The 72089-nt window shown below is 37.1% G+C and overlaps 1 pseudogene; it reads right to left on the bottom strand.

Annotated features, from left to right (window-relative positions):
• Positions 1 to 36076: 36076 nt before the first annotated feature.
• LOC133765313 (nucleolar and spindle-associated protein 1-like) lies at positions 36077 to 37744 on the bottom strand (annotated as a pseudogene).
• Positions 37745 to 72089: the final 34345 nt, after the last annotated feature.

The following is a 72089-nucleotide window of genomic DNA, read 5'->3' as shown; positions in this document are numbered from 1 at the left end:
TAAGCATTGCCAGATCAATCTTCAATGTGTCCAAATGCATATGCTCATTAATAAGGTCTGAAAACAGCTGTTTTCTACACATTTGTTGTAATGAATGCACTGGTGCCCTGATCAGATTACTTTGCTGGTTACACATTCCAATCTGAGAGAAGCCTAAAACCAATAACTGACAATAGCTCTCAAGGTAGGACTAATTCTAACTTCATTGCTCCAGAGCTCCCCCTAGAGCTGGGTTAAGGCTAGTCTCTGACTGCATCTTCTTTACTATCCAGCCTTACCGTCTTCCTTCATGTTTTCATATGCTGAGAATCTTCTTTCAAGAAGACATTAACACAGATATCTGCATATCCCAAGTGCTGCTTTCTGGGAATATCTAGTCGAAGACATCTATCAACCCTTATTGCTATCGAGTTTTAATTGCTTTTGGAGATGTTCATGAAATTACCTAATTATTTAAATTATCATTTATGTTTGAGACCCTTTAACTGTTTCTAGTCATCTATGTTTCTTACCTAGCAAATTGCTTCATCTTTAACTCTGTTGATCAGTTGAGTTATTTGAGGTTTTCTAAACAATCAACAAGATATATTTTATGGATATCTATTTGTTAGTAATAGATGCTACAAAAACATTATCTTTCCCCTTTATTTTATGATTTTTTAAGTTTATGATTGATTAATTTTTGGCAAAAGTAAGTGAAAGTAAGATTGCTTTGTGTTATTCTAGGTAACTGAATTTATGTCATCTTAGAGATATGTAATTAGAGATGTAAATTGGGAAAACCATTGATTTTAATCTCGAACCTTACATGACTTCAGAACTCTAAAAAGTTCATCTTAACCTTTACAGCTATCATTTACTAATTTTCTATGGTGAAAAAAAAGCACGCTAAGTAACTAAGATATTTATGTCTAAAATAATTCTAAAGAATCTGATTGCAAAATATACTATAAAATTAATAGGGATAGATTTTTCTTCTGTTTGCCTTGTGTGATTTCTCCACGCACTGTATATTCAGAATTTGTGAGTATTGCAGTGAAATATTGGGCTGTAAACTTTCAATCTGTAGAAGTAGGAAAGATAGTAATAGAATCTGGGACAATGTTTCACTTTTCACTCTTTTTCTTTGCTTCATTATTCTCTTCTTTTTTCTCCCTCTGTTTTTCCTTAACTTGAAATTCAGTATAATATTTTGCATATATTTAGTTTTTAATATCAATAGTGCTGAATAAATAAAAATAGACAACTAAATAAATTATTCATTGCAAGTCATATTCATTTATATAAACTTTAACAACTGAAAAAAAGCTGTAAGTTTAAAACATTATGAAATCTCTTAAGTTTCTGAGAGGATGTGGAGAGACAGCCTTTCTCTCTACGTAAAATGTAGCCTATACTTATTATAAAAGGAATATGTCATATTTTGCTTGCCAAATATCACTCAAATTTGTACTATATCAACTGCCCACTGATGTTGTCCAGTTATCAAAAGAAGCATTACTCTGAGGCAGTTTATCTTTTTCTTTTCTCCATAATGTCTTTTGTTGTTGTTTTTAAGGTTTGCAAATGTAGTATTTTACTGTAATTATTTTAATGTAGCAACTTTGTTGAGATATAGTTCATATTCTATATAATTTTGCCTGAACACTTAAGAGCTTTGTGTATTCTTAGAGTTGTGTAATCATCACACAATCAATTTTAGACCTTCTTTTATCACTCCCCAAAGAAATTCCAAACTCATTAGCAGTGACTGCCTACTTCTACTACAGCCTCTAGAAAGTGCTAACTTAATTTTTGTCTCTGTAGATTTCTCCACTATGGAAATTTTATATAAATACAATTGTGCAGCATATTATGTTTTGTTACTGACTTCTTTGATTTAGCATAATATTTTCTAATTCTATCCATGTTGTAGCATATATCAGTATTTCATTTTTATTATTAGTATTTCACTATATAGATGCAACATATTTTATTTATCCATTCATCAGTAAATGCATATAGATTTGTTCCCATTCTGTTTGCCATGAATAATGCTTTCATATGCATATTTGTACAAGTTATATTGGCATGCATTTTTATTGAACATGGATATATTCTTGGAGGTGGGACATAGATATTATTTAACTTTATAAAGAACTACCAGGGTATTTTCCAAAGCAGCTGCAAAATTTTACATTCTTAGGGCTGGTGAATGACAGTTTTAATTTCTGTACATTCTCACCAGCTCTTATTATATATGCCTTTTCTATTGTAGCCTTCCTTGCTAATGGACAAGAAGTGGTATCTCATTGTAGTTTTGCTCTGTATTTCAAAAATCACAATTATGTTAAGTAGTTTTACGTGGTTTTTTTTTTGACATTTGTATAACTTTGTTGTAGAGATATTTATTCAGATTATTTGTCCTTTCTCTGTTAGTGCTACTTGCCTTTTTATTATCGATGTATTTTTGTTAGAAGTAGTTTATCAATTATGCTTGGCAAATATTGTCTCTCATTTTGTATTTTTGGTTTTAACTTACTGGATGATTGATTGATTGATTGATTTGAGACTAAGACAGACAAAGGGTGAGAGGTAACACCCATCTATAGGCTCATTCCCCAAAGGCCATGATGATCAGAGCTGGGCCAGCTGTGAAGGTGTGAGCTGGAAACTCAATCATTGTCTCTCATACAGGTGGTGGGAAACAAATTGCTTGAGCCATGACTGCTACTTCCCAGCATCTGCATTGGCGGTGAGATGGAATCAGAAGCTGGGGTCAGCTATTTTATACAGGACATGAACATCCTATTTTATAACTTAATAATTTGGTGATCCACTTGCTCCTCTGATAGTACCTCCTGAAACAAAAATATTATCAATTATGAAATGTCCAATTTACTTATTTTTTTTTGTGTCATCCAAGCAGGCTAATTAAGGCTAATAAGTTCCCCAAAATTTGTTCCTATTTTATCTTCTGAATATTTTATAGGTTTAGATCTTATATTTAGATCTATGGTCATTTTGAGTTAACTTTTGCTTGTGGTATGAAATGAAGAGTCAGCTCAATTCTTTTGCATGTGGATGTCCACTAGTCTCTCAACCATACATCCCATACATGCCAATTTCTTATAGTACATCTAATGATACCTTTTCCTTATAATTTATTTCAACTTAACATTTTATTTATTATTTTTGGGACAACATATTTTTAATTTCCATTATAGACAAAGGCTTAATGGCTCTACATTAGAAGAACTAAAGGAACAAAAAGTAAAAAGACCATAGTCTAGTAGAAACATAGGTAAGGACTATAAGCATTAATCAAATGAAAAGATGTTCAAATTCACTTATATACAGTAAGTTTTGAAATAATCACAAAATCATTAGAACTATGGTAAGATATAACTCCCTTCAATTTATTTGACAAAGATTTGGAAAGACACTGCATTTGCAGCAAAATTGATACACCACACATATTTCTTTGTTTTTAGAAACATCTCAGCTCCCACATATAAGGGAGAAGAGGTGGTATTTGTTTTTCTGTGTCCAGCTTATTCTACTCAACATTATGTCCTCCAATCACAAACATTTTTCTGAAAATGATAGGTTTGCATTCATTTTTATAGCTGAATAATATTCCATTATGTATATATATATATTTATATATACCACATTTATCCATTCATCTCATGATAGACACCTTGGTTAATTCCTTATTTTAGCTGTTTTAAATAGTGCTAATATAAATACCATACAGTAGGTATCAATTTCACACAATGAGTGCAGCCATTATGGAAAAACCATATGAAAAAAACATTGTCATGAAATCCAGCAATCCCAGGACTGGCTGTATACTCATTCATGACCTCTTAATGATATCATTAACCTACTGTATCTCCCAGTGATATTATACTTTCACAGTATATAAATCATGATCGCCATAACCCTTTCTAACCAGACTGTGTCTTTTGACCAGACTTAAATAGAAACCTAACATAATTTTCCCATAATCAAAAAAGTATAAAAATAACAGAAAAAATTAATATAAATATTTAACTCATACATTTCGTTGCAAAATCAGTAAGTTAAGATTAGACATATATAATGGAACAATCTTCAGTAATTTTCAGGAGCAGTCATTTGACATAAGGTTAAGAAACAACTTGAGCCATTTGCACCCAATATTAGAGTGCTTAGGTTTGGGTATTGGTTCCATTTCCAATTCAAGCTTCCTGCTAATATGCACACTTGGAGGCAGCAGATGATTACTCAAGTACTAGGGACCATGCTACCCATGTGAGAGAACTGAATTGAGCTCCTGGCTTTGGCCTGGGCCGGTTCTAGTTGTTGCATGAATTTGGAAGATCTTTATTTTTCTTTGTTTATCTCTCTGTGTGTCTCTCTTTCAAGTAAATATTGCAGAAAAAGAAATTTGCAAAAAAAAAAAAGCCATTCATTCTGAAAAGATAGCAAAAATCTTTCCCTTTGGGTAATCCAAAAATATCAACGTTAAACATAAAATAAATAGAAAAACAACAAGAAGAAAACATAATCAATGAAGGCACAGATTAAGCTAAAAGGAACAGAGCACCATGAAAAACAATATACTATGCTCATCTAATAATATAAATAAGACTAGAATAGAAGCAGAAAGATGTTGGAGAAACAAAAGTGTTTATACAGATGTACACATAACACTGCAAAATTCCTTTTTCTAATTTGCCATTCCACAGAATATAGTTGTAAAAAATAATACAAGTATTATTGAAACTGTCAAAATAAAATATGGTTACTGGCTTGTTTGGCAAACCCACATAGAATGTGCCATGATATAAAACTCTTCTTGATTTCAGGAATATCTTCTTTTCAGAATTATTTGTTATTTATATTGGCCTATTGAGATAACAACTCAAAGACTTGGGACTTTTTGTGTACATACTTGAAATTACACCTGGTAAATTTTGAAATCCATAATCATCATAAAGTTAGAAGTGATTAAAGATATATTGGGGGGTCTTCTCAGCAGTGCTGGTGGCAGCAGCTCTGGTTGAGAGAAGGCAGCATTTGATCAGAGGCTCCTGTGCACACATGTGATCTAGAGATTATAGCAGAGAGAAAAATCCATATTTCCCACTGACTTTGGTTCTGGCAGGAGAACTGCAGGGGCTGGGTACCCACATAGGTTGTGAGCTGCCCCTGGCCGCTCAGTGTACTACAGGCTCTTGGGCTCAAAGAACCTAGGCAGAGGACTCACATGCAGCTGGCTCTGAGAACATCTGCCTCTCTGTGGGTGTGGCAAGCTATCAGGGCAGAGCAGATACTGTGCACCCCATGGATTTCAGAGCCTTGTGTGCTGAGACTTTGGGGACTCTGTGACTGCACAAGAGGATAAAGGGTATAGCTGGGTCTCTGGGCAATCAGAGTGTGGGACTCTGTCAGAACTCCTTGGTTGCCTTGGGTGGCTCACTCTATCAGGATCTGTGCTCACAGTGAAGAACTGCAAAGAGTCTTTGTGTGGATCATAAGGCAGCACAAATGAGTATTGCACCCACTGAGGGCTAACACCTGGGCACTGATCATCTTGGAAGAGAGATGAGGGTGTGGTCGCACCAACAGAGGTGACCATACACCCCCTTCTGTTGGCAAGAAAAGAGCTACCATGCCCAACTTGGATGTCACTTGGATACCCACCCTACCCTAGAGCACTGACTTAGCTCTAGGGTATTCACTCTGAGTATTCACTGAAGGTTCATACTAACTGTTGAGCTCTTTACTTAGGGTAAGATTAATCTTATGAGTATAAAGTAAACTGAAAATAGATTTGTGTAAAAATTAAGAGCAGGAATAGGAGAGGGGAGAGGAAGAAAGGTTAGAGCATGGGTGGGAAGGAGGGTAAAGTGGGAAGTATCACTATATTCCTAAATATGTATAAATGAAACACATGAAACTTGTATACCTTAAATAAAATTTAAAAATTGAAAAAGATTGATTTACTTATGTATTTGAAAGTGATGAGGCAGTAGAGAGGAGAAAAAATGTAATATATTTTTGTCCTGGCTTTCTGAATGTTAGTGGATGAATGCACATACACACATAGTCATTTTCTAATCTACATACTCAATAGTTATAATTTGAGCTTAACTAATGGTTAAAATAGTAAAATCTTTAAATTCTTTTTACTGATAGTTGCCACAGTAAATAATTCATAGCTTGAAACTTTTAATGTGGTAAAATATATTTTAATTAATGCAATAACCAAGACTTACTTTTCTCTTGTTAATTCCTTGAGTAAAAATTCAGTGAAGTCCACCCCATTTTATTTAGTTTTCTAGAATCAGATAATAAACCACTTTATAGTCCATGCCCTTTAAGAACTGCAAAAAAAGTTAGTATCTGTTGCTCTATATATATATCTATTTAAAAAGAGAAATGTGATGTATTCATGTGCTAGTTCAAACTTTTCAAATTGATTATACTCTTCTGTAGCAAGTGATTTAATAAGCTTGAACCCATGCTTCCTAGAACCTTTGAGGATAGGGTTTATATTTTCCAACTAAATTTTACTTCATATCAGAAAGTAGGAAGTTCAAATAAAGCAGTACTGTTTTTGTAATTTCACACAAATAAGAGAATCAAAAACTGTAATTAAATTGTACATACTAATGAGAGGCTCAGATGTGAACTACATTATTTCACCTACATTGCAGAATTACTCTCCTCTGGCTTCAGAATACCATCCAACAGATTGTGTTGTTATCATCACAACAGGTTTATTGATTTCCTACTATGTGACTGCATAGATATTAGCAACGAAGCAAAACACTATGCAAATGTGAAGCTTTGTCATTGAATATCATTGCAAATGCTAAATGCTTCTGCCATATATATATATATATATATATATATATGATTTTGCTATATTTTTTCACAGTTGATTAGCCTAATCTTTTTGTAAGCTTTTCTGAAATTAATCATTCTTAAAGTTTTCAGAAATCAGTATTGTGAGAGAATTTTTGTTTCCTTGCCTTGTGGTTATCACATTTAGCTTAACATATAGAGGTTAAATTGTATTCAGGAATAAAGTCACATTGCATGGAGAATTTGGTACTCAAATTGACGATTCATCTTGGTGTCACTGTTATCCAAAACCCCAAAGCTTATTTTAACATAAGAAATAAATGGTGTTGGAAGCACTGACAGTTGGGAGTTCAGGGAATTAGGTGTTGGTTTCAGTTCTGTATCAAACCAGCTTTGGGGTCTTGGACAATTCACAGCATTTGTGACATATATGAAATAGAGTATTGCTTTTTGACCTTTAACTTTCCTTTGAATTATCTAAAGAATCTTTTTAAAATTCAGATTATGATTCAAAAATTCTGCATCAGGGTTCTAAATTTTGTATTTTATTTTTAAAGATTTTTTTTATTATTTATTTGAGAGTTACAAAGAGAGGGAGAAACAGAGAAAAAGGTCTTCCATCCACTTGTTCACTCCCCAAATGGCTGCAACACTAGAGCTGAGCTGATCAGGAGCCAAGATCCAGGAGCTTCTCTGGGGTCTCCCTTGTGGGTGCAAGCACTTGGGCCATCTTTCACTGTTTTCCCAGGCCATAGCAGAGAGCTGGATCAGAAGAGGAGCAGCTGGGCTATGAACTGGCACCCATATGGTTTGCTGGCATCACAAGTGGAGGCTTAGCCCACTATGCCACAGTGCCAGCCCCCAAATTTTGTATTTCTAACAAATTTCCATATTATGCTAATGTTCCTAGTTTGAGAACTTTTCTTTCTGGAATAAGGGCTACATGGTTTTGAAATTTCCATTCATCATTCTAATTTACTTATGATTTTAAGATGCTCTAATTATGAGACTGATGTCTGTCCACCATATTAAGGAGGCAATTATCCACATGAAGGAGAATTAATTTGGATCTTTTCTTCACAGCATCTGCAAAAACCAACTCAAAAGGGTTTAAAGAATGACATGGGCTACCTGTAACTATAAAACTACTAGCAGAAAACAGTGGAAAATTTCACTACATTTATCTGGGAAATCATTTCTAAGAAATGACTCCAAATGTACCAGCAACAAAACCAAATATATATATATATATATATATATATATATATATATTACATCAAACTAAAAACAATCTGCACAATAAGGCAAATAATTAATAGAGTAAATAAGAAACATATGGATTGGGAGTAAACATTAAAAATACATCTAATAAACTATTGATAACTCAAATATATTAGGAACACAAATAGCTCAATAGCAAGAACACACATACAAAAACTTGTTTTAACAATGAACAAAGGACTTGAACATACATTTCTCTAGGGGAAACATACAAATGGTCAACAGGGATATAAGAAAATGCTTGCACATTACTATCAATAATGGAAATGTATATTAAATCACAACAAGATGTTATTTCGTAGCTTTTAGAAAAATCTCTTCTCTCAGCATTATGCTGCAGTGGGTTATGCCATCGCTTGCACTGTTGATATCCTATATCAGAGTGTTGGTTTGAGACTTTCACTCCCTGCTATACAATTTCTCATCCAGATTCCTGAAAATGAACATTGAAAGGCAGCAGAAGATGGTCCAAGTCCTTGTGCCCCTCCCTCACTTGTGGGGTACCAGGATGGAGTCCCTGGGATCACAGCTTTTGCCTGGCCCAGCCTCTGCTGAGGTGGACAGTTGGGAATTAAATAAGTGGATAGAAAATCTCCACCCCCCTTCCCCCTGTCTTGTTCTAGCTCTCACTTTGTGTTTCAGATAAATCAATAAATATATCTTTAAAAAGAGAAACTATTCTCAAAACAATTAAAGATGGATGTGTTTGTGAAGATACAAAAACAGAGAAATCTGGTACACCTTGGTAATGAGGTAATTAATTTAACCTTTATGAAGAACAGTATAGAGTTCTTTCAAGAAACTAAACATGAAATGGAATTACCATATGTCTTGGTCCACTTGTGTTTATTTCAGATTGGATAATTTATAATGAACAGATTTATTGTTTCTAGTTCTGATCACTAGAAATTTTAATATCAAGACACTGGCATTTTTGTTGTGTGATAAGAGCCCAAAATCTATTTTCCTTTTTTTAGTATATATATTTGTAAGTTATAGAAGTTTCACATATTTCCTTTATACTATTACAGGAAGATAGTGACACTTCCCTGCACCCTCCCTCCCACTCATACTCCAACTCTTCTTCCCTCTCCATCTCATACTCCCACTCTTAATTTTTACAATGATCTTTTTTTCTAGTATACTTAATGCTCGTACAGTTAACAATAACCCAAGTAAAAGAGTTAAAAAATAGTATGAAGAGAAAACAAAGCAAAGCAAAGCAAAATACTGTTTTTCAATGAAAGAGGCAAGGGCTTATGGTATATATACACTATGGACCACTACTTGGCTGTAAAAAAAGAATGAAATCATGTATTTTGAAGCAAGATGGTCTCAATTGGAAATCACTATGCTTAGTGAAATAAGCCAGTCCCCAAAAGACAGGTAATGAATAGAGTACCTAAAATATAATGTATTGAAGTGAAATAGACATTTTGATAATCAATGATGGTTTATAGCCAAAATCTACTTTCAAGACAGTGCCTTAAATGTTGTATCCTCTAAATGGGAGGGGATGGGAGTAACGTTATTCTGTGCATGGCAGAAAAGTGAAAGAATTAAAACCCTGAGAGAGAGAGAGAGAGAGAGAGAGAGAGAGAGAGAGAGCGCTTGAGTGATTTGAGTGATCGAAAAGGGAGCAGCCACTCTTGAAAGCCCTTTTATTCAGCATTAAGACACCCCATGAGGATGGAGTCCTTGTGGTCCATTGGCCTTTCAAAGATGCCACTACTTAGAATTGTTTCAATGGTAATTCAATTAGAACATGAGTTTGGGAGGAGAAAAGCATTCATACAACAGAATCATACTATCCAGCAGCCCAGTATAGGCATATTATCCAAAGGAATTGAAATCAATGTTAAGGAAATATTTGCACTGTCGCGTTCATGGCCGTATTATTTACTATAGCTAAGATACAGAAGCAACCTAAATGTCTATTAATGAATGAGTGGATCCAGAAAATATACCATATAAGAGAACATCAAAATGTTTGCCAAAAAATTAAACTGATACAAATTTATTTTGGTGTAAGAAATTTTTTGAATTAATGCATAGTTTTTACAAATTATATTTTCATAATCTTTTTGAAGATCTCTTTTACAAATATGGTAGAAAACTATTCAGCCACACAAAGTTCTGTAATTTGAGGCTGTAAGGATGAACTTGTGTGACACTATGCAAAGTGAAATAAGGTAAGAACAGAAAGACAATACTGCATGATCTGACTTACATGAAAAAATTTGAAAAGTTGAATATATAGAATTAGAGAGTAGAATGGTGATTACTAGAGGTTGGGGAAGCAATTTTGAAGTGCATAGATTTGGTTAGAAAAAATATTTTTTGAAGATATATTTAACAGCATGTGACACATGATTTTAATAATGTGTATTTTAAATTGTTAAGCTAGTAGGTTTTAACTGTTCTAACCACAAAAACTAAGTAAGTTTGTAAAATCATGGCCATGTTAACCAGTTTGATTTAATCATTGCACAGTGTAAACTTACATGAAAATATGATATTCTATCCCATAAGATAAATCATTTTTGCCAACTTTAAATAGTCAGATTTTTAAACAAAAATATGATCTGAGGATATCTTTAATTGATCCAACTTGATAGGCAAATTAATCTTTTTGACATTTCTATTCTCTTTTCCAAAATTTATCTACTTGAATAGAATAGTGAAAATTGAAGAGAAACAATTACTATTCTTGCCATTTTATTTTTTATTTTTATTTTTTGACAGGCAGAGTGGATAGTGAGAGAGAGAGACAGAGAGAAAGGTCTTCCTTTTATCGTTGGTTCACCCTCCAATGGCCGCCACGGCAGGCTCGCTGGGGCCGGCTCATGGCGCTGATCCGAAGCCAGGAGCCAGGTGCTTATCCTGGTCTCCCCTGAGGGTGCAGGGCCCAAGGACCTGGGCCATCCTCCACTGCACTCCCGGGCCACAGCAGAGAGCTGGCCTGGAAGAGGGGCAATCGGGACAGAATCCGGCACCCCGACCAGGACTAGAACTTGGTGTGCCGGCGCCGCAGGCAGAGGATTAGCCTATTGAGCCACGACATCGGCAGCTATTCTTGCCATTTTATATTTAGAAGACGTTAAGACTTCTGGAAAATTTCTCATATGAATTTAAATAGCAGTCAAAGGCTTTTTCATTGAGGTTTTATCTAAAGCTAGTTTTAGATGAACTGGTCAAAATATCCATCATGATCTTAGTTTGAAAAGCAAAGACATTTCCATCAAACCACTAGTTTGTCAAAAAGATGTGTTGGTTCTATTCATATCAATCTGCATTTCCTGTTTAATGATTCACCATTTAATCTCACAAAATAGAATAATTTTATTGATGGCTTTTGTTTCTGAACTGACAATATGTGTGAGAATGCTTAGCATACAGATTCAACAAAGACCTTGTTCTTTTATAAAGAAATTGTTAATCTGTAGAGCTCTTGCGATTCTACAAAATTGCACATAATCTATCATTCATTTTTTACTTGTTATTTTACAAGCACAATAAGATAAAATATTTACACATGACCATTGTGAGAATTTTTTAAGCATCATTTCTTGATGATATTATAGTATACACAATAGATTCCTTTTACCAGGGAATAGTAAGATTATCCACTCATAGGATTCTATGATTCTAGTTAATTTTATGTAAGATCATTCAAAATAAGCTCAGATGTCAGCAAGATGACAGTTTAGGAAATCTCAGTTTCCTTTTCTCCCCAGACAGTTCAACTAGCAATTACCCACAGACCAGAATATTTTTTTTTAAACAAGTCTGAGATACACTTGTGGTCTGGAGAATATATAAAACAAGATTAGAAGGTTAAACGAACGACCTCACAATAGCTGTGCCTGAACTCCCCGTCCTCCAAGTTTGCACAGCAGGAGACAGATTTTACTGGGGCCACGGTTTCTACAGAAGATAAAGAGAATCAGAGGCTTGCATCATGCTTTCCAGGAAGCCAACCCTTGACCATTGTGTAGAAACAGTGGAGACAAAAGTTTGGTAAAAAACCAGAGAAATGTGGTAAAGATTATAGTGACCAGTGCATGGATCCCAGAGGAGTAGTGCCTCTGTGTTCCCACCAGCCACGACTTCTGATTGAAGATTCTAGTCAACTTCATGTCCCACCTGCCAAGGTGAACCGGTTATCATCAAAATTAAGCTTAGAAGTTCAACCTAGCTTGAGTCTCTAGTCAGATAGTTTCTATGTCTTGCCTCAAAACTCACCCCAATAATTCTACTCAGGCAGGGTGACACTTGACACCATACATTTTTGTGAAGCATAGGGACTAGATCTTCTTGACCAAAGAATTTAAGCAGTTTCTCCACTCAGCTAACAAACCTGTGCAATGAACCCACCCAGGCAGAGGCCCACTGCTCCCCACAATATAGAAACTTAGGGGTTAGACTTGCTTGACTCAGAAGGCAAGGAACCACGGTTATAAACACACCAACCTCAATCAAAATCCCACCTCAGGGCTCCATCCTGACAGGCAGGCCGACTATTAATCATGCATTTCCAAGGATAAGGCATAGCGGTATCAAGCAGCTGGTGTTCCTAATCTGGTTGCCCAGACAGCAGCCCTACCCAACTTCTGATCCCAAATATGCAAACTGCATGGCTAGGGCAAATATTCAGGCTCTACCTTGGACTCCAACCGACCTCTCCATTCAAGAACTCTCGGGCATCCCCATGAAAACAGGAGTCATCCCACTCCTTACCTGAACCTTTGGTTGCCTTACTCTGGCCCATGCCTTTCTTGTGAAGCCACGATACCCCATGTCCCTTATGGGCAGATACCTCCTCTCCAAATTAAAAGTCTCAGTCTTTATACCACCACTAGACTCCACCCTCATCTTATGTCTACAGCAGCCACTCCTCCAATTGTCCCCGAATCCCCATCTCCCCCTCCCCTCTGCCTGATGATCTGCTCCTTCCCCTCTGAGGCATCGGAAACTGCCTCTCTCTTCCAGAACCCTTCTCATCCACTCGGCTACTCTCTCTTCCTGAGGGAAAAAAATTTAATTACTATAAAGGCTAGCAAAATATTTATCTCTCCATAAAGCCTTGCACCCGGGACATTCCAAGGTGCTATTTTAGCAATGCACTGTGAACTTTGCTTCCTGTCACCACCCCTCCACCTTATGAGGTGCTCCACACCTCCCCTGACAAACAGCTCTGCTCTTCAAGCTTGATTTCAAACCCCCAAGTCCACCCGCACCCTATGGGCGGGTCAGCTCCAAAGTCTTCTCTAACTACTGACTCCTAAGCCCTGCACCAAGAGGGCCATGGAGTCCATTGTAAAGTCCTGGGAGGAATTTCAGGAATTCCACACCCACGAAGCCCTCTACTCAGCAGTGCTCCACACACAGACACACACAGACACACACACACACACTCATACAAGGTCCCCCTTATAACATTAGGTCGCTTACTGGAGCGAAATCTCTTCCAACCTGTGTAGGATAATAATCAAGACTACTGGCCCCTCAACCAACAGGCTCACCAGGTTAATTAGTATTTTTAGGCATATCTCCTTTTCCATAACTGCCCATTATTCTGTCACCTATCAAGTTCCTCCTTAGAAATCTCTCCAACCAGAGGGGTGTCCTACTATGATAGATGCCCTCCCCCATTAAACCTAACGTAATGATAAATAATAATCTCAATCATAAAATCTTGGTTCAGCTGTAAGTGAACATTGGGTTTAAGCATAAAAGGTTATAATCAGTAATAAAGGTTAATATAGAAAGAGAATTTTGAATGAAAAAAGGACAAGGCTTGTAAGAATTTATCCTAATGGCTAGTTTATTCCAGACTGGAATTGAAAGCTAAGAAGGTTTAAGTAAGTTACAGAGGTTATAAAAGAAACATTTTAAATACAAAAGTTTTTTCCTTTCTTTTTTTTTTTTTTTTTTTGTGCTGTTAGAAAACTTTAAATACAGGGTCAAGATCAAACCAGTAAGGCATCACAAATTGTAAAAAGTAATTTGGCTGCATTCAGTGTAGTGAGTTGAGGGAATCTGAGTGAGCAACAGAATGGGGCTTTAGGGTTGCGGGGGTGAGGGTGTCTGGGAGAGGGTGAATGTGGCTGGGAGAGGGTGAGTGTGAGGTAATGGCTGGCTAAGGGGTCTTGGAGCTGGCTGCTGCCACACTGTGTACCCCACACCATCTTCGAGGAGTCAGCCAGACTGGTCTGTGAGCAGGGTGCAGCAGCTTGCCCAGGGCCTTACCCAGTGAAAGTCCACACCTGTGGAAGCTGGTTTCCGGTGAGGACTTGTACCATCCCAGCAACCTTGGGGGCCCTCCTAATACTGCATCATCCTTTGGCTTTGGGGTTCCTGGGATGTTTGTGGTGCCCTGTGAAGTGTCACAGCATGGGCCAGAGAGAGCATTGAAGCCCTTGGTATGACATGAAACCAGAGTAGTCTGGCATTTGGCTGAATCATCCCAGATCATTTAGGAGTTTGAGATAATAATAGACTTAAAATAAGAATGAGACTGCTTTGAATGATAAACAAATGTCTGCTCAGAGTACAGCTTAAAGGCCAACCCCCAAAAAAGGAACACAAAACCTGGACTGAGGGATCTGGCCACCAGCTGGGGGCACTGAATGGTCAGAGACCAGTTGTATTTCCAGAGCAGGTCTGGCCATCTTCCTTAATCTATTTTCAATCTATTTTCTGTTTGCCTCTGAATGAAAAACTCCCTCCTGGTTTGCACAATACCTCTCTTAGGTCCTCTAACAATGACTTCTCCTAGTTGTACTCTGCATATGTAATCTGTTTGTTAGATCTATTTCCTTCAGACTTAAAGCAATGAGATCTTAGATGGCCATGCACATGAAATCTCTCATGGAGACAGTTTTTGTGAGCTGTCGCTGCGGCCCCCTTGAGAAGCCACTTTCATCTTGAACCCTGTCTTGACCATGAGTCCCTACCTCGCCCCTACATATTTAACCAGCCCGTTACCTCCAAGACCTAGTGAGCCATTAGACTTTTATTATCTTCCTCCTTCCCGGGCCCAGATCCTACCTGCCTTACCCAACCTTAACCCTCTCCCCATGCTCCATTCTAAATGCTGCAACACTCCTCCCTCTCTGTACCTGAGATTCACAAGTGATAACACATAATTGCTGCAAGGTCTTAGATCTCACCCTCAAACCCTTTGCCCATATCACCAATGAGGCTCTTCAAGTCCCACACATCCCATATTGGTTTGTTGATGACAGTTCCCAAAAACACCAGCCTATGCGGCAGGATATACAATCATACAAGGAAACATCTCTAACCCCCAAAACACACTCTAATAGAGGCAGAAACCCTGTCACCCAAAACTACTTCCCAATGGGCAGAGTGTATTGCACTCTCCTGAGCTCTCAGCCTAACACAGGATAAACAGGTAAACTTCCATGCTGACTCCAAATATGCATATAATAGTCTTCATTCTAATATCCTTATCTGGAGAGAACACAGCTTTCTTACTCTGAAGGGCACTCCTGTAGTGAATGCCTCTCACATTAAAGCTCTTCTCGATGCAGCCCTCTTTCAAAACAAGCTGCTTTATTCCACTATTGGGATCACCAAAGAGATAAGTCCCTCTGACTTACCTTATTATACATAATATCACAGACACAGTGGCAAAACAGATTGCCCTCCCTCACCCTTTGATTAGCTCCCTAAATTCTGTACTTGCCCTAATGGATACAACCTCAAAACTGTCTCAACACCCCTCTAACCCTTCTACCCCCAAATCTTTTCATCTACCCCTTTTACATCCAGTCTTACAGCAATTTTTAAAGACTCCTCACAATTCCTAGACCAACAATCTCTAGAAAGCCTCATTAAGACCTGCCCCACCTGCCAGCAGACAAATCCTGGCACCCATCTTTAATGCCCAAAGTTCCCCACTCACCAAATGCAGGGTTCCTTCCTTGTCATGGACTCTACTCACATGCCACATGTGGGTGGAGTTAAATATCTCATTGTATTGCTTGACATCTTCTAGGGGTGGGTCCAGGCATTCCCCTGCAGGCCCTGTCACCTAAAGTCCCCCTGTGGGCCTTGGCTATAAGAGAGCCCCCTCCCATGCCAGTGCTTTCTTGATATATGGCTGTTACCCAAGAAGCTAGGGTTCTTGTCTTTGTGCAAGAAACAATCCAGGTGTGAAACAGAGAGTAGTGGAAAGCAAAATAGCCAGGTTTATTAGGGTAGGAACATCTGTAAGAACGGATGGGTACCTCTCCAGACAGAACCTGAGAGAGAGTGCCCAGTCACTCAGACTGGGGGAGAGTGAGGTTACATGGTTGAGTGGAGAGAATACACCTTGCCAGGCCAGGCGGGTGGCTCAGAAGAGAGGCAGAGGTCTAAGTGCGCAGTCTGGTTGAGGCCAGGGGTTTTTAAGATGATGGGCCTTTCCTTCTGGATGCCTCTTCTCCTCCTGGAACAAAGGACTTTTTGGATGTAAATATGAAAAATTCCTTTCTGAGTTTTCCCCTGAAGTTATCAGACAGGGGGAAGCCTGGCTGGCATCGCCCCACCTTAGAGGAGCCTTAGAGAAAGGATGGTTATCGGGTAGAAGGGGCAGGGCATTTGAAGTACAGATACTGGGCTGCACCTGGAAGGTTATTGGGATGACTTTGAGATGAGGATGCTAGACTTAAATGTCAACTCCTTAGGCTTTTGTCGCACACACATAAGCTCATTTCTGACTTCCAAATGAAGTAGGCAGGCATACAGGTTGGAGTTGATCTGATTTGTGAACTGGAAGACCACACCCCTGTGTGACCTCATGCTCTTACCTGATGCCTTTGCCATGCCCCTGTGTGGCCTCATTCCCCTACCTGGCCGCACCAGGGTGCCCACCAGCCAGTCAGGTTAATTGACCACTCCCTTTTGGAGTGGGTTAAAAGCCTGGGGCACAGTGTGCCTGGCCTGCTCTTTTTCCCTGGCCTCTTGCTAGGAAGGGGCTTGCTGTAGCCCCACGCCTCCAGGCTGCATGGCCTTTGGGCCATGTGCTCTAGGCTTCCTGGCCTAGATGCTCCTCCACATGGCTGGTTCCTGGTGCTCGGTATGAACCCCTATTCACCTCTCTCTCTTAAACAAAGCTCTCACTCTCCTATGCATCTTTCTCACTAAATAAAAGTTTAAAATGTACCATACTTTTCCAATTCTCTTTATATACAGAAGATAGATTCAGTATATAATTAGTGAAGACCTCATCAGTTTGTACCCACACAGAAACACAAAGTATAAAAATACTGTTTCAGTACTAGTTATAGCATCACTTCACATTAGACAACACATTAAGGACAGATCCCACATGGGGTGTAAGTACACGGTGACTCCTGTTGCTGACTTAACAATTTGACACTCCTGTTCATGGCGTCAGTAATCTCCCTAGGCTCTAGTCATGAGTTGCCATGGTTATGGAAGCCTTTAGAGTTCGCTGACTTTGATCTTATTCTGATAGGGTCATAGTCAAAGTGGAAGTTCTCTCCTCCCTTCAGAGAAAGGTACCTCCTTCTTTGATGGCCCCGTTCTTTCCACTGGGATCTCACTCACAGAGATCTTTCATTTAGGTCTTTTTTTTTTTTTCCCCATGACATCTTGGCTTTCCATGCCTACTATACTCTCATGGGCTCTTCAGCCAGATCCGAATGCCTTGAGGGCTGATTCTGAGGCCAGAGTGTTGTTTAGGACATCCGCCATTCTATGAGTCTGCTGTGTATCCCGCTTACCATGTTGGATCTTTCTCTCCCTTTTTGATTCTATCAGTTAGTATTAGCAAACACTTGTCTTGTTTGTGTGATCCCTTTGACTCTTAGACCTATCAGAGCCATCAATTGTGAGCTGAAATTGATCACTTGGACTAGTGCAATGGCATTGGTAGATGCCACCTTGATGGGATTGTGTTGGGAATCCCCTGGCACATTTCTAACTCCACCATTTGTGGCAAGTCCGATTGAGCATGTTCCAAATTGTACATCTCTTCCCTCTCTTTTTCCACTCTTAAATTTAACAGGGATCACTTTTCAGTTAAAATTTAAACACCTAAGAATAATTGTGTGTTATTTACAGAGTTCAACCACTAGTACTAGAACAACAACAACAACAACAAATACTAAAAAGGATAAATTGTTACATTGTACATCTAGAGTCAGGACAAGAGCTGATCAGGTCATTGTTTCTTATAGTGTCCATATCATTGGAAATGGCATAGAAAATTAATTAATTTTTTTAAAAAACTATTATGTAGCATCTCTGTCTTTAATGTGCTGTACATTGTTATTTAATGCTATAATTAGTACTCCAATGGTAGTTTTTTCACTTTATGTTGCTATATGGGCAAACTGTTAAAATCTTTACCTAATATGTACTAAACTGATCTTCTGTATATAAAGAGAATTGAAAATGAATCTTTATGTGAATGGAAGGGGAAAGGGAGCGGGAAAGGGGAGGGTTGCGGGTGGGAGGGAAGTTATGGGAGGGGGGAAGCCATTGTAACCCATAAGCTGTACTTTGGAAATTTATGTTCATTAAATAAAAGTTTTTTAAAAAAAAATGTACCATACTGCCTCGTTTATCTGTGCCGGTATTTAGAATTCTTCTCTAAATATTAGGCAAGAACCCTCTTGGGCTTATTAATATTGGGGATTTAGTAATAAGCCCGTGGTGAAATCGTAAGGCACCCCAAATTCCGGTAGCACATGTGGCATCACATTTTAGTGTGAATTTTAGGGGGTCTTTTCCGATTTCACTACCTAACATGGCCACTCCCATTGACCCTATATCATTCTATCTAATGAAATTATGTCCCATGTTTGAGCAGGATCTACCTCACAGTCACCTTCCAGCCTCATGGCCCTTACCTTGCCTCAACTCTACACCTTCTTCGCAGCCCTCAGGAAGATCTCTGGATGACTTCATCTCAAATCTCCTCATTCTACAACCTACAACTCCTGGTAGAAGATCCCTGGCTACAGGGAACTTTCACCATGGGCTCAGTGACTTCACTCCTATGCAAATATCTGTTTTACCTCAGTTTAAATGCATTTTCACCCCCTGCTGCTGTCTGCAGCTGCAGTCCTTGCCCAATTCTTGCTGTAGGATTAGTGGCAGGTGTTCCTACTGACCAGAGTTAACAAAAATTTCTCTCAGCACTCCTTAAACCAATTGGGCCAACAAATAGACACTGACTTTGGAAGCCTCTACCAAGCAGCCTCTGCCTTAGGAGAACAAATAAACTGCCTGGCATCTGTGGTCCCACAAAGCCAAGAGCGCTAGATCTCCTGACAGACATCAGGACAGAACCTGTCTTTTTCCAGAAAAAGAGTACTGTTGTTACACTGACCAGTCTGGAGTGGCAACTGACTCCCTTTACAAAATGGACTACTGGAGCAGGCACAGCCTAGAAACCAACAAAACATGGAGTGGACCGCTACACTGGGAGAGTGGGCACCATTAGTTTATCATGGTCAACCTTATGGTCCTGCTATTTGGACCATCTTTATTTAATTTACTTCAAAATTTCTTAGACCAGGCCAAGACAATGATTCTACTGCACCACCTCAAAGATACCAGCCCCTTCCCTCAAAACCCGAGGGAGATTCCAGCTTTAGTGTAGAGCAAACCCCAGCAGCTGCAGGGCCCCTCCTCAGCAGGAAGTAGGCGGAAGAAATCAGGGCCTCTTTTCCTTTTGCCTCCAGGTGAAATCGGACATGACCCCCTAAAATTTACACAAAAACGTGGCCCCTTAAAGTTCCACCGAAGTGCTATCTGGGGTGCCGCATATGCTACCGGAATTTGGGGTGCCATATGTTTTTACCATATGCTTATTAATAAATCCTCAATATTAATAAACCCAAGAGGGTTCTTGCCTAATATTTAGAGAAGAATTCTAAATATCGGCACAGATAAACGAGGCAGCATGGTACATTTTAAGCTTTTATTTAGTGCGAAAGGTACACAGGAGAGTGAGAGCTTTATTTAAGAGAAAGAGGTAAATCTGGATTCATACTGAGCACCAGGAACCAGCCACGTGGAGGAACATCCAGGCAAGGAAGCCTAGGGCATGTGGCCCAAAGGCCATGCACCCTGGGGGCACAAGGCTACAGCAAGCCCCCTCCTGGTAAGAGACCAGGGAAGAAGAGAAGGGCTGGGGCACACCACGTCCTGTGGGCATCCACGTGTGGCCAGGTAGGGGGATGAGGTCACACAAGGGTGTGTCGAAGGTGTGGTCTTCCAGCTCACAAGCCTAATCAATTTTAACCTATATACCTGCCTACTTCATAGGACTTGCACCTTTCCCCTCTTCCCTTTCCTCCTCCTCCTCCCCTCAACCCAAGGCCCATTTCCTCCTCTTTATGGAAACCCTTGGTGTTTAACAAGACTCTTCTCAACTCCTTGCAATGTAAATGACAAAGCAGATAATCTGCCAGGGCAGCTGTGAAAGAGAAAAGGGGAAAGTTCCCTGGGAATTCAAAGAGCCCCCTACTTTTCTGCCAGCACTAGCTGCCTTCTACTCCCTCACCCCATATAGTGACACATTCCCTCCTTAACCAGATGAAATTCTGAGTTCTAAACCAGAAGAGAAGGTTGGGTTCTCTTCGCAAGAAAAGACTGTCACCAACCTCTGTGCTTCAAATGAACAACCTGTCTCTGTTGAAGGCTGTCTCCGTCTCCTTTTTCTGTCTCTCCTTTCTGAGGGTATGAAAGACCAGAATCCTGAGCTATTCCATACCTAACACACTGATCCTTTCAAAAATTTAAGTTAATTAAAATAATATATGGATAGAAAATTAAATGAAATTCGGGAAGCAATATATGTGAAAAGAGTAGAATGAGAAATGGATATAATGAAATAGAAACAGATAGAAGTCCTTGAGATGGTGAGTACAGTGATATTAAAATTTCAATATAAGATTTAACAACAGACTAGATCAAGCAATATGAGAAAATATGTGAGCTAAATTATAGAACTTTGAAATTATATTGTGAGAGGAACATAAAAATTAAAAAAAATGAGTAAAGTTTATAGAAATTACAGCAACATCAAAACAGACACACACAAAAACAAACAAGGAACTATAGAAAACATTTAACCAAATAATTGCTAAAAAACTTACCTAATATGGAGATAGATGACATCCAGATACCTGCAACACATGGATCACCAAAGAAATTCAATACAACCAAGAGGTCAATGAACATCTACTATCAAACTATTATCAAACACAGAGTGTTTGGCATAGTGGTTGAGATCATTTTACCAATGCTCACACTCCATATTGGAATGCATGGACTTTTGTCCCTGATTCACTCCTGTTCCCAGATTCATGCTAATGGGGATCTGGGAGTCAGTACATGATGGTACAGGTTGGTGTGTCCCTGCCACCTATGTGGGAGACTCAGTTTGAATGTCCAACTCTTGGTTTGGCTTGGATCAGCCCTAGTTATTATAGGCATTTGGGAAATAAACCAGCATATATGAGATCAATATATCACCCTCTTTTTCTCTGCTTTACAAATAAATAGATTTAAAAAAAAAAAAAACTTTAAAAATGAAAGCCAGGGGCTGGTGTTGTGGCATAGTGGGTAGGACCACATACTACCTGAGATGCTGGCATCATATTTTGGCATGAGCTCATGTTCTACCTGCTCCACTTCTGATCCAATTTCCTGCTATTAGCCTGGGAAATGCAGTGGAAAATGTCCTAAATGTTCTCCTACATGGGAGATACAGATGAAGATTCTGGCACCTATCTTCAACTTGGCCTAGCCCTGGCTGTTGCTGCCATAGAGGGAGTGAATCAGCAGATAGAAGACTTCTCTCTGTATATCTTGCCTTCTCTCACTATAACACTGACTTTCAAATAAATAAGTAATCTTTAAAAAAAACTTATTCTGATATAAAAAGTTAAAAACAAAGCAAAATATAAAACACAAGATTTGACTGAAAAAAATTAAGCAAGGAAGAAAATAGTTTCTGGGAAATCACTTTCACTTCTTTGAGACTTATAGAGCAAAGAATTATTTTACTTGTCAATAGAGTTAATACTACTAGCTCATTTTCTTTAAATGCATAATCATATTATTTTAGAAATAAAGCCATTAAAATTTAAACTGTAAGAAAATGAAATTACATACACCAAAATGTATTTAGGACAATATAATTATCCTGTTTTGATGAAAAATTAATGACATAACATATTCATACTGTTGATAAAAGGATATGTTTGGACAGAAGTCTAAACTCGTTAGTGTAACTTGTGTTGAGTCTTAATTATCTAGATCATATTCCTATATAATATAATAAGGGATGTGTAACAATACATATTATTATGCAATATGGTTACTTTGAGATAGATAATTTCTGCAGTAAAATTTTAGGCTGACTTACAACGTATCATAAATTTGTTGTTTTAAAATAAGAGAAACAGACTTTCTTGCAGTTCTGCGAGCCAGATATTCAAAATCAAAGTATTCACATGGCTAGGTCCTTCCATAAGCTCTGATGTCCTGGTTCAGAGCTTTTCTAACAGCTTCTGTGGATTCTAGGAATTCTTGACACTCATTGACCTGAAGACGTATCACTCCAATTTCTGCCTCAGTCTTCACATAACCTCCTGCTCTGTGTGTATCCCTATCATATTTTCTTCTATCACTTACATGAGTTTAGGACACGTCTAGTAAATCTAAATGATTGCATCTTAATTACAAAATTGAAAATAAAAACAATATAAAAGAGCAGTAAAATGAAGAGTTATTTTTTTTTAAAAATAAACAAAATTGATACACTGTTGGTCCAACTACAAAGAGAGAGAGAGGGAGAGAGAGAGAGAGAGTGAGAGAGAGAATCAGAGATGGAAATATACCAACATATGCCACAGAAATATAAAGAATCATCATGCAATACTACAAATAGCTACATGCTAACAAACTGTAACACATAGAAGAAATATACAGATTCCTGGACACAAACAACCCTAATTGAGTCATAAAGATATAGAAAGCCTATACAAACCAATAATCAAGACAGAGATTGAATCAGTTATAAAGACCCTCCACTAAGTTGTTACTTATCAACAGTAACCTTGAATGTAAATGGTCTCAACTCTCCAGTTAAAAGACAGTGACTGGCTGAATGGATTAGGAAACAAGATATATATTTGATGTATACAAGAAACACATCTCACTAGCAAAGATAGATGCAGAGTGAAAGTGAAAACATGGAAAAAGATATTCCATGCTAACAAAAACCAAAAAAAGAGCTGGTGTAGCCATTCTAACATCAGACAAAATAGACTTTAACAGAAAAACTATTAAAACAGAAAAAGAAGGACACTATGTAATGATTAAGGGATCAATTCAATGGGAAGATGTGACTATAATAAATGTAAATGCACCCAATTACAGGACCCCTGCCTATGTAAAAGAAATGAAAGAACAAGTTGGGCTTAGAATAGAGAAATGAGGGAGCAAGTCCTAGATCGCTTGCTGACAATAGCAATATTACATGAATACTTAGCAAACTGTTTTAACCATTAGATAACAACTTAAGAAAACATTTACCAGAAGGTCCAATGCCTTCTATAAATTTTAAGAATCCAACTTGTTCTTTCATTTCTCTATTCTCTTCAAGGTAGGAAACTAATTCTATTATGAAGGAATCTGTAGGACGCACAATTTAATCTTTAGACTTTATAAAAGAGATGGCTAACATTTTTCTGTAATAGCCAAAATAAGAACTTAAATAATAATCTCATAGCTAGATTCACTTCGCCATCAGCGAAGCAAACAGTAAGTAGAAAAAACCTCCCTTTCAGACCAAAGGGAAAGAAAGTTTTAAAGTGGGAATATAATTTTCCTCATGGGCATTGTCTACCTTAGAAAAACTACTACAGAACATGCCTGTTAATATAGACTTGCAGTTCAGGCCACTGAAGATTAGAGATGGGACTTGGGCACTCCCTTGACTTGCATCCTCTGGTCTGCTTTAACAAAAACCAGGAGGAAAAGAAAGCTAGGCATCAGAAGCAATGGGTGGCAGGCCTATTAATGGCTGATCTGTACAGTGATCTGCCCTCAAGGAGACCCAACAGGCCAGTCTACTGCAGTGGCTTTCAATGTGGTAAGCCTGGGCTTCAGCAGAAGTCAGCTTGTGAAGAGCCCTGGCAGCTCTGCCAAGAGTTGGATCACTGGAAATGGACCTGCCCTGGAGTCGAAGGATGCCCAGGTCAGAGCCACAGATCTTATTGGCTCTAAGCTGAAAAGCCCTTCACTCAGCCCAACTTCCAAAGTGACCACTGCAGCTGAGGGTATGGTCAAGTAGGGTCAGCAACATTGCAGGCAGAACTGTAAATTTCTTGTTAGAGATGCCACCTGCCTTTACCTGGCCAGCTCTCCTCCCAGCCCAGCCAAGTAATGAAAGTCAACAGAGTGCCTTCTCCTAGGAGGTTCACACCTCCCTTAGGATATACCCCATGTGAAGAGATAGATAGGTCTGGGCATCTTAACTTACAAGGCCTAAAGCCCACCAGATTATTATCAAGCCCCTTCTGTCAGGTTCTATTTGCCTCTCAATCCGAAAACTTAATTGTAGCTTAGATAGCACCTTTCTTAGCTCCTCTATTAATGACTCTGTCCTTTGTTCTAGACCCTGTCTAGCACACTTGGGCCTCATTCCTTTGTAGTCATAACCTCTACTCTACCACCAATGGCTCTACTCCCAACCTGTGTGTACTGATGGTCCTCTTCCCCACTTAATGCTGTATAATTGTTCAAACCTGGTAAATGCCACTCTTAGGATCATTGGTTACTATCCTCACCCTGTCTTTTATGACCTTGTCTAAATATGATCAGAGTCGGAAAACTTGGAAGGTTTCCATAGCCTTGGCAACTCATTACAACAGCCTAGGGTAGTTACTGGCGCCATAAACTAGAGTGTCAATTTGTTGGGTCAACAACAGGAGTCACTGTGCACTTGCTCCTCATGTGGGATCTCTGTCCTTAATGTGCTGTACATTGTGATTTAATGCTATAACTAGTACTCAAACAGTATGTTTCACTTTGTGTTTCTATGTGGGTGCAAAATGTTGAAATCTTTATACTAAATTGATCTTCTGTATATAAAGAGAATTGAAAATGAATCTTGATGTGAATGGAAGGGGAGAGGGAGCGGGAGAGGGGAGGGTTGTGGGTGGGAGGGAAGTTATGGGAGGGGGAAGCCATTGTAATCCATAAGCTGTACACTGGACATTTGTATTCATTAAATAAAAGTTAAAAAAAATAAAAAAATAAAAAAAAAAAACAAAAGAAAGGGTGGAAAAAAAAAGAAATGTTAACCGATCTAAAGGGAGAAATAGACTCCAATACAATAATAACTGGGGGATTCTATATCCAACTTTAAGCAATAAACAGATCAACCAGACAGAAAATCATCATGGAAACAGAGTTAATTTACACTATAGACTATGCGGACCTAATGGAAATCTATGGAACTTTTCATCCTACAGTTGCAGAATACACATTTTTCTCACCAGTACATGGAACCTTCTGTAGGACAGACTGCATGCTGTGAATAAAGCAAGTCTCAACAAATTAAAAAAAAAAAAAAAACCGAAATCATGCCATGCATCTGTTCTGACTACTTTGGAATAAAGCTGGAAATTAACAACTCAAGAACTCTAGAACCTATGCAAACACAATAAGACTGAATAACATGGCACTGAATCAAAAGAGGGTCAAAGAAGAAATCAAAAAAAATTCTGAAACAAATGAAGACGATGAAACATATAAAAATGTATGGGATATATAAAAAGCAGTGTTCAGAGGAAAGTTTATAGCATTGGTTCCTATTTCACAAAATTGGAAAGGCACCAAATAAATGAGCTACCAATGCATCTCAAAGACCAAGAAAAACAACAGAAATCCAAACCAAACCAAAAGTTAGTAGGAGAAAGGAAATAAATAAAATTATAGAAGAAATAAACACAATTGAAACCAGAAATAACAATACTAATGACAAGCAAAACAAAGAGCTGGTTTTTTTTTAATCAACAAAATTGTTACAACATTGCCCAACTCACTAAAAAAATGGGGTGAGGGAGAAGAACCGAATCAGTAAAATTGCAGATGAAAATGGAAATATATCAAAAGATACCACAGTAATAAAAAGAATCTTCAGGAATTACTACAAAGTGCTGTGTGCCAACAAATCAGGAAATCTAGAAGAAATGGATATATTCCTGAACACATGCAATCTATTAAAATTGAGCCTTGAAGACATAGATAACCTATAAGACCAATAACTGAGACAGAAACAGTCAGTAATAAAGTACCTCCCAATAAAGAAAAGCCCAGGACTGGATGGCTTCACTGCTGAATACTCTCAGACATTTACAGAAGAACAAATTCCATTTTTTTCTCAAGTTATTCCAAACAGTTGAAATCGAGGGAATTCTCCCAAACATCTTCTATTAAACTAACATCACCTTAATTCCTAAACCTTGAAAAAATCCAACAGAAAAGCAGAACTATAGACCACTTTCCTATATGAACATAGGTGCAAAAAATCCTTAATAAAACATGAGCCAGTCGAACCAACAAAAACTTTTAAGATCAATCCCATTCACAATAGCTCCACAAAATTAAGTATCTTGGAATAAGTTTACCCAAGGATGTTAAATATCTCTATAATAAAAATTATAGAAAAATAAAAAAATAAGAGAAGACATAAAAATGCCAAATCCTCCATATTAATGGATTAAAAGAGTCAATATCATCAAAATGTCCACACTACCTCAGTATTTTTTCATGTTTCAGGTGGCCATATGAATTTCATTCTTTGAAAAATGCTTATTCAAGTCCTTTGCCCATTTCTTATTTTTTTTAAATTTAAGGTATACAAACATTTATATGTCTTCTTGTATTTCTTTATTGTTTTGTAATTTTCATTGTATAAATCCTTCACCTCCTTGGTTAAATTTATTCCAAGGCATTTAAAAAGTTTTGTTGCTGTTGTGAATTATATTGGTCTGGTTATTCTCACCCATAGCATTATCTGTGTATATGAAGGCTACTGATTCTTTTGTGTTCATTTAAATCCTGAAAATTTACCCAACTCATTTACAAGTTCCAAAAGTCTCTTAATGGAGTCTTTTGGTGCCTCTGTGCATAGAATCATATCATCTGCAAATATTATAGTTTGACTTCTTCCTTCCCAATGTGAATCCCTTTGATTTCTTTTCCTTTCCTAATGGCTCTGGTTAAATCTCCCAGAGCTATACTGAATAGCAATAGTGATAGTGGCATCCTTGTCTTGTCCATATCATAATGGAAATGTATCCAATTTCTCCCTACAATAAGATGTTAGCTGTGTGTTTGTCATAAATTGCCTTGATCTTGTTGACGATTGTTCCTTCTAAACTCAATTTGCTTATGGTTTTTTATGATGAAATGATGTTTTATACTATCAAATGATTTGTCTGCATTTATTGAGATAATTATGTGGCTTTTATACTTCAATTTGTAAATGTAATGTATCACATTGATTGGTTTTCAAATTTTAAATCATCCCTGCATACCACTTGGTCCTGGTGAATGTTCTTTCAGATGTGTTGTTGGATAAGATTGGCTTATATTTTGTTGCGGATTTTTGCACCTATGTTTTTTTATTAATTTATTTATTTTTATTTGAAAGTCAGAGTTACACAGAGAGAGAAGGAGAGGCAGAGAGAGAGAGGTCTTCCACCCACTGATTCACTCCGCAATTCACTCTGCAGAATTGGCCGGATCTGTGCCGATCCGAAGCCAGGAGCCAGGAGCTTCCTCCAGTCTCCCACGCAGGTGCAGGGGCCCAACAACTTGGGCCATCCTTCAGTGCTCTCCCAAGCTATAGCAGAGAGCTGGATCAGAAGTGGAGCAGCTAGGACCTACCAGCACCCATATGGAATGCTGGCACTGCAGGCAGCAGCTTTACCCACTATGCCACAGTGCCGGCCCCTGCATCTATGCTTATCAGGGATATTGGCTTACAGTTCTCTTTAATTGTTTTATCTTTTCCTGGTTTAGGAATTAAAGTGATGCTAGCCTCATAGAAGGAGTTTTGGAGGATTCTCTCCCTTGCAATTGTTTTGAATAGCTTGAGAAGAACTGGAATTAGTTCTCTAAAAGTCTGGTAGAATTCAGCAGTGAAGCCATCCAGTTCTAGGCTTTATTTGGCTGGAAACTTCTTTAACTTTGTTTTATTCTTTTAACATTTTATTTTAATACTATAAAGTGTTTTATTTCTAGTTTCAAACCTAGTGTATGTTTATATGTTTTAAATTATATGTTATGCATACTTTTATTTTGTTATTTGATGGATTCATAATGAAATCATTCTATCTCCTCTCTCTCTCTCTTTCTCTCTCTCACACACACTCACACACATGTGCACACACAGAGCAATCCTTATGCAGTCTCACCAAAAAAAAAAAAAAAACAAAAACAAAAACTGAATACAACAATTAGAAGAAGCAACAAAGATATTTTATATTTAACATTCTTTAAGACCTTGAGCTAATTCAGAAAATATTCATTCTAAAAAGAAAATTATTAAGATGTAAAAAACTGTATACATCAAACTTAGGGTAATAAGCTTAAAGAATATACATTAAAACTAATAGTGAAGAATCATAGCTATTTTTAATAGGAAGTTCCAGTTTCAATCTACAAGTTTGTTCTTATTAAATTATTTTTTGAAAAAAATCTAAATTTTCTGTTTCTTGAATTTGTACTTAAGTAAAAATTCATATTCCTTCCTTTGGCAAAAACTATAGGAGTTCTCATAATACAACATCACAAGTAAGTGACAACCAGTACCTTATTGACCAATATAAGAAATACAAGACCTCTGTATTCATTATTTGTTAAGATAACAGAGTGTGTGGTTTATTTTTTTCCTATTTTGTCCACTTGTTAGCAACGCTTAGTCTGTAATGAAAGAGAAAATGAAGCAACGGGAATGGACTTCCACAACAAGCAGATGGGTATGACTTTCCAGACTCATCAAGAAACAAGCTCATATTTAATATTATTGAATTCAAAAATATATAATATTTTATTTATATTAAATATCATCCCTTGAGGAAAATGGTTTGTTTTAGCAGTTAATGATCTTATATTCCTTAAGGGGAATAAGTTTAACAGGCTCCTTTCAGAATGTGAATATAGTTACAGCATTATATTACATTTCTTCTCCAAAGGGAAAGGAGGAGACTGCAGGGAATACAGAGAATGAAAATTGAAGCACCAACTTCATTTGAAACCATACTCCACATCTAACTTCTTATGTGATGAGAGACAGTCAAAATAAATTACTTTCATATTATTCCCAAAATATATTTTACACAAGACATTTGAAAGCAATAATAATAGTGTTTAATTGTCAAATACTCTGTAAAAATTTATGGCATGTCATTTTTGAGTGATGAAAAAGTTGAAAGGTTTACTTTTCTCATGAAACTTGTAACATACCAAGGAAAATAAACAGCTAAATCACAGTGTAGTGAGTTCCAATGAGAAATACAGGGAATAGTTGTCAAAATCACTCTTGTGTTCTCTTTCAATTTAGAACTATTGTATGTCTGATCACTCCATAAGGAATGCTTCTCTCCTTGTTATTAGTATAATTTATTACATTCTGAATGAAACTTTCTGGTTTCTCTTCTTATAAGGAATCCTACAAGTTTGTGTTAGTTGTCCCTTTGTAGGATTTGATACTACTTGTATATCCTATACCACTTAATTCCCATGTTCTATAAGTATTATTTCCTACTTGCATAATTGTAATTTCTACTAGTCCATATTCTATTGTTTTCACTTTCTAGAAGAATTCCTATGTGAATTGTATGGTTACTCCCATCACAAAGACATGGTTATTGACATCCAAACATGTTCTATGACATCTGGTTCCTTCATGCTATTCAGTAAGTAGTGGAGCCAGCATCAAATTCAAGTAAATCAAAGTATACCACTGTACACAACCACAAATATGTCACTTCCAACATAATCATAGTTGGCTGCTTGAAAGAGACCAGCATTTACCAATCAATTATTTTGTAATCACAACCAGAAAATCATTATTCCAAATTGTACTTTCTTTAATATATTGAAAATTTTTCACAAATGAGATACAAACATTCTTATGCATTCTTATATACTGTAAGGAAATTGTTTAGAGACACAGGAAATAAGAAAATGATTTGTTCAATTTACATCAAAATGCGCAAAATACTTAAAGCAGTTTACAGATTCAAAGCAATACCAATCAAAATACCAAGAACATTCTCAGATATAGAAAAAAGGCTGCTGAAATTTGTATGTAAGCACAGCACACCCCAAAAGCAAACACAATCTTATACAACAAAAACAATGCTAAAGCCATCACAATACCAGATTTCAATACATATAATTATAATCAAAACAGCCTGGTATTGGCACAAAACAGGTGGATAGACCAATGGAACAGAATAGAAATTCCATGTACCTGTAACCAGCTTATCCTTGACAGAAGAACTAAAATCAATCCCTGGAGCAAGGACAGTCTGTTCAACAAATGGTTCTGGGAAAACTGGATCTCTGCGTGCAGAAGTTGTAAGCAAGACCCCTACCTTATACCTTACACCTTACACAAAAATCCACTCAAAATTGATTAAAGACCATAATCTATGACTTACCACCTTCAAATTATTAGAGAACATTGGAGAAACCCTGCAAGACATTGGCTAAGGCAAAAATTTCTTGGAAAAGACCCCAGAAGCAATCACAGTGAAAATCGACAAATGGGATTACATCAAATTGAGAAGCTTCCGTACTGCAAAAGAAACTCTCAGCAAAGTGAAGAGAAAACCGACAAAATGGAGAAATTATTGCAAAATATGCAACTGATATGAATTAATAACCAGAATAGATAAAGAGCTTAAGAAATTCAACAACAGGTAGGCGCCGCGGCTCACTAGGCTAATCCTCTGCCTGCGGCGCCGGCACTCTAGGTTCTAGTCCCGGTTGGGGCACCGGATTCTGTCCCATTTGCTCCCTTCCAGTCTAGCTCTCTGCTGTGGCCCAGGAGTGCAGTGGAGGATGGCCCAGGTCCTTGGGCCCTGCACCTGCATGGGAAACCAGGAGGAAGCACCTGGCTCCTGGCTTCGTTTCGGCACAGAGCTCTGGCCATAGCAGCCATTTGGGGAGTGAACCAACGGAAGGAAGACCTTTCTCTCTGTCTCTCTCTCTCACCATCCACTCTGCCTGTCAAAAAAAAAAAAAAAAGAAACTCAACAACAACAAAACAAACAATCTGGTTAAGAAATGGGCAGAGGACTTAAATAGGCATTTTTCAGAAAAGGAAATCCAAATGGCCAACAGATACATGAAAAAAAATGCTCAGGATCACTAGCCATTAGGGAAATGTGAATCTAAACGACAGTGAATTTTCATTTCACCCCTGTCTAATGACTTTCATACAGAAATCAACAATCAATGAATGCTGGCGAGGATGTAGGGAAAAAAGGTGCCCTAATCCACTGTTGGTTGGAATGTAAACTGGCGCAGCCACTGTGGGAGACAATATAGAGATACCTCAGAAATCTGAATATAGACCTACCATATGATCCAGCCTTCTCATGCCTTGGAATTTACCCAAAGGAAATGAAATCAATATATGAAAGAGTTATCTGTACATCATATTTATTGCAGCTTAATTCACAATAGCTAAAAAATGGAATCAACTCAGATGCCCTACAACTGAAGACTGATAAAGAAATTATGTAATATGCACCCATGGAATACTATATATCAGTAGAAAATAAATGAAATCCTGTCATTTGCAAAAAAAATTGGATACAACTGGAAAATATTATTAGTGAAATAAGCCAGTCCCAAAAGGACGTATATTCTCCTTCCTTGTGGTAACTAATAGAGCACCTAAAAGGTGATCTGTAGTAATGAAATGGGCACTTTGAGAAGCAATGATTTTGAACAGCCCTTGTCTCAACTTTTGAGGAACAAGTTGTTTTTCCATACTATTTGCTGAACTCTTCTTAGTGTAGGGTTAATCTGATGTATATAAAATTAATTGAAATTAGATCTTAGTGAAAAATAAGAATGGGAATCAGAGAGGAAGATGAAGAATGATGGGAGTATGTGTTGGAGAGAGAGTCTGGTGGGAAGAATCATTGTTCCCAAATTTGTTTTTATTGACTGTACAAAGTATTAACAACAATACTTTAACAGCAAATCTATTAATTTAAATAAAACAAATTAATTTTTTGAAAAGCATACTTTTCTCAAACTGATACCAAAATATGACAATTATAAGAAGATAAAATTATAACTAATATCTTTGTGGAGCATAGACAAAATTTAATTTATTTAATTTAATTTATTGAAAGGTAGACAAAGGGAGAGAGAGAGAAAGAGGGAGAGATTTTGACTTCTTAAAGCCTACAATAGTTGGAATTGGCCGGGTTCATGTCCCAAGCCTGGAAGTAGACCGAAATCTCCCACATAAGTGCATTGGAGGCAGGGAAAAACACATGAGTCACCATCTGCACCCTATCAGGATGCGCATTAGCTGGAAGCTGGAGATGAAGTGCAAACTCAACCCAGCCACTCCAAATGAGATGTGTCATCACAGGGCACATCCTTTTTTTAAGATTTATTGTATTCATTTGAAAGTCAGAGTGACAGAGAGAGGGAGAGATAGAGACAGATGGTTCACTCCCTGAAATGTCCACAGCATCTGAGAGTAGACCAGGCTGAAACCAGGAGCCTGCAACTCTAACATGGTTTCCCAGGCTGATGGCAGTGACACAAATACTTGAGCCATCACCTACTGATTGTTTTCCCAGTCACATTCTTGTGGAGCTGGATGGGAAGTGGAGTAGCTAGACTGGAACTATTTGTACTATGTGGGATGCCACCACTGCAAGCAGCAGCTTACCCACTGTGCCACACTGGTGTTGTGTTCCCCTCCCCCCAGCAAATGTTGCATCTTATACAGTGTGCCAAATATCCTTCCCAATAAATATCATATATGTATCTTGATTAGTGCAGTGGTTTCATGGTATATTCATTCATTAAAACTAATTATTTTACATATTTATTATATGCTTTAAATTTTATGCAGATTTACACTTGTGCATATTTGTGATGTGCTTTCTCTTTACACAAACTTCTTTTTAATGAAAAACACCATATGAAAGAATAAATAATTTCAAGACACTCTGCATTTAAGTTAGCTCACCTTTCAAATGACCATTTCCTGCATTGTAATCAATTTGTGATAATGATGATGAAATCTCTTTATAAGTTATAATTTATTCATATTTGTTTAACATTTCCTCACATTGCCATCTTTCAACAAGGTAATCAAATTCCATGAAGAATTTCAGCTCATTCAAACATTTCCATTTATGAATTATTTGGTAATGCCAGATTGCATACTTGCTATCTAAAATCTTTGAAAGGGGAATGTTTTGGATTTCAGAAATTTTTTGGTTTTTGGAATATTTGCACATACATAATACACTGTCTTAGGAATGGAACCTTATTTTGACTTCTCAAAGGCTATACAATAGTTGGGGTTGGACATTGTTCAAGTCCCAAGCCTAGAAGTAGAACCAGATCAAATGAAATTCAGTTATATTTCACATATACCTACACCTAAATGAAGATAATTTATACAGTATTTTCACTTAATCTATTTTAAAAGATTTATTTATTTGAAAGGCAGAGTTTCAGAGAGATAGAGGCAGAGACAGAGAGAGTGAGAATCTTCTATCCGCTAGCTCACTTCTCAAATGGCCACAATGGCCAGGGCTGAACCAGATGGAAAGCAGGATCCAGGAGCTTCTTTTAGGTCTCCCACATAGGTGCCAGGCTCCAAGAACTTGGGTCTATATCCTCCATTGGTTTCCCAGGCCATTAGCTGGGAGCCGAATTGGAAGTGCAGTAGCCAGGAATCTGACCTGTGCCCATATAGGATGCCAGCATTGCTGGTGGTGGCTTAACCGCACTGTGCCACAGCACCAGCCTCTTCACCTGTTTTCACGGTGACCCATTACATGAATTCAGTTGTGGATTCTATATATGTGATGCCATTCGGCAGTTAAAATTGTTTCATATTTAAAATTTTGATTTTGTATTTTCAGATTATGAATTATTTATATCACTAAAGCTTTTCATTTTTAAGCTGTAATTATTAGTATTTTTTAAAAAAATTATTTTGTTTATTTAAGATGTAGAGTTACAGAGAGAGGGAGAGCCAGAGAAAGGAGTCAGTCTTTTGAGAGGGTCAGGAAAGGGTACACACATCTTAGCTGATCAACTAATTCTTGGAAGACAAGTTTACAAACAATGAACACTGTAGTGAGAAAAAATATTATTAATGAAAATATTTGAGCAGTACAGAAACACAGAAATGCTACTTAGGTAGAACAAAGATCAAGGATATGAGGTAAGCAAATCTATTCTCTCTAAAATGAGTAAAATGCAAGGTTGACAGAGCATAGTAAACCTTAAAGCACTAATTCCCAAATCTTTTTTTTTTTGGGGGTGATGCAGCTTTAAAGATGTTTATTATAAAAATTTTCTTATGGTTGATCCTTTGGATTTTTTTAATAAATAATCTCTTCAATAAAGGTCTCTAAGTTCATTTGAAATTATCTAAAATCCTGGAAAAAGTTGAAACTGCTGATCATTCTAAAAAAAAAAAAAAAAAAAAACTTGACAGATGCATTCTTGACACATTCATCAAGATACATTTTAAAAACATTTAGCTTAGCTCTTTAATACAACATGAGACTTTATGACTGTTACACATTATTCTCCCTAATTTATTTTCATTCTTGGACCGTCCAACCATTTTGGAATAAATATGAAAAATTTTAAGTTGCAAAAGTGAATAATACATGATTTTGACATTTTGGAGACAATTAAAATCCATAAATATTTTCCTGTGATTAAAAAAAAATAAACAATAGGAATCACCATTTTTGTATATGCTTTTGGACTTTTACTTGTAACAAATATAGTCTGTTAGCATATAAAATGTTATTATCTTATTTTGAAAGCTTTAAATATGTTGTGTAGGGTTGTCTAAAACATGTAGACTGTTTTTTAAAACTGACGTCAGTGCATCCATATTCCACTAAAAACAAAATAATTATACTGAGGTGCACTTACTAGGAAGCAAGTTTAAAAATTTGGATTTTGTTTTAAAGTGCTGAGATTTGGAAGAGGACTATGTTTAAGCAGGCTAACCGTACCTTATCATGAACAAAACAAGGATAGGCCCCTGTAGCTTTTCTTTTTAAATAAGCACTGCTGGAATAAAGCAGTGACAGATGGCAATTACATGTAGTGGTTTGAACAAAGATGCATATAAGCTTAAATGTACTTTTAACGTAGATGAAATATTGATGCTATAACCAAACCGTCAACTCAGTTTCATTAAGATCACCAGGTTCTCTAGACTACAGGATGAAGAGGTGGCCTTTCCCTCCCAGCGTAGACTCCTCTTGGTTTTGTTCAGACTCTCCTGGGGCATATGCTTCAACTAGTTGCCTGTGAGTAAAAGCCCAAAGCGGGCTGCAGATGTGTTAATATGAGAGGGAACTTGACATTGTGAATCTAGTCTAAGAATCTCAAGGGTGGGACTTATTAGAAGGATGAGTTGTACAGGACTTGGGCAAAAACTAATGCAAAATCTCTGAGCTTTAAGGTGCTGATGTCTTTTTAGGGTACAGCACATGAAGAACTCTTGATCAATACAGAGATTATGAACCAAGTAATAGTAGAAACAGATGTTTTGACTAAAGCTTGAAAACAGTATGACATTATTAACAAAAGGAAACAAATTCAGAATAAAGGAATATTTACAGGATGTGAAAAATGATTAATCTTTAGCCACACTGAGGCCCCTTCAAGCTCCCAAAGCCTTCACTTTCTTCTCTTTCGTTCTTGCTCATGTTTGTTCCGTTGCTCTTCCCTAGTCTGGAGACGTGATTGTTTGTTAAGTTTTATTGTGGAAGGTAACTGTTTCTGTGTTCATGCAGAGGATTATTTTCTCTAGATTGCCCCCATGGTTTCAGCTTTCCTTTGTATGGCACATAGTTGGGAGTTCGAGACAAACTTGCTTTGGAATCAAATACAGGTTTCTTATTGGAGACTGGAGTGTGCTTTGCCACAGTCATCAACTTGAATGGAGTTAACAGCAACATTCCCCTTGGTGGTCTTTAACTTGAGTGCCCCGAGCACAGCCTGGCCCTTTGGGGTCCTCCCAAAGAGGATCACGTGGGGATTCTGGCAGGAGTCTTGGTCAGTGAACGCTTATGCTCATTATCTTTGGTAGCTACTGAAAACCTGACGTTTATTTTAGTTGCTGAGAGAGTGGAGCACTTGGCTGAGCCTTCAGACACAAGGTGCCCTGACCAGCAGGCTGTTGGCTGGCAGGGGTGCAGGCCACAGGGCGTCTTCCTTGAAGAAGAACTGGAGTTCCCACCCCTCCTTTATCAATGGGCTGCTTCTTGAGCTCACTAAATTGGTTGTGTGTGTGTGTGTATTGTTAAAAGATTTACTTATTTATTTGAAAGAGTTACACAGAGAGAGAAGGAGAGGCAGAGAGAGAGAGAGAGAAAGAAAGAGAGAGAGAGAGAGAGAGTCTTCCATCCTCTGGTTCACTCCCCAGTTGACCACACGACTGGAGCTGGGCCTATCCAAAGCCAGGAGCCAGGAGCCAGGAGCTTCTTCTGGGTCTTCCAGGTGGGTGTAGGGGCCTAAGCACTTGGGCCATCTTCCACTGCCTTCCCAGGCCATAGCAGAGAGCTGGATTGGAAGTGGAGCAGCTGGGACTTGAACTGGCACCCCTATGGGATGCCAGCATGGCAGGAGGCAGCTTTACCAGCTACCAACAGTGTGGGCCTCCTGGTTGTGGTTCTTTAAAATGTTTCCCTATTCTCTCAACATACTGATCAATGGATTCCATTTCCTTAAAATGAGCCTCATGCAGCTTAAAATTTATAGTGACTGTAGTTTTATTTTTTCCAGCTTTGGAAAACCCATCTGTGTAGATGGACTTTCTTTGAGAAGGTACCAAGGAGTATTCATTGCCATTCATTCCACATCCACCTGAGGGAACAGCAGTCTCATCTCGGCACTCATGCGGTGCAGAAGGAACTTGTGCAGTTGTCCCAAGAATCTAGTCTTCATGCTCTTGTTGCTTCTGGAATTCAGAGGGCTCGCTTATTGTTATCTCTGAAAGCTCCTGCTGGGGGGCAGGGTTCCCGTGGGCTGTGCTGCACCTTCTCCTCCTTTTAGTGACTTGGCCAGCCAGCTCCCTGGCAGGTTGTTCCTCGCCACAAATCTCTATCTCGGGCTGGCAAGAGGAAGAAGCAGAGGTTTGGCCTTCAGCCTGATGCTCCTTTTCTCTCCCGGCCTCCTCTTTTAGGTGGGCTTTCAAGGCTCTTAACTTGTCTGCTTTCAGGTGAGCCCAGAGGCCCAGACTCTGGGCTAAATTCTGCAGATCACTGTACTTGAAGCTATTCTGTAGAGGGGATATCAACATGATCTGTAATCCACGCAGTAAACACAGGCTGGATCCACAAGCCTACTCGGCTCCCTTCAAAACTGGAACTGCTGCAAGCGTTATTGGTGTGCAATGTCAAGAATCATATATCCTGATCTCAGCACATATACTCACATATAAATATACACATGTACACATAAGTATATGCATACATACATTCTATTAAACATAAATATAGACTATATATATACTAATACATAATATATAATGTAAACTACATACGAATACATCATTATATTCTATATCTTTATGCATATAGACTATAAGTATAAATATAGACAATGATTAACTTATATTGCATATTGTTCACTAAGTATAAATTTGATACTTTTTAACTAGACACACTCTATTAAGATGTTCTCCATAATGTTATAGGCTGGTTGTTATTAAATTATACAAAATCAGGAAGAATGTTTGAGTTCGAATGTGTGATGATACAATGAAGGTTTCTAGTTGGCAAGATTGACTTGGATTTCCTCGAATGTATTATTAGTGTATATCATTGTTGCCAAAATGACACAGCTACCTAATAGTGAAAGACAAAAGATGACTTACTTCTGAAAACAATTTTTCATATAATTTTTAGTAACTTTATCTACGAAAAATTTAGTAGAGAAGAGAACACAATACCATCCCTGGCAGAATGATTGCATCCTTCTCTGAATCCACCTGTGTAGACATTTCCACTTTACTGCCCACACATCGTAAGGTGAATTCTATTTTCTTGCTCCTTGAATCTGTCTTTGTGACTTACTTTAGCCAATAAAGTTTGGAGGAAATAACATCATGCTGGTTGCCATTATGGGTCTCAAAAGCTGGAGCTCTTCCTCTACCATGAATACATGCTGATGTGAGTCCTTGGAGATGAGACCACTTGGAGCAGAACACAATCATTTCAGCCAAGACCATCCCAAACCAATGAGAGCCTAGCCAAGCCAATAGCAGTCAACAGACATAAACAAGCACTATCAAAATTAAGTAATCCTGCCCAGATAGGAAAATTCCCTAGCCTATCTATATCTTGTGAGCAAAATAAGTGTGTGATAGTTTAAGTGACACCCAGAAATAATGCTGAATCATGTACGTGGATAGCCCATGTGCTAGTCAAAACTAACAATCACAGAAGGATCACAATTGAAACTTTAAAATTCAATTTTAAAATTTACATCCAAAAAAACTGCCGAACTTATTTTTATACCAAAGCGTGCTTCTGTTGCTGTTTATTTAGATAACTGTGATATCTGAGAAATGACAGCTATGTTCCTTCTTTTTTATTTCATGTGCATATGTTTTTCTTTCACACATATGTGTGTAAATATGCATACATATCACTGTTGTTGTTAGTGCTTCTTATGGCTTGGTCAGTACTTTCAAGAGTATGCTAAACAAGCATAGTGTTAATAAACATACTTACCTTTTTTTTTTTTTTTTTGGTATTGTATTGCATATGCTATCTCCTGCAGAAGTTTTGTAGATATCTTTTACTAGTTTGGGGAAGTTTTCTTCCATTTTTGTCCTGAGTTTTAATGATGATTATTGTTGAATTTGACTGGATTCTTATTTAGCAGTTAATAAAATGATTATATGTTGGATTTGGTTTGGAAACATTTTCTTAGTATTTTTGCATCTTTGTTTGTGACAGAGATAAATTGTTGTTGTTAGAGCCCTTTTTAAATGTGAGATCAAGATTAGTTTAGCCTCATAAATGCATTTAGAGATGGATTTTACCTTTTTCTTTTCAGGAAGAATGTTTTCAAAAATCAATTGTTGTGCTAGTTGAGGGCTTGGTTTTAAATCTCCTAAAAATTCACATCAGAGGATTGCCAATGCTATCAGTTTTTTGTTCTGTTTTACTTGTACAAATCAACATCATTCATTTTATTTATGGCATAATGCATACTATGAATAATGAGTGAGATTTCCTATGGAGCATATGATCAGCTTTGAAATGTTTTTAATTTATTTTTTCCTTTTCTTTATTTTTACCATCAGTTACTTTATGTTCTCTCTTTTTTTTTTTTTAAAGATTTATTCATTTATTTGAAAAGTAGAGAGAGAGAGAGAGAGGAAGAGAGAGACAGATCTTCCATCCTCTGGTTCACTCTGCAAATGACCACTATGGCCAGAGCTGGGCCAATTTGAAGCCAGGAGCCAGGAGCTTCTTCTGGGTCTCCCATGTGGGTGCAGGGGCTCCAGGACTTTGGCCATCTTTTATTGCTTTCCCAGGCCATAGCAGAGAGCTGGATCCAAAGTGGAGCAGCCCGGACAAAAACTGCTGCCCATATGGGATGCCAGCACTGTAGGCAGCGGCTTTACCTGCTGTGCCACAGTGCTAACCCTGGATACTTTACAATTTCATGTTAATGTGCTATTAATACAAATTCAATGTAGTTCACAGATATAATTCCTAGAATAACATTACTTTCTTCTCCCTTTCTCCCTCCTCCTTCCTTCTATCCTTCCTTCTTTATTAATTTTTGAGATAACCTATTTTTAAATTAGATTTTAGTCAAAGACTTTGTGCTCCACCAAATGAAGAGTGCAATAACACAAAGTAAAAAGACCCTTGTTCAATGGGAATATAGGAAGGGCTATAAACAATAATCAAATGGAGAGATGTTCATTTCACCCATATACAATACAATTCTAAAAAAAAAAAAACATAGATCATTAAAACTATACTAGTATGACAGTTTTAACCATTGGTTTGAGAAAGATATAAAACAAAATTTGAGAAAACTAGATTTGCAATAATTCTGATACAAACATGCATTTCTTTATCTTTTTTATATTTTGATATTTAATTTCATTCTAATTTTATCATCCACATATAAGGAAGAACATGTGATATTTGTCTTTCTGTGTCTGGATTATTTTGCTCAACATGAGGTCCTCTAGTTGTATTCATTTTACCTTGAATGTTAGAATTTCATTCTTTTTTATAGTTAAAAATATTTCATTTTCATTATTCATTCACCTGATGATGGAACTTTGGGTGATTCCATATTTCGGCTATTCTGAACAGTGCTGCTGCAACTTGGTTGTACAGGTATCTCTTTCATATGTGCTGATGTCTTTTGGGTTTATACCCAGTAATGGGATTGCTGGATCATAAGGCAAAGCTACTTCTAGTTTTTTAAAGAAATCTCCATACTGTTTTCCAGAGTAGGTGCACTAATTCACATTCCCACAAACAGTGTCTAAGTGTTTCTTTTTCTCCACATTTTTCAGCATTTGTTACTGTGTCTTTTGGATAATATCCATTCTGACAAGGATGAAGTGATATCTCAGATTTACATTTCCCTGATGGCTAGTGATAGTGAGCATGTTTTCATATCTTTGCTGGCCTTTCAGCCATTTTTCTTTTTTTGAGACCTGTATGCTGAGATTCTTTGATCATTTCTTAAGTGAACTGGTTGTTTTTTGGTTGTTGAGTTTTTTAAGTTGCTGATATATTTGGGATATTAACCCTTTGTCAGATAGGTAGTCTGAACATATTTTCCCATTCTGTTGTGTGCCTTTTTATTTCACTGATCATTTATTTCACTGATCATTTTGGGTTATAGAATAGGCTTGAGTCTAATGACATGGCTTATCATAAAAATATATACTAGTGTGTGCATTTCTGAGCACCTTAAGTGTAAATTGCATTATAAACTCAGTTTGAATGATTTATTGTGAGTAACCCTTACATTTGAATGGGAGTAGTTTGATAAAAGTGATCCTAATTCTATATTTTATAGTAATATTTATTTATTTTTCAATTTTCATTTTAAAAGCATTTTTATACATAACAATTGTTCATATTTATGTGATACTTTGTGGCATTTTAATACGTATATACTGTATAAGGTTGAAATCAGGGTAAACTATCACCTCAAACATTTTCACTTCTTTGAACTGAAAAACATTCAATATCCTTTCTTCCAGTTGTTTTTGAAATACACAGCACATTATTGTTATCTATGGTTATACTACTGTGTAATAGAACGCTGAAATTTATTTCTCCTATCTAACTGTCACTTAGTACTCATTGGCCAGCCTTTCCTCATCCTTTCTGCCCTACGCTCCATGACCTCTGGTAACCAGTTTATCTTCCTAACAGTAAATCTGAGAGTACTTGATTGTTGCTTTTTTCATTTCAGCAAACCTGCAGGTCAGAACCAGTCTTATGTATTTCTCACACAGTGCTTGTGAAAGAATTGGAGCACCAAATAAATTTTCAGTGAAGATGATAAGAAGTAAAAAGGACTAATCAGACTTACCCTTTTCTCTTTTGATTATTTTATTTGGTCTCTTCTATAATGCTGATATGTGTACATTTAATGTTATATAATCTCTTTGGTAATACTGCTTTTGAGATAATTAGGATGCACATTAATCAATCAAACCAGCCTTTCTGGTTCATTGTCTAATTTATGGTGACATCTGTAAAAGTGACAATTAAAAATCTAAACATATTAAGACTACATGTTCTGGGCTCATTTCTATAGTACATTATCATATATATAAATGACCTTATTAACAAATGAAAAGATGTTTTGCAAGTGTCCTCACTTGTATTTGCAGAGTGTAATTTAAGATTGGGGGTCAGTTGTGTGCTTTATTTAAAAATTTTTATAATGTTGCTATTTCTATTTTGTGCTTATAACTGGTGAGAAAAAGATACATTGTAATATATTTTATCTTTATTTACCTACTAGGAATGGAAAGAAATTGACATCAGGATCAACATTATTTAGCTGTAATAGAACCTTTATCCCAAACATGAATACATTAGCAAAGCATGAAGTATTAAGAAAAATTATTTTTTTCAACTACTAATGCATTAAATTATAACCTGAAAGAAATTTCCTACGGTCATTTGGGCACAGTTTTTTGTATTCCTACCAGATTGTTGCTCACATCATGGCAGTCTTTACATATGAACCTTTGTTGTCATTTTTAAGTAAACTTTTGTACTACATGGCAATTTTGTGAATGATGGACTTCCTATATGATGCTGGACAATGGAGTAGTAAAGTTTCTATCCATGAATCACATGAAAGCCATCATAACATTATAGTACAAAGCATTGTTCAAATGTTTGTGTTCTGACTATGTTACTTGTTTATGCATTCACTCTACACTATTTCTAATCATTATTCTAGAATGTACTGCACATACTTTTGGAAAAGTTTATTATAAAATGTATGTTGTGCTACACTGTCAGCAATCTCATATATCTTATGTTCACCATATATCTTGATTGGATGATTTTTCCATGTGTTTGATTTAGTTTCATGGCTCATAAGCATAAAAATGGCTTCTTATGTTGCCTGAAAGAAGCAGGCCTCTCTGTTGGTTTTCTCTTCCCATTAAATCAAGAAAAAAATCTTGGCCAGTGCCGTGGCTCACTAGGCTAATCCTCCGCCTGCGGCGCCGGTACCCCGGGTTCTAGTCATGGTTGGGGCTCAGGGTTCTGTCCCGGTTGCTCCTCTTCCAGTCCAGCTCTCTGCTGTGGCCCAGGAAGGCAGTGGAGGATGGCCCAATGGCCCAAGTGCTTGGGCGCCTGCACCCTCATGGGAGACCAGGAGGAAGCACATGGCTCCTGGCTTTGGATCCGTGCAGCGCTGGCTGTAGCGGCCAATTGGGGGGTGAACCAACGGAAGGAAGACCTTTATCTCTGTCTCTCTCTCTCTCTCTAACTCTGCCTGTCAAAAAAAAAAAAAAAAAAAAGAAAAGAAAGAAAGAAGAAAATCTTGTCCCTTGTCCTTCGTGTCCCTCCAAACACATCCTCTTTGATCCAACTTAGGATCTAAGGAACCATGAGTATTTTTTACGACTCAGTATCTGAGGGGGAACTTCTCCCAAGTTATCGCAGCAACTAAAGAAGACACTGGTGCAACACTATCAAGATTAAGACTTCTATGACTATATCAAGAGCCTTGCTGGACATGGAGTTATGCCACATGGAGTCTGTGAATGGAATCTAGAAGAAGACATTGAAAGGGTTTTCTATCACTACAAAGGATTTTGCAAGAATGAGGGGTGGGGTGCTAAAATCAAAAAGGCAGTGGTTGAAATGGCAAAAAAACTTCAGCATAGGTGTGGATGAGGGTGACATTTGGGAGCTCCTAGAAGTGGTTCTTCTTCTTCTTTTTTTTTTTTAAAGATTTATTCATTTATGTTGGAGGCAGAGTTACAGACAGAGTGAGAGAGACAGAGAGAGGTCCTCCATCCACTGGTTCACTCTCCACATGGCTGCAATGACTGGGACTGGGCTGATCTGAAGGGAGGACCAGGGTCTCCCATGTGGATTTGGAAGTCCAATCACTTGGGCCATTTTCTGCTGTTTTCCCAGGCCACTAGCAGAGAGTTGGTTGGAAGTGGACTCAAACTGGCACCCATCTGGGATGCTGGCACTGTAGGCACTATATGCCACATGTCTACATGCTTGTCTATGATGAAAAAAAAGAGAAACCAACAAAGCAAGCCATCACCTAGGAACATCTGATATGGAACCCAATCAGGAAGTTAGGAATATATTGATTAGATTCACAAGCTAAGGATGTGATCTCATTTGTATCCACCCACCTATTAATCAGATTATGTAACTACTCCCCTTTGGAAGTTAATAAGAGGTATGGAGTGCCTTGGGTCTGCCCCTGTTATCGCACACACACCACCTGTTTTGGCTGCCACTCCTGCCCATGCGGCTGTTCCCCACACTTCTGGCCTGTAGAGTCCTTCACATGGCCCCAATCTGTCCTCTGAGGGCCTGGTATGGAATTCCTACTTTATATTTTGATCCTCTTTCCCTTAATAAAGCTCTTATGTTCCTTTTTCTTTCTCTTAGTTCCCCAAATAAATTCTGAGCTTTACCTTGTTGCTCGTTTCATTTATGTCTAAGCTTAGAATGCTTCTCTAAGCTTCAGACAAGAGCCCAAAATATTAATTTTAAAATATGCTAGCCAATAACACTTCCAAAAAGAGTGACGCTTCACTAAGAATAGGCTCAGACAAGTCCTTCAGGAGATGTCCAGGAGAAGACAGAGAGCTTAATGCACATTATTGCCCCCAAGGTGTTCCAGTGAGACAGATGTGGAGGTAGAAGACTGTGATATTGACTATCCTGACCCTGTAGACATCTAGATAAATGTATGTGTTCGTATGTTTTTAAAAAATATTCGAGGGGCCAGCACTGTGGTGTAGTGGGTAAAGCCACTGCCTGCAGCCCATGTGGGAGCCAGTTCAGGTCCTGGCTGCTTCACTTCTAATCCAGCTCTCTGTGATGGCCTGGGAAAGCAGTAGAAGATGGCCCAAGTCCTTGGGCCCCTGCACCTGCATGGGAAACACAGAAGAAGTTCCTGGTTCCTGGCTTTGCATTGCCACAGCTCTGGCCATTGTGGTCATCTGGGGAGTGAACCAGTGAATGGAAGACTTTCTCTCTCTGTCTCTGCCTCTATCTCTCTGTAACTCTGCCTTTCAAATAAATAAATAAATAAATCTTTAAAAAAATTGAAAAGTAAAAACAAAATAAGAATAGATAAAGGGTTTAAAAATTTTATTGTACAGCTGTATAATTTGTATTTTAAGCTGTGTCATTGTGGAAAAGTCAAAAAGCAAAAAAAAAAAAAAAAAAAAAAAAAGGAAAAAAGACACTTACTGTGCTCCTAAGTGTGTATATATGAAATACACAAAATTTGTTCACCTTAAAAATTTTAAAAAATTAAAATTACAAAAAGATTTAAAAATTAAGTGAACTTTTGATTAAATGTATTACTTTACAAAAAAATTTATAAACTAGACAAGTTCGAGTAAACTAAAGTTAACTTATTACTGAAGAAAGAAATATTTCCTATAAATGCAACATAGCCTAAGATCACAGTGTTTATAAAGTCCACAGAAGAGGACAGTAATGTCCAAGGCCTTCACATGCACTTATTCACTCACTCAGTGACCCCTGCACAGCAGCTTACAGTCTTGCAAACTCCATTCACAGTAAGTGCCATACAGCTGTACCAGTATTTTTCTTTTGTACCATATGTTTACTGTACCTTTTCCATACATAATTCTTAAATATTTACCATTTGATTATAGTTAACTACAGTAATCATTATAATACTATAGTATGCTATACTGGTTTGCAGACTAGGGGTGAGATCTAAAACATAAAGCCTAGGTATAGTCAGCTATGTCATCTACTATTGTGCAAGTACACTGTATGGTGCTTCCACAATGACAAACTCGTCTAGTGATACATTTATCAGAAAATATCCATGATATTAAGTGGTAGATGAAGCTCTTACAATGAAATTTATTCCTTTTAAATAAATTTTTTTAAAAGGAAAACCTAAAAAAAGTTCTTTTTAGTTAGAAGATTATTCTTGTTAGACTTCAACCCCACTGTTTTGATCAAAATAATTAAGTTTTCATTTATTGCCTACATCAGAAAGTGTTAAATTACAAACAGCAGAATGCATTGCGGTCTGCTCAACTCAGATGAAAATACTTGGGAAGTTTAGGTGCTTACATAAGTTTTGGAACAGCAGAAGACCAGTATGTAGGTTAGTTTCAAGTACGGTTTTCTTTTTTTAAAATTTTTTAAAAATTTATTTGACAGCTAGAGTTATAGACAGTGAGAGAAACAGACAGAAAGGTCTTCCCTCCATTGGTTCACCCTCCAAATGGCCTCTATGGCTGGAACTACACCAATCTGAAGCCAGGAGCCAGGCGCTTCCTCCTGGTCTCCCATGCGGGTGCAGGGCCCAAGCACTTGGGCCATCCTCTACTACCTTCCCAGGTCACAGCAGAGAGCTGGATTGGAAGTAGAGCAACCAGGACTAGAACCAGCACCCATATGGGATGCCGGTGCAACAGGCCCCTCAAATATAGTTTTCAACACCTTGATCTATTGTGCCTCTGCCAAAGTCAGTAAAGTTGTCACATCACATAGAAATTGATGAATAAAGTCTGCTAGCCTCAGACTTTCACCATTGCCATGATCTGTGCCAGGAAACTGCATATCCTATATCCCTGTCTTCCTTTTAACCTGACACAAGTTTAGCATGTGTATATCTGACTTCTATAAATGAAATTCCTTTCAAAACTCATGATGCAAAGAAATTAAGCTTATTTGTTTTTTGCCTTCCTGTTACCTACTCCAGAGACAGTATAGTGACGGATGGTGAGTGAGCCAAGTTCTGTTTTTGCCGCATTCAGCAGCCGCTCAACACACTTACCCATCATCTTGTTGAGCAAAGCTACAACAAAAACAATCTGCTACCAGCTAACCTAATACACATATTTCCTTGTACATTCTCACCTTTTCTCTTCATCCATCACACTTACATTTCTGTGTAATGTATAATCATAATCTGTCCTTGATATCTATAACCTAAGAAATAAAAGGAGAGATGGAATTAACAGAAAATCTAATAAAATATTTAAATATATAACCAACAAAATGACAAAAATATGGGTAGCTCATAAAGTCTTTGTTCGCACATGTATGAAGCAGTAGTTTGTATTTATAACCTTTTTTACATAGAATCAATGTAATTTTTCTCTCTGGGATTTTTTAAAAAAGATTGATTTATCTGAATGGCAAGGTAAAGACAGACGGGGGGGGGGGGGTACCTTCCATCCACTGATTCACTCCTCAAATTGTAGTAATGGCTAGAGCTGGCCTGATCCAAAGCCAGGAGCCAGGAGCTGCTTCCTGGTCTCCCACCTGGTTGCAGGGGCCTAAGCACTGCTTTTCCCAGGGACATTATCAGGGAGCTGGATCAGAAATAAAGCAGCAGAGACTCTCACAGTAGCCCATATCAGATGCTGTGCCACACGCAGCAGTTTTAATCGCTATGCCACAGTGTGGGCCCCTACTCAGGATCTTAACTGAACTGGGAGTTATCTGATAGGATGACCTAGACTTCATTTTTAGTATTTCTAAATTCTTTATGAATTAGTATTATTGCATTACTTTTATGCTGTCTTCATAGGTTTTCACAATGTGCATAATCATTGGAGTTCCTGTATCTGGCTTTACCATGCCACCCTTGTAGGAGACCCAGATGGAGTCATAAGCTCCTGGTTTCAGCCTAGACTTAGCCCCAGCCAAGATGGTCGTTTGGGGAATGAACCAGTGGTTGGAAGACTTCTCCTTCTTCTCCTCCTCCACCTTCTCCTTCCCCCCTTCTCTCTCTTTTGCCCTGCCCCCCTCAGTCTCTCCCTCTGTCTCCATCACCCTGCTTGCCACTCTGCCTTTCATATAACTATATTAAAAAATCAGGTTCCTCTTTCTTGTCCTATTTGTGAAGAAGAAACTTTATTTCATGATGACAATCTGGAGAAATCTGTGCACAAACATGCTAACTTCTTTTTTTCTTTGTTTTCTTAATAGCATCAAGTAGGTATTTAATCCCCCATGCCATGGTGCTGCATGAGGCCTAACACTTGTCAGAGCCACTAGTTGGCAGATTGAGTAGCCAGTTTTGATAGTATGATTTACCTCGATGAAGAGAAGATCCTATCAAGTTCCTATACAAATGCCCACCACTGCCATTATGTCCTCTTTTTGTTAGATCTAATTTAGGTGGCTTGGGAAGGTGTAGAGAAAAGAGAACTGGTTTCCATACACATCTTCTCATTCAGGGCTCTTTTACGGAGAGCATTCACATAGGACACGGATTCCCACACTCAGGACATTTTCAAAACAGTTTTTCCTCCTCAACAGCACTCCAATCATGTTCTTTCCATGTCTATAAAGCAAAAATGTGTACTTATGCTTACGCATCAAGGAAGATCTTATTTCTAGCCATTTCTCTTTCCAGTAAGACAATAATTGAATGTTCTTAAGGCTCTGTCCTTAAAAACTTCCTTCCACACTCTTTTCCAGCATCATCTTTAAAGGGGTTATAATGTTACAGGGCTATGTTTTCCTATTTTGCTATTCAGTATGGCAGATTGCATTGTCATCCTGAATTCTAATTCTCCACTCCTTTACAAGTCCACATACCTTGCATATTATTGTGTTGGTTCCTTTCACTAAGGCAGGAGAGTAGGTTTCCTTATTTTTTTGCCTTAGATTTGGTCACGTGACTTCAAGTAGAAGGCAACTGAAAGGGACAAATGTCATAGTTTTGTCACTAGGCACTATATATTTCCACACACATATATTCTTGTACCTTTTTTGTGACAACAGAAAGGACATACTTGTCAAGTGCTTTGGTACCAGGAAAATGAGGTGGCACACAGATGGTAGAGCTGACCTGGACAGTGAAGCCTAAAATTGAACTGAGAACAGAATAAATAAGTTGAAGCTTAATAATCAGATATAACAATTTCTTGCAAAAATAAATGATTCTTGTTTTAAGCTACTTAGTTTTGGCACTGAATTAACTGTATTGTAATATGTGGACAACATACTTACAGAAGAAGAGATAAATGGGTAGAAAGAATATTGGAGAAATATAATTTAAATGTTACCAATTTATAAGAGACATAAATCTATACTTCTAAAGAGGCTCACATTACTCCAATAAAATTTAAATAGTCATATTTCAAAAGTGTTGGGGTGTATACAAGTGAAAGGAGAGACAGGACATGGGAACTCTTCCTCTGAAGAGTACCACTGGTAAGTTCCCAGCGTGCCTCTTTTATTGACAAGGATAACATCAGCCATTTGTGCAGCACATGCACTTGGTTATTTAACTCCAAGATTACTTGTAAGTAATTTCTTGTAAGTAAGATTACTGATAATCTTCAGAACATGATTATCAAGGCATTGGTGGGGCACCTTGTGACTCAGTTTACTAGATTAGAAAGTCTGGGAAGGCAGCTGCATATCCTCATGGGAGCCAATGTTCTTTTTGATAATAAGTCATCTATTCTCCTTAATCAACTCCAGCAGCCACACCCTGCATCCAGGAGGATGTGTCCTCACTGAGAGTGCTTTGGCAAAAACTATTTTCCCTACAAAAAGGAAAATTATAATTAACATGTTGAAAGAGAATCTAAAAAAGAGCAAGAAAGAAACTTGCTATGTACTCAATGAATCTGTAATAAGATTGACAGCTGATTCTTCATGAGAAATCATGGAGTCTAGAAGGTAGTGGATGACTTGTTTAAAGTGCTGTAACAACCAAAAAAGTCAGCTAAGAACTCTAAATCTGGAAAAACTATTTTTCAACAATGAGGGAAAATAAGACATTCAAAGATAAACAATTCTAAGTCAGTTTTTTTAAATTTCAGGGAAACTATTATGTTGAAATAAAAGTACATCAGACAATAAATCAAAGCTGAATGAAGAAACAGAAGTTGTCAGGTAAATATATAAATATACAAAAGTAGACATTATTGCATTTCTTGTCTTAAGCTGCTTTATTTCCAGCACCTTTTAAAAGACAAGAACATATAAAACAATTATAGCTTTATGTTACTGAGCACAGAATGTGAAGAAATCATTTGTGACAATAACACAAAGCAAGTGAAACCCCTAAAATAGAATTCTATATGCAATTAAAATTAAATTGCTCTTGAATCAAAAGCGATTGGTAGACATTTATGATATTAAATGCAATAAATATGGTAGACTCAAAGAAGCTATCTAAAAATGAACACAAAAAAGATTAAAGGGAATCAAAATTATTCACCTTAGACAATAATGAAGGAAAAGGTGAACAAGAAATGTTTGATATACACAAAACAAAGAGCAATGTGGCAGACATGAGATTTCTATATCAGTACTTACTACAAATATAAGTGGATTAAATTTTCCAATCAAATGGCAGATGGGTAGAATGATACAAACAAAACAAAACATGAATCAACTAAATGCTGTCTGCAAGAAACTCACTTGAAATTCAAAAACACAATTAGGTTTAAGATTAAACAATTCAAAATGATGTTTCCTGAAAACAGCAACTGAAAAAGAAAGAGACCTTGAATGACTAGACTAATATAAAACAAAATAAGCTTTTAATGAAAAAGTGCCACAGGAGACAGTGTTAAATTACGTATTGATAAAAATGGCAATTTGTCAGAAAGACATTATAATTATAAACATGTGACAAAGTATAATGTTCTCAAATGTATGAAACCAATATTGAATTGAAAAGAGAAATAGATAATTCTACAACAATATTGGGAGAGTAATGACTCCAATTTTAGAAACAGAGTATCTAGACAGAATTTGAAAATGGAAGTCTGGTATTAAATAACACTGAAAAGCAAACAGGCCAAACAGATGTACACAAGAGAAATTTTGAAATTTATTGAATGGGGTAGGGATGGTGCAGTGGCATAGTGGGTAAAGCCTGCATTGCTGGCATCCCACATGGACGCTGGTTTGAATCCTGGCAGCTCCATTTCTGATCTAGTTCCCTGCTATGTGCCTGGGAAAGCAGTAGAAGATGGCCCAAGTCCTTGGCTCTTGCACCCATGTGGGAGACCTTGATAAAACTCCAGGCACCAGGCTTCAGATCAGCTCAGCTCCAGCCATCGCAGCAATTTGGAGAGCCATCTTCTGCTCTATCTGCCTCTATCTCTCTCTCCTTCTCTCTCTTTGCCTCTGCCTCTCTGTAACTTTGCCTTTCAAATGAATAAATAAATCTTTTTAAAAAAGCAAAAAGGAAAGTTAATGAAGCAGGCATTGTGGTGCAGGAGGTTAAGCTGCCACCTGGGATGCCCCATATCAGAGTGCCTGAAAGAGTCCCAACTACTCCACTTCCCATTAAGCTTCCTGCTAATGCATCTGGCAAGGCAAGGCTTGATGACCCAAAAACTTGGGTCCCTGACCTTCAGGTAGGAGACATGGATGGAGTTCCAAATTCCTGGCTTTGGCCTGGGGCATCCTCTGTAGTTGTGGGCATTTGGGGAATGAAACAACAGGTTGAAGATATTTCTCCATCTCTCTCAGATTGAAGATATTTCTATCCTCCCTTCTCTCTCTCTTTCTTTGCAACTCTGCCTTTCAAAAAAATAAATGAATCTTAAAGAAAAAAGATTTTTGGAAAAATGGTTCTTACCTTGATGCAAAATATTCTGAAATGCATGTAGTGTTTTTCTTTATATACAATTCCCATGAACTGTTTAAATATCAAGTGCATGCATGGATTTCAAAAATTTTTTGCATCAAACTAATCTTTAATTTCATTTTCCACAAAATTTTAAAAATATGCTCACAGCATATATAATATATATTCAATGGAATATTAGTATTCAGTAAACAGAAATGAAATTCTAAAACATGCTCCAATATGAATATATATTGAAAGCATTGTGCTAAATGAAATAAGCCAACTAAAAAAGGTCAAATATTGTATGGTTCCATTTATAAAAATTTGTTAAGTAAGTAAAATTCATAAGGACTGAAAGTAGATTAGATGCTACTAAGGATTTGGATGTGGGTGGAATGGTGAGATTGTATTTGGTGGGTATAAAGCTTCTATTTGGAGCCATGACGTTTGCACAGCATTGAAAAGAAAACTGATGACCTTGAAGTTCCACCTTATGGTGGTGTTCTTAGTGTACCAGAAAGGGAAGACTGTCATCAACTTAATTGTAAATGTTAAAATGTTTTGATCAACAAATTAAGAAATTATGTTCAATTAATGATAGAAACTGATTTTTCTCATGTGTTGATTTGATGGTTGAAACATAAAGTGTAAGTTATCTCAGTTTAACCTACCACAATTATAAGAAGATGTCAGTCACAGAGTTAATATCTTCCTGATGCCAACCTCATTCTGTTTTGGCAGCCTTGTGGCTCATCAGCACCTTAACTTCAATAGGTATTTCATATCAGCTAATATTTGCTAATAAAAGCGTTTCCTTAGTTTGTGGTATGATGTCATGTACCATCTGCTTACTAGAATTTGATTTTCAGAATGTCAAGTCAGTCAAATTAAAGAAATAGGGTCTGGCATTGTAGTGTAGTGGGTAAATCCACCACCTGTGATGCCTGTAGCCCACAGGGGTGCCAATTCAAGTCCCAGCTGCTCCACTTCCTATCCAGCTCCCTGTTAATGGCCTAGAAAAGGCAGCAGAAGATGGCTCAAGTGCTTGGGACCCTGTTACCCACATAAGAGAACAAGAAGCAGGGCCTGGCTGCTGGCTATGGTCTGGGTCATCTCTGGCTGTTGTGGCCATTTTGGGAGTGAGCCACCTTTGCAAAAGAGTGCACCTATTGACAAACAGAGCTGTGCTGCAGAAAGATACTGCCATTGTTGTAGTTAGATGTGGAATCAGGATGCTTTGCCCTTCAGGCCATTCCAGCTTTACTGTCATTAAATCAGGTAAAATACATATCCTGCACCCTTCCTCTTGCCTCAAATAACTCTGTTCCAAATTGCTAGAACTGGTTTCAGAATATAAACTTTAAGGAGATTGGAAAGGATATTTAACAAGTTAACTCAACACACAGGGAAATCACAAAGTTTGGATTTATTTGCTATTTCATTAACAAGATTTAACACTGACTGATTTTGATAAAAGAAATTGCGTTAACTATCAAGATGTGCATTCCATGATCAACCAAAACAGCAGCTTTAATAGAGGATGCCAAAATTCAAATATAAGATGTTTTTGTTTATTTGTTTTGTTTTTGTTTTATCATGGCCATTACTATTTGAATGCACATTTTATTCCTATCCCATGAGTCCAACTCCACATAGAAACTTGAACAATATTCTATAATTAGATTTTGAAGCCTTGATTATCTTTGGAGCACTGTCTACTGTTTAGATATATCTTCTATAAATTCCTAAGGCTGTTCAGGGGAAAGATTTATGAAAGTCTAAATCCAAATGCTTTATCCTTATTTCTTATTAATCTGACTTTCTACACATAACTCCAAAAAATTCTGATCTGCACAATGTATTAGCATCACAATTTTATCACCACAGCTTCTTCTGGCATGCAGGCTAAATCATGCATAGTCCTTTTGATTATTATTAATTTAAGATGAAACTGGGATAATTTGAAAAGCTGTAATTTTTTTTACATAGATAAGAAACGCTGAAATTCAACAGTGTTAGGAAAAGTATCTTAAGCCTCACTAATAAATGCACTTCTATAATTGTGTTGATGTAGTTTCAATGTGTTTTGAAGGAATAATGTTCTTATATATCTATGTGTGTATGTGCAATGTTGAAAAACATTTCACATTTGAGATGCCTATCTGAATCAATCATGTACCTCCTCAGAAATCTAAGGCCTTTTGTCCTATTTTCCATTCTACATAAAGCTTAGAAAGCTTAAAGCTTAGTGTCATCACTAAATTGTGTGTTATCACAATGGAATCTTTAATATTAGTGCCTTAGCCAAGGACCCATATATAATGCTGTGTTTGCATTTTGAAGAAACAGTTACAATGTTATTTTGTCATTTTACTATTGTAACTAGGAATGTTAAAACTATGTAAAAACCTTTTTTATGGTGTTCTTACTATTTAAATTTCATTTGCAATGAATTGGTCTTTGCTTTAAATTGTTTTCCTCCAAGATAACTCAGAGGCTTATTGTGATACTATTAGGATGTAACTATATTTTCTTTCTGTGAACTTTGACTGTCAGAGTTTTACTTTATACTCAGAGAAAATGAGAGGTGCAATAAGAATGGAGACAGACAGAAAACATAAAGAGATATAATACTAAAATAAAAGATTTTTGCATGTTTACATTAATATGGTAAATGAAAATGGCAACATAATTTAAAGGTTACTGCACATGCAGATAATATACATGTGAATCTCCTTATGATTTCTTTGCTTAACAAATCTTTAAGGAAATGCTTACAGAAAAGCAAAGCATTGTGTTATTTTTTCCCATTGAATATTTACTAAAATTTAAATTGTCCCATTTCATATTCAATCTTCAAGTAAAAAATTAAATGTAATCCTTGCTACATAATTTATAATCATTAGTTTTTTTGGCACATCATGATGGAACCAAACATATCAGACTAAAGATAGAACTTTAAAATATTGTTACAACAATAATATTTAATTTTTAACACACTAGAAAGCCATATAGAAATAATATTCTGAGGCTGTTGTTTGAATTGGAAAATGATAAAATAGTTATAAATTTTCTCCCTTAATTGATAAACACTTATATGAGGGTAGTACATAAGGTTTATGGAAAATGCACATTATCTTTCAATTGTATTTTCCTTTGAAGTTTTTTTCAGTGCCTTCATGTGATAAGTCATGTTTAGGGCTGGAACCACAGGAAAGTTAAGGGAAAATTAGATCATTGTTCCATGGTCTAAAACGAGTTTGTGTGTTTATTTGTATGTGTATGTGTTTTGTTGAGTGTCATTAGTCTTTTAGATTGATTGTACTTTATCATGAAATTAGATGAGGTAGACACCAATAGATACCCTGCTTGCAGGTTAAAATCAGCAGGTAATCAAAAAACAAGACAAAATCAACTGTACAACTTTATCCATAGGGATATACTTTTAAATAAGTTTCATTTACCCAACAGAAGACAGATTATGGACAATTATTAATAAGACTGTTACTACAAAAGTTCTGAAAGGGAGAGAAGCTGCTTCAGGCTCTTGGAGGGCTATTTGTATCTTCCACTATCCTTAGAAATGAAAGATTAAACTCAGGATAGGACAGATTGTCCTCCATATTTCTTGGTTTGAATCAAGAAAGAACGCACAAAAAAAGGACTTCTGATAGATAATAACAAAAATGAAAGGTAAAACTACAAAGTTGGCAGAAAAAACTTTAGGAGACTATTTTTGTGGTAGGGTGGAGAAGTTTCAGAAACAATTTTTAGAAGTAGGTCATAAGACAGAAAGTTTCATTATATTAAAATTAAGATTTTAGAGATGGGCATTAGGATGAGGTGTTGAACCACTGTTTGGATGACCGCATGCCATATTGCTGTGCCTGGGTAGGTGTACTAGATGTAGGTCCAAACCCCACCTTCCTGAGACTGCAGGCCCTAGAGTACAGCAGTTCTAGCTTAAGTAGCTGGATCCTTCTAATCACAGAGGGGCCCTGAATTGAGTTTCTAGCTCCCAGCTTTGACTGGGCCTAACCCGTGGAGTTACCACATTTGAAAAATCAATCAATGGATGGGGGCTGTCTATCAAACCTGTCTGTCTGTCTGTCTCCCTTCCCCTGTCCTCTGAAATAAATGTATTTTTTTCATTTAAAATTTTAAGCTCAGTCTGGTATACTGTATTAAAATTCACTGGGCAGGTGACCAGTTGAAGGATGGAATTTGTAATGTTTAAAGTTCGTGTTATTAGTGATGCTGCTGCAAATAATTTAGAAAAAAAAAGTTATTCTGCTAGTTTAATGAACAAAGTTATCAACACTTAATACAGAGAAGATAAAATCCTGACAGCTAACAGAAAAATGAAGAAATGCTCAGATTCATTGTCAGATTTTAATTCATGTATATTGTAAGTAAAAAAAAATATTTGGGAACTGGATAATGCCAAGGATTGGTGAAGATATGAGAATACAGGAATACAGATTTTTACAGCCATTCTGAAAAGTTATGAACCACCACTCACCTAAATTAAGTATTCACATAACCTATGATACTGGTAGAGAGTTGAGGTGGTGTGAAGGGTGGACAAACTTGAAGTCTTGGATAGATAAAATCTATACAAATGCTTAAGATATTTATTGAGAGATTGAATAAATGGGTGAATGGATGTATGATGTTCTGTATCTCCCACAAAGAAAATCTTCTAGAAAAAGAGGTTGGATGGAGGTTGTGAAAAGAGTGGAAATATTCCATGGTTATAAAAACTTTCTTAAAGTTTGCTGCACAGGTAGATGCTTACTCAACTTACCCCTAAATCCCAACCCATAAATGATTGGAAAGCTAGTACTAAAAAGGAAATAACCATTTATGAACTAACTATATGATGCAATGAGCTAATTGTTTCATTTGATAGTTCAAAGTCTTTTATTTATTTATTTATTTATTTATTTATTTATTTATTTATTTCAGAGGTAGAGTTACAGAGAGTGAGAGGGAGAGACAGAGGGAAAGGTTTTCCATCTTCTGGTACTCTCCAAATGGCTACAGTGCCCAGAGCTGGACCTATCCAAGACCAAGAGCCAGGAGCTTCTTCTAGGTCTCCCATGTGGGTGCAGGGGCCCAAGCACTTGGACCATCTTCTACTACTTTCAGGCTATAGCAGAGAGCTGGATCAGAAGAGGAACAGACTGAACTTGAACCAGTGCCCATATGGGATGCCAGCACTGCAGGCAGAAGATTAACCTACTGTGCCACAGCGCAAGCCCAATATAGTTCAAATTCTTTAAGCAATATTAGTCCATATTAATTTATTTTAATGAATCCAATATTAATACATATTAATTTTGAATAATCCATCTCAGAGACACATAACCTCAAATGGTCTGAAATGGACCTGAGACTCTATAATAATGATTAAAAATGTATGTCAATAACATTTCTGAGCTATTATTTCATTAATTCTCTGAATATTAGGAAGATTTGAATCTGAGAAACAAAGGATAAGGGAGTTTTGAGGAACAAAATGAAGGAGTAAAAAATAAACTAACACTGTGAATGAAACACATTACTTCTTTCATAGTTGAAATATTTTTATTTTGCATAATTCATAATTTGAACTGATTTTCAAATATATTTGATGAGAACACAGAAGTAATGCTAGAATTGAGTTAATATAGAATAAATCATACTACTTGATGTGCATGGCTATGAAATTAATTTACACAAGAAAAATTAGAGTAAATACATAGTGTCCACTGACGAGAATTTTCACATAAAATTATGTTTGTTATAGGGTTTGAAATATTAAAATTGTTTATATAAGGACCACTCTATAAACTTTTCTGTGTGTGGAGAAAAGGTAAGGCCAAGAGTGACAGAAATCAAATGTCTGAACTTCCAAATGAAAGTGTTTCATTTTAAATTTTCACTAAAATTTGAAGTTTAAACTTTATAGCTACCACTCATATTAAATTCTTGACTAGGTTTACACTTGACTAATGTACTTGAATATAATTTCTTAAGGTCCATAAACTGAGACATCCTAAGTAATAGGTATTGTCTAATTTGGCAGTATAGAGAGAACCTTCATCAAATTCATTCCAAAGAAAATTAAAATGCATATTTTATTTTGGATAGCTACATTAGATCTAAAGTAAGTTCTTAGAAGTAATCAAAGGCCAGTTCAGAGAGTTTTGTTTAGTTATCTACTGCTGTTTGACAGTTTCCACAATGGTAGTGTTATGGGTGAAACAGTGGAGAAAGATTACCTAAGTTCGTTCTTTGTCTCACGTGAAAGAAAAATTTCTATGCAGGCCAGGCAGAGACAAAAGCATGGTTTATTTAAATCAGAAACCTGCCAAGCTGCCTAGAGAGAAGATCCAAGAGAGGCAAACCTGAGAGTCTGGTGGCAGCAGGGTTTTAAAGCACAATTTTGAGGAAAATCTGACAGATGACAATCAGAAGACAGAGACAAAACCATTCAAAAGGCCTGAGTTGTATTTGCCCTATCTAGCTTGCTCAAGATAAGACCGAAATCATCAAAAGGATGGAATTGGTGACTTCTATTTCCACAGTAAACTGGGATCTCATAAGTATGGAATCACCACTCCCTTGCTATTCTCATGACAAAACTGGAAGCTCCCAAAGAGTGAGGCAGGTAGCTTTTGCATTGTCTCAGGGAGATTTTCTTTCCTCATTTCCACCAGGACCAACCTGTCTATTGACCCCTCTGACTCCTCACAGTAGTAGCTTCAGATAACACTCATTTATTTTTTAAATTTCCTGTAGGACAGAAGACAGGGGATCTCTACTCTTGGCTTCACAATGCTGAAATCATGGCATTAGCAGGAGTCTTCTCTGGGTAGAATCCCCTTTCAGTCTCATTGAAGTTACTGGCAGAAATCTGTCCCATACCTGTAGAAGCAAGCTGCCTCTCTCCTTACTTTCAGCAGGGTACGGCCCTCAGCGCCAGAGGCTGCTCTACTGTTCTTGCGCGTGGGCCTCTCCAGCATTATGCCAACAACAGACTGTCAATCTCAGACTACCAATTTCTCTGGCTTATCCTTTTCCTACCAGTAGAAAACAAATCTCCTGTTTTTAAAGGGCTCATGTAATTTTTATTAAGTCCACTAGATAAATATCCTTATCTTAAAGCAACTTGATTAGTAATCTTAATTAAATCTGCAAATTCTCTTTTGGCATGCAGTGTAACATACATGCACTCAATGTGATACTTGCAAACCGTAATGTTAAGGTGGAAAATTTGGGGGAGGAGGCATACATTTTTACAATTTTGTCTATGACACTCATTTGGAGAAACAACAAACAATCTTTTAGGTTCGTGCCAATAAAAATATTTAAATTCTACAAAGTTTTCTTTAAAATCTAAGAAAGAATTGTCTTTTGGCTCAATTCTCAGTTTTAAAGATCTAATTTTCCTATCATTTGTCTTTTTAAAAGCATAATTTAAAAAGAATATCCTGGTATATTCATAGCTTGTGGTTTTAAATTTATTTACTTGTAAGTATCAGTAAAAAAACCACGATGAGTAAGTTTCTGGGACAGGAAGGCCAGATGGCCACCTCATCCAAGTCAGGGAATACCTCCAGAACACAGGCTACATCGTGTTTCCAGGCAGCAGAGAAAGCAAGAAGACCCACAACAGTGTCTGATAATCCCACAGAGATTTGTTGTGCAAGATGTTTCCTGACTGATTGCATTTGTGGGTGCATATTTCATTATGTTCCTAGTATTTCAATTGCAAACAAACACTGTGTTATCTTTAACAAGCCTCAACAGGAAGCAATAGCTAAATCTGGATGGCTTTTTGCTTTGTTTTGTTTTAGAAAGGTCAAGTCTTCGCAGTAATTTTAGACATTAATGGAGACAGTGACTTCTTTCTGATATTTAGAGGTTTCATTAATCTAAAAAAACCTACCAAACAAACAAAATCTCTAGTTAATATTGCTGAAACAGTGGTAGTGAAAATGATGGAGGCTGGGAGGTAGCTGGCTAGGACAAGCTGAGGTTGCCTGCCTTTACCTTCTGGCTCACCTGCCCTGCAGCCTGGCTGTACAGTCTATACTTCTCGTTTCTGTGGAGCAGGAAACTTCATTTTGCACCATTTTGATACTTACAACCAATGTCTGCTAAAATGTCCAACAACTGGTGATTACGTCCTTTTGCTGTCCTCTAGCCTGTTGCCATTTCAATACAGTAAAGTTTCTACAGTTGACGTTCCTACTCCTGTTAGACATCTGGTGCCAAAACATTTCTGGGAGAACATTTCTAAAAGAAGGGCAAGGTAATAAGCTCCAAAAACTCCAACTACAAACTTCACCCCTTTTGAATAATCAATTAACCTCTGAAACCAAGATGCCACCCTCTGTGCCTGCATGTCATGTGAAGGAATGGACCCATTCTTGTTGAGTGTAGCTCTTTCTTGGCCATGTAGACTCTGTGCGTATGTAACTTGCACTTTGCTTGTAAACAAATCTTGTTTTTCTACTGACCTTCATCCATGTCTCATCCTTGAAGACCTTCTCGTGTTGGAAACAAGAGCCTGGACCCAGGCCCCCAACAACAGCAAGGACTTAAAATTTAGAAGTTACTTCTGTGCATCTAAGCAGCTGAGGTGTTGAGGGCCACCTAAAAGTTAAGAAGAAATGCATCATTTAAATGAATAGTTAATACATGGTTCACGTATTCTTAACAAGTTAGTCCTCTGAATAATATGCAAACCATAATTTTGAGGGATATGCTCATGTGAAATCAACATTATAGTTATATGGCCGGCACTGCAGCTCAATAGGCTAATCCTCCACCTGCGGTGCTAGCACACTGGGTTCTAGTCCCGGTTGGGACACCGGATTCTGTCCCGGTTGCCCCTCTTCCAGTCCAGCTCTCTGCTGTTGCCGGGGAGTGCAGTGGAGGATGGCCCAAGTTCTTGGGCCCTGTACTTGCATGGGAGACCAGGAGAAGCACCTGGCTCCTGCCTTCGGATCAGCGCGGTGCATGGGCTGCAGTGAGCGGCCGTGGCAGCCATTGGAGGGTGAACCAACGGCAAAGGAAGACTTTTCTCTCTGTCTATCTCTCTCTCACTATCCACTCTGCCTGTCCAAAAAAAAAAAAATTGCAGTTATGTTGATTCAGATTTTCAGCTATGTTCAAGGTCACATTTAAAAAAAAAGTTATTTATTTATTTATTTATTTATTTCGAGAGGGAGAAAGACTGACAAACTTTCCATCTGCTGGTTTCCTCACCAAATGCCCAAGAGATGAAAATTCAATCTAGGTCTCCATGTAGGTGGCAAGGAATCCAACTATTTGAGTCTTCAGGAAGCTAGGATTGGAACTTAAACTAGAACTTGAAACCTTGCATGCTGATATGTAATATAGACATCCCCAGTGGTGGCTCAACTGCTGGGCCAAATGCCTATCTTGATACCACATGTTGTAGCTGTAACTTTTCTACAACCCAGTTTACTTCTCCTTGTAATATATGTGTATTACAAGGTGATACAGATGGAAATAGATACAGATATAGATAAAGATAGATATAGATATAGATATAGATATATAGTGTGGCCTTTAGCCATGTGCAATGGAAGGATCTAAATTGGGCTTGTGCTAAGGCTGTGTCTGTTACATGTAGCCTGGTTAACATAGGTGAATTCTTAGCCAGCTCTACCATATCCTTTCTGTTCCCAAGAAGATGTTTTAGGAAAAATACGATGAGAGTCTGTGCCTTTGACCCAGGTCATCACTGAAGTAAACTCAGAAGGTGGCCTTACTTCCAAGGGAAACTAGAGACCTTGCAGGAGCCAGATGAGTAAAGAATGTGAGGCCTTGAGGAACTCAGATTTATCCTCACCTGATTCATTTCTAAGAGATAGAGAAAAGGGCATAAACCTGAGTTTCAACAGCTTAATGTTGTGCAAAGCATATAATAGAGATTAAATTAACATAAGATGTTGATTGGCTGAGACTCGAGTCCTCTTTTTAACTCAATAAACCAAAGCAAAATATAATGGTCATACCCCCCATATCCAGTAAAAATGCAAATCTTCAGGAAGAAGCCTACTGAAATATCATTAGGATTAAAGCTATCTGGATGATATGAGAGGTACAAAACTTCTTTACTTAAAGTTGCCTTTTCAACAAATTCAAACTCATACTGAATAAGGAAAGAATAATGAATACGAGTGTAAAGCTTTATCTCTGATTTTTAGAACTAGGAGAAAGGAGGATTGTTTTGGATTGTTATATGAATTGATTTTGTGATGTTTATGATGTCTAAAACTCACAAAGCTATCCTAAATAGTTGGATGATCAAAAGGTTTCCTGATTTGGGATTTCTCCAGCTTCCGTCTGTCGCCCTGCCTTATTTCTAATGTATTAACTATGATACAGGCACTTTGTTTAAATATGGCAACATTTCTGGGAAGGGTCACCCAATAACATGGCTAAAAGCACCAATAAAGCACAAACTTCCTCATCCTGCTGTGTCGGCTGTTTCTGAGATGTTGAAAGCATGTGTGATTTTTGGCCTGCTATGAAGCTTTAAAAACCCTAAAGACTTTTAAAAGGGATTATAAATGGTAGACTGTGGTAATACCTTTTATTAGTTTCCATTTGTTGGATTCCCTGTTATCCATAAATGTTTTTAGCAGCTCAAATGTCACATTAGCACCAGTGGGTAAAAACCTTTTAATGGAACTAACTGACCTCCAGAACACAGGGAAATAGTTCCAGTGCTAACTTTCCTTCATAAGTTAAGGTTATATTTTGTTTTTGATTATCCAGTCCAGTTAGCCTTAAGTTACTTATCTTATAAAATATTTGTCTTATAGTAAATTAATTTGATGATTTGATATAACTTTCAGCTATCAAAAGGTAGAGTCTGGTGTGACTGAAAGTTTGGAAGAATCTTCTTGAGATATGAAAATCTTTTGCTTACTAGAGTATCCACAATTGGGGTCAGAAAGGCAATGGATCAGATCAACAGGTCAAATGACCAGGCTCTGATGAGAGCTGTCACATGGGGAAACTCTAATTATTCAATTTCACTAATACTGTGTTAAGAATATTGACTTTATTTTTATTCATACATTTATTCAAAAATATAAGGAGCACACTTGGCAAAGTGGTTAAGTTGCGGCTAGGAATGTCTGCATCTCATATCAGAGTCTGAGGTCCACTTGCAATTTCAACTTCCTGCTGATGCACACTCTGGGAGACAGCAGGTAATGACTGAAGTATTTTGTCCCCTGTCACTCACATGGCATACCAAGATTGAGTTCCTGGCTTATAGATCCAGCTTATAGCTCTAGCTGTCATGGGCACATGGGAAGTAAATCAACATGGATGGATCTCTCCCTCTTTCTATCTCTCTTGCTCTCTCTTTCTGTGTGTTCCTCTGTATTTCTGCTTCTCAAATATATAAATAAATAAAAATATATAAGCCCATGTAGTAGAAATGAGATTGCAGAGAGAATAAAGAGTTTCTATGTCCTAGATGACAATGGGAAAATGGAAATAAACAAATGGATTACAGGTTGCTCTAAAAGTAAGTAAGAAGGTTTGGAGCCTATTGGTTGAAAAGTGTGTTGTTAGAAAGACAATTCAACTCTTTCTAGTAAAAGATAATGGTTTAGGAAAATCCTTTTCTGAAATCAGACTATTAAGTTGAAAAGTGAAGGATAAGAAAAATCAGACATAGCTAGAATATGGAAATAAAACTTTTTTTTTCCAAAGATAATGCTGCATTTATAGAATTTAAAACAAAAAAAGTTGTTTTTGAAAAAAAATTAACATCTGTGGGACCAGAACTTTAGAAGAAATGTGGCAAAAATCTAATGTATGCACTTGAAAGCCAGTCTAAGGGGTTTGAATGCTACTCTAAATGCAGGAGAAAAACATTAGCCATCTCTGCATATGTACTTGCACTTGAAATGATGACTCTGGTTCCTGAATGAAGCCTGAATTTATTGGAGTAATATAGTAATAAGGAGACAGGAGGTTGGTGTACAGCTCAGGATGGTCATGATTGGACTGACAAGGTGAAAATTGATCAAAGTGCATATATTCATCATATAATTTGGAGGTTAAATCAACACTATTTACTTATGAATTAGACACAGGAGATGAAAGAAAGAAGAAATGAAGAATGACGGAGATTCCATTTATGCAATTGCATATATTATGAGGCATTTACCATGGTTGGGAAAATGCTATCAAGTTCAGCAATAATTGAAGATGACATCCTGAAGTTAACTAGTCATCACAAATCATACAGGATACTCTCAGGAGGAAAATATTTTCTTTTGTTGTGAATATTTCATTAGCTATTTTGTCACAAGTAGTCTAATAGGCTTTATCGAATATATAAATGTATTGTTTGCTTTCCAGCCTATTATGAACTTTAAAAAAAAAGTGTGAGCTCTAAATTGTGCAGGATAAATTCTTACATATTGCATGGCTATTTTTGTCAGTCATTTTGTTTTTTCCACAAGTGTGACAAAACTTTCTTGATATTAATTACATTGTGATTGGTTTAAATTATTGCAAATGCTTACACATCTCAAAAATATGAAGAATCATAGAAAACTCCAAAAAGTTATATTTATAAGATATTTATATATATATACATATACTTATAAGTATATATTGATATCTATAAGATATTTGAATTAAAAATTCCATCATGGCAGGTGTAACTAGTATCAAAATTGAATTCAAAAACTTATTTCAAAATTTTCTATCTGTGTTAGCAAGCTTCTAAGATGGCCCAGTGATCTTGGCCTCCTGCTATTCATATCTTTGAATAATAAGTTCCCTCTGCTATTATCTTAAGACTGGTCTCATTAAAATATGCCCAAAATGAAGTATATCACTTCTGAGAATGTGTCATTAAGTATATTTTGACATTTTCCTTCTGTTGTATCATAAGCTCTCAAGAAAGCTAGATGTTCATGTATTAGTTTTTCATTACTTTAGAATACCTAAGAGGATCATTTGAGGGGAAGAATGTTTATTTTGGCATATAGTGTGGAAGTTTACAATCCAAGATCAGGTGGCCATATCAATTCAGGCCTCTTGTGATGCCACAGGATGGCATAGAGATGCTTAAGTTAGGGTCAGAAAGCAGGGAGACACAGGGAAGACATTTTTCATCTACCATTCATGAGGTCTCCCTAAAACGTCAGCATAATTTGATCATGGGATTCAACGTTAGCAACCTAATCCAATTTAATCGCTTTGCAAATGTGTGATATTCAGAAGTCATAACTTATCAAGCCTCTAACATAATCTCTCAATCATCAGTGCTAACCATTAAACTTTCATGTAAGACTTTGGGATTCAAATATATGCATAAATATGGGAAGGCAAACCCTTGGTCAATTCCTAACAGTCGTGTTGTAAGCCCACAGTGTGAGGGTTTGAAGTTTTTGCAGAACAACCAATGAAAGAGGCTGACATCTCTCCATTAGCTCTGTGAGTAACTTAGAATGCCTATGCCCCAGCCCTCAGCAAGCCTCTGGAACACTGCAGCTTTGGCCAACATCTGTACTCAAAACTCAGGAGAGGCCAGCACCGTGGCTTAACAGGCTAATCCTCCGCCTTGTGGCGCTGGCACACTCGGTTCTAGTCTCGGTTGGGGTGCCGGATTCTATCCTGGTTGCCCCTCTTCCAGGCCAGCTCTCTGCTATGGCCCGGGAGTGCAGTGGAGGATGGCCCAAGTCCTTGGGCCCTGTACCCGCATGGGAGACCAGGAGAAGCACCTGGCTCCTGGCTTTGGATCAGCGAGATGCGCCGGCTGCAGCGGCCATTGGAGGGTGAACCAACGGCAAAAAGGAAGACCTTTTTCTCTGTCTCTCTCTTTCTCTATCCACTCTGCCTGTCAAAAAAAAAAAAAAATAGAAAGAAAGAAAGAAAAAAAGTAATGGCGCCCATATGGAATGCGGGCACCACAAGCAGTAACTAAAAAAAAAAAAAAAAAAAAAAAAAAAAAAAAAAAAAAAAAAAAAAACTCAGGAGAAACTCTGGGCCCCAGGAATCAGCCAAACTGCGTCCAAATTCCTGGCTCACAGATAATAAATGTCTGTTGCTTGAGGCCACAAAAAGTTTCAGGCTAATTCATTACACAATTTGTCATTATTTGTTAACAGCCATAGAAAGTGAATGTACTATTCTTCCTAAGGAACAGAGAAAATAAATGTTCTGAATCAATGAGGGATTTTCTATCTTGGACTAAGAGAAAACACTAACATGGTTTTGAGATTCAACTTTGTTAGACTTAAGTTAAATATGTCCTGTTTCTCTCTAAGGCTTCTTGTCAGTTCTTGATCTTGTGTTGTTGTGTTCTGAGAGGGAAGTGAGGGACACATCACATCACACTCGTTGATGGCAGTTCTTCTTTGAGGAGCGACTGAGGTAGAAGCTGTCCAGGAAGAATATGTTAAATACTTTTCACTTGCTTGTCTGTTATGAAAACAGAAAAGACAAGGCCAGTGCAGCTTGGACTCCAGCGTCACAGTTCTAAATGCCTTATTAAGGAGGTGGAAAAATAGGTGCCGGAGGACAGAAAAAAATCAGGCGAAGAGCAAACACAGGAAGCAGTGTTTGCTTTCCCCCAACACCCTTTGGGATAACATCAGGAGTTGAGGCATTGAGGTGTAGTCAGGTGATGAGGGTAGAGCCTTGATGACAGAGGGAGCTTGCTTGCTTTCTCTGCTGCCCACCATGTGAGGACACAATGGCAAAGTGACATCCTGCAAATCAGGAAGAGGGCTCTGCAGATTGTGATCATGGTGGCATCTTGTTCTCAAGAGCTGTTGCAATTAAATTTCTGCTGTTGGATACGTGCCACCCACTTGAGACCTGGATTGAACGAGTGTCTATTCCAAATCTGCAATGTTTCACATGAGGTTTTACCACTGTTCGTCACCATCAATAGTTTGGTCCTTGTTTTAGTGAGGGCATCATACTGCTCATTTCAGACTGGTAGAAGATAGACCAGTGGAATTTTTTAAAATTTGCTAAACATTCTACAAGAGCAAGGGGAAAATAAGGGACCATTAATGGAATAAAAAGAAAGGAAAGGTAATAATTAGAAACTATTATATTGGGAGACATTGTTATATTTGTGTTGGATCCAGTCAAACGTGTCCAGCAATGACTAGGGTGTGAAGAGAAAACACGTGTGTGCATCTGCTCAGGATTCTGGGATCCAAGACTATCTTAGCCTCTGTAGCCACAAGGCAACAATTCAAACTTACATAAATATTAGGCAGAAGTTTCTCTCTTTCCTCAACCTTGTGATTTCCTACCACTGTTTCCTACTAGGAGTGCCCAGAGAAAGACTTCAGAATAGGCTCCTTCTCATTTGAAACTCAGCCTAGCAGTTTGAGGTTGAGAAACAACAAGTAAATAGATGGCCTACTAGTGGCATTATCTAAAGCCTATGCAGTTAAACAAATAAACATAGTGAAGTCATTACAAATAAATAAAAAGGTAAGTGCTGCAATGGCTAACATGAACAGTGAAAGATTAAGAATCCATTAGAAAACTGAATTAGGTTTCAGATATTCATGCATTTTTGTGAAAGTCAAATGTGAAGTTCAGGTTATCATACAACTTGAGGATTTGGTAGAAACATTATATATAAATGAAAATGTTAGTTTTCATAAAACTAGCACATTGCTGTACTAACCTAAGGTTTGTTAAATAAATAATGATCTTTACTTATTTTCACTAATTTTCATTCTATTTTTTAAGACAAATGCAAATCAAAGTATTAAAATTATATAATGCACAGTTAGATTTCCTTTTCTAAGTGGACTAACTTAAATTGGACTTTTCCTGCTGTCAGTTTTATTTATATAATGGAAAATTCTGTGATGTGTATCAACATGCTATAAAACAATTTTTTTTCATAAAACACCATCCCTGTAAGAATAACAGGCTTGTAAAAATGACTGCTTTTATATAAGCTAATGAAATACGGTTTGCTCTATGACCAATGTGAATATTCAAGATACTTGTTCAGGACTAGGTTCAGTCATTTTGTAAGACTAAAATATAAACTAAAGAACCTGTGCATTCCTTTTCTAGCCAATGGTTCTGATATATACACTATGGGCTTTGGTTCAATATTAGTATGTTTTCTATGTTTTCTGCTTGTGAGTTGCTCCAGTGGTTTAGTCCTGTGATTTAGAGTCAGTAGCCTACAGTATATTTTTGAAGCAATAAAAGAAACTTTTGTTGAAGGTCTGTTCTTATCTTCTGTGATTCACACTGATATCCACAGCTTTCTTTTAATTTTTTTTCTTTATTGCTGAGGGAGGTAGACAGATGGTTAAATAAATGCTTCAAGCGTGTTAAAATTAAACTTGACATTTCTGATTACCTTGGCAGATACCGCCATTGATTTACCACAATGCAATTTTAGGGGAAATAACTTTAAATTTTCACTTTTATATAAAAATTGATTTTAAGAACCAACATTATACAACAAGTATAATTTCATGATAATGTAGCAGACAGATAGTATGGGCTCCATAATCTGAAGATGATACTGTTTAAAACTAGAAGCTATTTTGTGAGTTCTAAGTCAAACCCTGAAGACAAATTGATACTTTCAAAAATTTAGTAATAGTATCAGGTTTATGATAATATTCGTGAAAAATTTATGTGGAGCCAGATTTCCGAGCTGTGACCTTTCAAATGCCCAAATATAAGAATGGTCTTTTAAGGATTTCATTCCTGAAACTATGACTAAGCCACGTTTGGTTGTGCAAGTGACTCATTAATCAAAGAAAGAGTATTTAGGATGCATATGGTGATCCATCTGGGCAAGTGACCTGGAGAAGAAAGACATTTTCTCATCTCTATCGTGTCTACTTGGGAAGGGGTTTGTTTTATATCTGCCTTTGCCGGCTCAGTCAGTGCCTTCCTGAGAAAAAGAAATGGACAATCTGGTTTTTAAACTAATTGGAAGAATACTGTGTGCCTCCGGAAACTTTGCTGAGACACAGACATAATCAGACCTAGGGCCATAATTGAAGATATGCTTTATATGTAAGAAGAGATCCTGTTTTGATTTCTCCTGGGATAAATAATTGGTCTGTGGTTAACGGAATCAACTTTTATTTAGTTTGAAAATTGTATTATTTATTTATTGACTTATTTCAGAAGAAAGGAGAGAGTGAAGGAGGGAAAGAGAGAGAGAGAAGAGGGAGAAATAATTCAGGTATTCAGAGAGAGAGAGAGAGACAGAGAGAGAGAGAGAGAGAGAGAGAGAGAGAAATCATCCATGCATTCATTGAGAGAGAGAGAGAGAGAAATCATCCATGTATTCATTGATTCTCTTTCCAAAGACATGCAACAACCAAGTGTGGGCCAGACTAAAGATGGGAGCCACAGACTGAAGCTGAGTATTCCACTCAGCGGGAGGGACCCAACTTAAGCCATCACCTGCTGCCTCCCGGGGTGTGTACCAGCAGGAAGCTGGAATTGGAATCAGTGACTGATTTGCAATCAGGCACTCTGATAAGAGTGGTGGGTATCTTAAGTGCAACTTAACTGTTATGACAGCACCTGTCTCAAGCCAACTTTTAAAAGCAAAATTTCTATATTTGTTTAGCGGCTAGTGTCTTTCCAATACCTTAAATATTTTGGAATTTAGAGACAGCATGAAAGCATTAACACTTTGAGACTCAAAAATCTGTTTCAAACATATTCATAAGAGATAAAATTAGTAAAAAGACTATTATAATACATTTCTGTGTAAACAGAAGATGAACATTTTTGTAATGTGCACTGAAAGAAAATCCATGCTTCTACATTGCCACTGAAGACACATGGTCTTATCAAAGTTGTGTTTTTGTGGGTAAGTTAATGGAAGGCTCAGATTTCAAAGACCTTGTTTTGTGTTTAAGTTTATCTTGTACTTAAGTGAATCAAATAAAGTTCAGAATATTACTTGTAGCTCTATGCTTCAGATAGAGTGTGGCTATGTATGATTCATATATAGGAGAGAAAATATCGCTACCCATTCACTACGCATTCAGATCTGTGTGTGTGTGAGTGTGCATGTGTGTACAGTTGCTTATATCCAGAAAAAAAAAGAAATAAATTAAAAATTAGGAACAGTACCAGCCTCTGGACTTAAGCTGTGATATAAGATTTATTTTACAGGTATGAACTCCAAAAACATTGAGATGAAGAAACTGATGAAAAACTATTAAACAGGTGCTGGCATTTGGTTCAGTGGTTATAATTCCACTCCAGATCTCCATATCCCATTTCCAAGTGCATGCATTTGAGTCCCAGCTCGGCTCCTAATTACAGCATACTGGTAGTGCACATTGTGGGAGCTATTACTTGATGGCTTATGTAATTGGACCCTTGCCATCTATGTGGGAGACCTAGATTGAGTTCTTGGCTCGTGTCTTTGGCTTGGGATAGACAGACTAAGCTGTTGTAGGAATTTGGAGAATTTTGGAGATGAGAGGTGTTTCAATATCTCTCACTCAAAGAAATAAAATAAATAATAAAATAATAAACCCATTGAATAGAGACTTGAAAATCTTGCACACAAATTTGCAATGCAAACAAAAATTACAAAATGCATCAAGAAATACAATGCCATGAAATGTAAACCCAATGTTACAAAACAAGAAACAGCACATTCAAGAAAAGAGACAGATTACTATGTGGAAGAAAGTTAGCTTATTATTAATTCTCAAATGGTAGGTCTAAGTAATAGCTACAAACAATTTTAGATATCAGGATGTAAGCTAAAAAGATTATGTGGATCATGAAAATGTAATAACTGGAATTATAGAATAAATGATGGTCTCAACAAACTGAAAAGAAGATACTATCTCAAGAGAGATTTTTTTCCCAATCTACTTGCATGTAAATTGGATAAAAGAAGTTACAAATAAGGAGGATAATTCAAGTACCTCCTATGAGTTAGTATAGATTTTCCAAAATAATTTACAGAAAGCCTAGAGGAAACAAAAATTAACTATAAAGACAATGATTAAAAGGAATTCAGAGGGACTTCTGATGTCCCTGAAATCCAAGACCCTGTTATGGGTTGAAATGTGTTCTCTCAAAAAGATATGTTGAAAGTCTAACCTGAATATCTCAAAATGTGACCTTTCTTAAAAACAAGGTGTTTACAGACATAATAAATTTTAAAATGAGGTTACTAGGATAAGATATAAACCAGTATGAATGATGGCCCTATCAAACGAGAAATTAGGACACAGAGACAGACACAAACACTGGTAAAATTCCTTAAGAATTTTAAGTCAGAGATCAGGGTCATACATCTATAAGCTAAGGACTATCAAAGATTAAGAGCACCCCACCAAAGCTAAGAGAAATATATGAAGTAGATTCTTGTTCATAGCCCTCAGAAGGAATCAAAACTGGCATCACCTTACTCTTGGATTTAGAGTGTCACCACATATGAAACAATGAATTATAGCAGCAACTTAGCAAAAAGAATACAAAATTGTCAAAGTTTACTAAGGCCAAAATTTGAGAATTTTTCTCTGGCATGGAATGCTCAGTGAGTCAATCTAATAACAGCTTCTGATAAAAAGAGGAGCCCTGGCACACTCCAGTTGTGGGTGAGTTCAAGGGGGCCACTAAAATATTGCTGGAATCCATTGATCTCTCTGTGTATGGAAAAGCTTAACCCTTAAAAAAAAACTGGCCATATGTTCCGAAGTAATTTCTCAACAGCACCCCTCTCAGTCTTTGTAGTATACACACACACACACACATTTTATACATGATATTCATTATAATTTCATTTAGTTATATTGATTTTCATATCATAAAATAAATATAAAGTATATTCTGTACATTTTATATAGGTATCTATAAAATAGAGCAATGCAATAAGGATTCTAAAATATGTCATAATTTTGTACTGTATTCTATAAGGACTTGAAGTAAGTTTGACTATCTATACTCATGCCCTCTTTCCTCTTTTCAGATCAATATATTTAATTAATAGTCCTATATCTCCCTAAATAATTATTACTTCACACCCAACTCTGCTTATAGTAAAGAAGTAAAACCATTTCACAACATTTGCTCACTTAGATTTGTCTGAGAATGGAGAGAGGACTTGGAATGACCTTATTAACATTGAGGGTAGCCCACTTGTGTGTGAAGTCATTTCATGCTGGACATTTACATTTGTTTTATGTTAAAATATTGACATACTTGATGAGAATTTGAAAGTGATTTTGCTTTAGAATATCTTGAGAACTCAGTAATTTTGAAGTTATTTAGATTAC

Source organism: Lepus europaeus, chromosome 8 (genome assembly GCF_033115175.1).
Source record: "Lepus europaeus isolate LE1 chromosome 8, mLepTim1.pri, whole genome shotgun sequence".
NCBI lineage: Eukaryota > Metazoa > Chordata > Mammalia > Lagomorpha > Leporidae > Lepus > Lepus europaeus.
Note: the sequence above shows the minus strand (reverse complement) of the source record. Positions and strands in the feature narration are given on the sequence as shown.